The following is a 72,089-nucleotide window of genomic DNA, read 5'->3' as shown; positions in this document are numbered from 1 at the left end:
TCCCAGTCATTGTTACAATGCTTGTATAAAGAGTCTAACTTTGGTTTGAAGGAATGCTGCCTTCCAATAGGTGGCACTGTGGAGATATTATTCCATCTCCCTTATTTGCACTAACAGATACCATACCATTTTACTTGCAGTAAACTCTGTAGAAACTAAACCTACTAAAAATTGTTCACATTGCGATTTTTTTTTTATCCATTCTACCTCCCATATTTATTTTCAAAATGTATCAATACATTTTATGGCAGATTAAATAGGGACTTTAAAAAAACAGAACTTGACAGGCAACACATGCCCACATATGGTTACGTTGACATACAAACAAGAAAACACTATGGCTTTTGGAAGTCAAGGATGAAAAATAAAATGAAAACCAGTTGTGATGCCAATTAGTTAAATAACAGCAGCAACAGAATGCTCAATTAGAGCATGAGTTGCAAATCAACTCTAGAGTTTTGATTCAAGTGTAAAAACAAGTTTTCTATCATTTTTAATCAATAGGACAGTTATTTAAGCAGCACACAAAATTAATATTCACCTTGCATCTAAAGCCTCGGTCACACGGGCGTTTTTTCCCCGCGATTTGCGGATCGATTTGCGGATCGCGATTTGCGGATCGCAATACAGCCGGCTCCATTGAAAGCAATTGGCTGCGGGCGATCTCATGATGAATTTTCGGGAAGGGCTTAAAAATACAAGCCCTTCCCTGAAATTCATCCAGAAATGTGTAAAAAGTAAAAAAAAAAAAATACTCACCTTGTCCCGGCAGACGGAGTTCAGCCACGGCCGGCCGGCAGTTCTCCTGAACTGCTGTGAGTAGTATTCAGCAGCCGGGGATTTAAAATCCCTGCCTTCTGAATGAGCTGCCTCTGATTGGTCACAGCCTCACCAATCAGAGGCAGCTCTCACTCACCCATTCATGAATTCATGAATGGGTGAGTGAGTGCTGCCTCTGATTGGCTGAGCGCAGGGACCAATCAGGGGCAGCTCTCAGCTGTCATTCAGACCTCTACTATCCAGAGATTCTTAGGATAACTTGATCGCATAATCATTCTCGGGAGGGGCATACATTTTAACATAGTAACATAGTTCGTAAGGCTGAATGAAGACAATGTCCATCTAGTCCGGCCTGTCTAGCCTCCTGTTTTGTTGATCCAGAGGAAGGTAAAAAACCTCAAGAGCAGAAGCCAATTAGCCGTTTTGGGGAAAAAATTCCTTCCCAACTCCCTAATGGCAATCAGACTGTTCCCTGGATCAACCCCTAAGGCTGGGTTCACACAGGGCGGATTCCCGTTGGAAAGCTCGCAGTTTGGCCGCAGCAAAAACCGGGAGAACCGCTGCGGTTTAAGCCGCGGCCGCTTGCTTTTCCATTGCGGCCGGCGCTCCCATAGAGGAGAGTGCGGCCATGACATAAATAAACAAAAAAGAAAAGGTAAATAGACATGCTGCTTCTTTTGAAACCAGCCGCGGTTTCAGCCGGATTTACCGCAGCGGATTAGCCGTCCCGTGTGGACGAGGTTTCTGAGAAATCTCGTCCACATGGCTGGCTAATCCCGAGATTAGCGGCCGTGGGCAGTTTTGCCGCGGGCGAATCTGCTGCCGCAAAACCGCGCCAAATCCGCCCTGTGTGAACCCAGGCTAATAGTTCCTACCTGCCTGTAGACCCGGATTAACAAATAATCTTAGATTTATAGCCTATAATATCCTTCCTCTCCAGAAAGACATCAAGTCCCCTTTTAAACTCCTCTAAGGATTTTGCCATCACTACGTCCTTAGGCAGAGAGTTCCACAGTCTAGCTGCTCTAACAGTAAAGAATCCCTTTCTATGTTGGTGATGAAACTTGCTTTCCTCTAAACGTAGCGGATGCCCTCTTGTTACCGTTGCAGTCCTGGGTATAAACAGATCCTGGGAGAGATCCTTGTATTGTCCCCTCATGTATTTATACATGGTTATTTGGTCGCCTCTTAACCTTCTTTTTTCTAGAGTAAATAGTCCCAATTTGGATAGCCTCTCTGGGTATTCCAGTCCAGTCATTCCATATATTAGTTTAGTTGCCCTTCTTTGAACCCCTTCAATACCGTAACATCTTTCCTGAGCACCGGTGACCAGAACTGTGTGCAGTATTCCATGTGAGGTCTGACAAGTGCCTTATATAATGGAAGGATAATGTTCTTGTCCTTCGCCCCTATACCTCTTTTAATGCATCCCAAAACTTTATTTGCCTTTGTAGCAGCTGATTGTCATTGATTACTCCATTTTAGTCTATAGTCCACTAGTACCCCCAGGTCTTTTTCCATATCACTTTTCCCTAGCGGTACCCCATTAAGCGAATATTGGTAACATCCATTCTTGCTGCCCATATGCATAACCTTACGTTTATCAACATTGAACTTCATTTGACATTTTTCTGCCCAAGCCCCTAGCTTATCTAGGTCCGTTTGTAGCTGCACATTGTCCTCCATTGCATTAATTATATTGTATAGTTTTGTGTCATCTGCAAATATTGAAATTTTGCTGTGCAGCCCCTCTATCAGGTCGTTGATAAATATATTGAACAGAATGGGGCCCAATACTGAACCTTGTGGCACCCCACTAGTGACTGTGGCCCAATCAGAGTATGAGCCATTTATTACCACCCTCTGCTTTCTATCATTGAGCCAATTTTTAAGCCAATTACACACGTTTTCACCCAGTCCGAGCTGTCTCATTTTGTATATTAGCCTATTATGTGGCACGGTGTCAAACGCTTTAGAGAAATCCAGATATACGAGATCAATAGACTCTCCCAGGTCCAGCTTAGAGCTTACTTCATCGTAGAAACTGATCAGATTTGTCTGACATGAGCTACCCTTCATGAATCCATGCTGGTGAGGAGTTATTCCCTTGTTCTCCTTGAGGTGCTCATCGATGGCATCTCTCAGAATCCCCTCGAAAACTTTTCCCGTTACTGAAGTGAGACTTACCGGCCTGTAGTTGCCAGGCTCACTTTTGGTCCCCTTTTTATAAATTGGAACCACGTTGGCAATGCGCCAATCCAATGGTACAACATCGGTCTTGATAGTGTCTTGAAATATTAGGTATAGCGGCCTAGCTAACTCATCATTTAGTTCCCTTAGTATCCTTGGCTGTATTCCATCTGGGCCTGGCGATTTTATCAATTTTAATCTTCTTTAACCTGTTCCGCACTTCCTCCTGCGTTAGGTATGCCATATTTTGCGAGGCGTTTATTTTATTCCCCTGTATCTCGTGTGGCATTTCCTTTTCGTTTGTGAATAAGCTTGAAAAGAAACTATTTAATAGATTTGCCTTCCCTCCATCATCTTCAATGATTTCCCCTGCATTATTTGTTACAGGGCCAGTGCTCTTCCTGCAAATCCTTTTGCTGTTAATATAGTTGAAAAATAGTTTCGGGTTGTTTTTGCTCTCTTTGGCGATCAGTCTTTCCGCCTCCTCCTTGGCAATTTTGATCGTATCTTTGCATATTTTGTTTTTTCCCCGTACGATTTTAGCGCTTCTTCGCTGCCTTGTTGTTTTCGTAGTTTGAACGCTTTCTTTTTTTCGTTTATTGCCCCCCTTACCGTCTTGTCGAGCCACATTGGTTCCTTTTAGTTGAGATTCTTTTATTTTTAAAGGGAATGAACTGTTCACATGAAGTGATTGGGATCCTTTTGAACTTTTCCCATTTGTCCTCCGTACTGGCATTTTTGAGGATGTTATCCCATTTAATGTTACTGATTGTAGTTCTAAGCTCATCAAATTTTGCTTTACTAAAGTTTAGTTTGTTTGTCGCTCCCTGATAAGGCTTCTTATTGAATGACAGCTGGAAGTTGATTATATTGTGGTCACTGTTCCCCAAGTGCCCCTCAACCTGTACCCCCTTTATTCGGTCCGGTTTGTTAGTTAGTACTAGGTCCAGAGTGGCCCTCCCTCTTGTTGGTTCCTGCACCAGTTGGTTCAGATAATTATCTTTAATTACTCTCAAGAACTTATCACCCCTGTGAGATTTGCAGGTCTCATTTTCCCATATTATATCTGGATAATTAAAGTCCCCCATTATAATTACTTCATTGCGGTTTGACACATTTTTATGATTTACTTTGGAGGACTGGAAAGAGGATTGCTGAAAACGTTGCAGAAGCTTGATGAGTACCTGAACCTGATGAGAATAGTATTGAAGATGTAACAGTTTCCAACAGGAAATTCTTAGATGGTGATGACATAACTCTGGCTGATTGCAACCTTTTGCCAAAGCTCCATCTAGCCAAGGTATGAAAAATAGAGTAGCATTGTATGGAGTGGGGAACAAGCCAATTTTATTTTGGTAGGCGGCTAACCTCTTCTGTATGTCTTGTATGTCTCTACAGGTGGTGACCAAAAAATACAGGAACTTTGATATCCCAAAATCGATGACTGGGATCTCGAGATATTTGAGCAATGCCTAAATGCCTCTGCCCATGAAAATATTCACCCTGGGTCCTCTGCGATGTCCTGGTCTTCGGGACCTGAAGTCCCCTTCTGCGCATGCGCGCCCAACATCAAAAAGTGTAAAAAAAAAAGTTAACATGGCCAACACAATCCTCATATCTACTATCAAAGCATGGCAACAGGCTGGAAGACATCTAAGACAAAATCCTTATTATTCTAAACTGCTACTTGCTTGGGTAATTCACACTTTTAAGATGGAAACCCTTATGACAAATTCAGGTTTTGGAAGTCTATAGGGTATTAATACGGTAGGGGATATTTTTTCTAAAGCATGTAGACAAACACTGACATTTTCCAAATTCCAAAGACACACTGACAGCAAGGGCAGGCAAGCACCTATAACATATGTTGGGCAAGCTCTGGCCGCTCTTCCAGAGGTCAAAGAAGCCAACACTATGTCGGAGTACATTGACTGAAAAGCAGACATAGTTTCAGACCATCATGGATAAGTGTTGCCAGTGATTGTGAGTCCTACGCTGTGTTGTTGCAGGCTGCAATTGGCAAAAAAAACTATGCCACACCACATCTCTATTAAATTTACTCTGCCACCAGGGGTGATGCTGCTGCAGTGGCTTTCTGCTTGTCTGTGATGAGCCATAGTGATGCGATTGCTTGTGGATGCATCCCCGCTACCATGGGGGAAATGCTGCGCTCAAGCTGCTTAACAATCTATCCTGATACTGCTGCATATTAAGGTCCCTTTCCATTGCTGGAATGAGACTTGTTATTTTGGTTTTGTAGCGGGGTCAAGGACGGTAGCCACCCAGTAATGATCTGATGTTTACATGTGGGCTATGCTACAGTCCTTCTGCAAGAGCTGCAACATAAAGGCACTCATGAAATAAGTCAGGAATGCGCCAAGTGAAGGAACAACAGATGTACAACAAAACTCAGTTTAGAACTCACCTGGTGCCAAACGGGGAAATCAGCCTGATAAACCCCGTCGGCACCGATGTCCACAAAGGCTTTTAAACAGGTTCTTTCAATCCCACATCCGCAGCAAGATGGAGAGCAGCAAAAGTATGCAGCATACAAAGCACCCGTAGGTGCTTAGTAAACAATAGTAGTAAAATAAAAAGAAAAAGCTGCTTTTGCGCTCGTCGGGAACAAAAGATGACAAATGTAATTATAATGAATTTAATCATATAGGTACGAGCATACCTATATGATTAAATTCATTATAATTACATTTGTCATCTTTTGTTCCCGACGAGCGCAAAAGCAGCTTTTTCTTTTTATTTTACTAATAAAGGCACTCATATGTCTCAAAGTGCCTACCAATGACGGCCCACATTTCTTGGGGGTCAGGCCTTTCAGCTTCATGCTTCACCTTCAGAACACTCTCCCAGTGTGCTGTTAAGGATATGTAATGCTCCTGGGAATGCTTGCTTGATCATGTATATGTGGTCAGGAACACACAGTCACTGACAGCGTTCTTCAGTGCCAGGGACACGTTATCACTCACATGACAGTGCAGGCCTTTTTTGGCAAAGAAATGGTGGCTAAGCATTTGGTACTGTAGGTTAGCATGGACCATGATGTTGCAGAAGGCGACTGTGCCCACCAATCTGAAGAGTAGCATTTCCATTGCGAGCAGCTGTGCTATGCTTGCATTCAGGCTCTGTGCTTGGGGTTGGTTGAGGTGATACTATATTTACACTTCCATAGCTAGGGGATGGAGAGCCGGCTGATGACCTGAGACCTGCTCTTATAATTCAACAATGATTTCAATCACCATCCCCCTTTTAAAAGCACTGAGTCTGTTCTTAGAATTCAATTAGCATTACTGAAGGATATCAGCTGCCTTGTGCTTGTTGGCACTCTCTCCTGAGTGAACAAGAAAATTACTGAAACGATGTTATGGCCCTTTTACACAGGCCAACAGTTGTTTAAACGACTGCATGAGCACTTATGTCACCGCTAAAGTAGTTGATGCTCATGCAGAGCGTTTAGACTGAAAAACTTATCGCTGGATTGCTGGGTTCTCATTCAGCGCTTCACCTTCTATGTGAAGTGTTGAGCAGGGAACATTTACACGTCACGAGAAGCTAGCAATCCAGCAATCGCTTTGAAAGTTCTGAAAGTCAGTGATAGCGACAAATAAATGAATGGAGAGTGATTTTTTTTTCACATTTACACTGAATGATTACACCAAGCAATGCAATTTTTGTGTCTAAGAAAAGTTTATTTGTTCCTGTTACCGTGTTTCCCAGAAAATAAGACCCTGTCTTATATAAATTTTTGCACCAGAAGAGGTGCTAGGTCTTATTATACTTACCTACCAAGCACAGTCCAGGTCCCTCCAGCTGCTTTTTGAAGCTCCAACACACTTCTTGCAATCTTTGGCGGCCCACAGAAGATCACTTCCTGGTTACGGGATTCGTAAATCCTACCTCCAGGAAGTGATGGCAGTGCTCTGCAGGGAAATAAACGAGCCACAGACAGGAGTATAGTACCTCACGTCCCTGGGAACGCTCAGGGCCTGGAATCACTTTATTTCAATAAACACTCCAACAATACAAGGCAAAAAAAAGAGACCGTGTTCCAAGTGCAGGTACCGTTATAAATATATACAGACAGACTTGAAGATGAGTACCTCCACACAGCAATCCCAGACTTCAGGATGCCTGTGTGTGTGACAATTGAAGATGCGTACCTCCACCCAACAGTCCCAGACTTCAGGACGCTTGGGCGTGAACAATTGCAAGAAGAAAAGTACCTCTGCACTGGGCCTTGTGTAGTAAAGACTTAGGGCTGTCTCTCTCTCTCTCTCTTTGGGGGCTCACTTACTGATCATGCTGATCCTTGCGTTCATCCATCTTCAACACACGAGGGCTGAAGGTGCCACCATGTGCCTCTATGCTTTGCTCTAGCAGATGGAACTCAAGATGGAAGACCAGATGGAACCCTTTCCCGCTCTCAAGCACTCACATTTATACCTTCACTCATAGCACATGACAGGAAAGAATTGTTACATTTAGGGCTCATGTCCACAGGAAAATTATATTTAACAAATCCGTGTGGGAGAAAAAACACAAATCCACATCCCATAGGACCACCCGCGGTTAATTAAATAGTCGTGGATGGTACTTTAAGTGATTTGCAAATTTTGCACGCGGGAAAAAAACGTGGCATGCTCCATTTTAACGCAGATCACGTGTGCAGGAGCTCGATCTCAATTGATCTCTCGCAAGAAAAAAAGTCAATTATAGTGCATCCGCAGCAGGAATCCGCACGGGCCTGATTTTCCCCGTAGACATGAAGCCTTGCATACAGTCAGCTCACACTTTGCAGACATTAACCTCTCATTGGCTGCAGCTGTGCAATACACATAAGAGAATGACAAGACAGTTTTGCACAGAGCATCTACATAAGACATAACATGTATGACAATATGGAGGGGGCCAGGAAAGCATGTACTGGGCCACTATAATTTAGTAGATGTTTCATCACTGTAGACTCTTTATCTAGAGCTGTGACAAACTGTTTCATAAGCCCAAGTTTTATGTGAAGAGGTGGAATCAGGATCTACTAGGGGTTTCCACTTGACGTTGCTTTGTCTGACAGTGAAGTCAATACGTTCAGGCCAGTCTCGTCGATAGTAGTGTTCAGCTTTGGCTTTACTATCCCAAAGACAAAGATAGTAAGGAAACTTTGTGAAACCACCTTGAAGACCCATTAGGAAAACAACCATCTTGGAGTCTCCAATTACCTCTCGACCATACTGATCGTAGTTCAGAACTAGCAACAGGAATTTTACACTACTGTACTCCTTGAGATGTGCAGAGTGAGCCACTTGAAGGGATTAATGAAAAGATCCAGACTAGAGATAAGCGAGCACAAAAATGCTCGGGTGCTCGTTGCTCGAGTCGAACTTTTCGTAATGCTCGAGAGCTCGTTTCAAGTAACGAACCCCATTGAAGTCAATGGGCGACTCGAGCATTTTTGTATGGGACCGATGCTCCACATAGGTGATGACTTGTCAAACACCAGAAAACATCAGAAAGTCATGGAAACACCACAGAAACGGATAGGGAAGGGCAGGGGCAGCATGCATGGCTGCATCTGAGGCTCCCAGGTCCCACTATTAAGCCAAAATGCTGGCAAGAGTCTGGCGTCACCCCCCTAATAATTTACTTGGGAAAAACCCTCATTAGCAAGGCACATGCGCTGCCACATCTTAGCTAAGCACCACACTACCTGCAACCAAGGACAACCACTGCCTGCGGGTGACACCGCTGCCTCTTCTCCTGGGTTACATGCTAGCATTGCTGTCCAACCCCCCCTTCCCCTTCCCGCACGACGCTGCGTCCACAGCGCACCGAAAATTTTCCCTGCGCAGCGTTCAGCTCGCCTCATGCCACACGCTCGCTTCATAGCCACACCACCCTCATGTCTATTTATAGGTGCGTAATGGATGAGGAGGAACTAGAGGCACACACTGCAGAGGGTTGGCAGGGCTAGGCAGCGACCCTCTTTGAAAGTGTGGGTGATAGCCCACAATGCTGTTGAGAATTGATGATAAATTGACGCACGATCATCATTCCAATCCCTTGCCACCTCCGTCACAAAATTGGCAGGAGCCACAAACGTGGGTATAAAGGGGACTCCGGTGCCAGCACTTCTACACATCTCCACAATGCAGCAGTACTCTGTGTGGGAAGTAGGTGAGCGGGCCCAGGGTCAGGCTCGGTCCCAGCCTCCACCTTGTGTGACCCAAGGTGCTGCGAGTTACATAGCAATGGGAAATCCATGTGTCCCCACACAATTCATTCTGTGTAGGTGTCAGATCGCTCAACACCGCAATGGGAAGTCTTTGAGTTCCTTAGGCTTGCCTATGTTGTCGGTGCACAAAGATGGTATTACACAGGAAGAAACATGGCAGAGTTTCACACACCCCCAAGACCTTGGCCTCGGCCCATATTTCTGCCCAAGTCAGTCAGTGTATTTGTGCCAGATAGGTAAAACACCGCAATGGGAAGTCTTTGTGCACCCACAGAATAGGCAGACCCCTGTAACATTTCTGTAGCAAAAGTATAGGCGCACCCATCAAACCATTCAGTAGAAAAGGTATAGGCAGACCCCAGTAACATTTCTCTAGCCAAAGTATAGGTGGACCCCAGTAACATTTCTGTAGCAGAAGTATAGGCGAACCTCTGTAACATCTCTGTAGCAAGAGTATAGGCAAACCCCTCAAACCATTCAGTAGAAACTGTATAGGCAGACCCCAGTAACATTTCTGTAGCATGAGTATAAGCGAACCCCTGTAAAATTTCTGTAGCAAGAGTATAGGCGAACCCCTGAAACCATTCAGTAGAAAAGGTATAGGCAGACCCCAGTAACATTTCTGTAGCCAAAGTATAGGCAGACCCCAGTAACATTTCTGTAGCAAAAGTATAGGCGAACCCCTGTAACATTTCTGTAGTAAGAGTATAGGCGAACCCCTCAAACCATTCTGTAGCAAGAGTATAGGCAGACCCCAGTAACATTTCTGTAGCAAAAGTATAGGCGAACCCCTGTAACATTTCTGTAGTAAGAGTATAGGCGAACCCCTCAAACCATTCTGTAGCAAGAGTATAGGCAGACCCCAGTAACATTTCTGTAGCAAAAGTATAGGCGGACCCCAGTAACATTTCTGTAGCAAAAGTATAGGCGGACCCCAGTAACATTTCTGTAGCAAAAGTATAGGCGGACCCCAGTAACATTTCTGTAGCAAAAGTATAGGCGAACTATTGCTCTATGCTGCTTGTACAGCCTGGCCAACATGTGCAGCGTAGAATTCCAGCGTGTGGGCACGTCGCACAGCAGTCGGTGGTCTGGCAGCTGAAACCGAGGTTGCAGGGTCCTCAGGGTGGCAGCGTCCGTGGTAGACTTGCGGAAATGTGTGCAGACGCAGCGCACCTTGCCGAGCAGGTCAGACAAGTGGGGGTAGTTTTTCAGAAACCGCTGAACCACCGCACGCTACCGACTGCTGGCAATGTGCTCACACTTCTTAATTGAGAGGTAGACATGGCAGAGGAGGGGGAGTGTTCGGAGGAGGTGGCATAAAACGCCGCAGATACCAGCACCGAGGTAGGACCCACTATTCTGGGTGTGAGTAGGACGTGAGCGATCCCAGGCTCTGACTCGGTCCCAGCCCCCACCAAGTTCACCCAATGTGCCGTCAGGAAGATATAATGGCCCTGCCCGCCAGTACTATCCACGTGTCCGTGGTTAAGTGGACCTTCCCAATAACCGCGTTGGTAAGGGCACGATTTATGTTGCAGGAGACGTGCTGGTGTAGGGCTGGGACGGCACACCGGGAAAAATAGTGGTGACTGGGGATCGAGTAGCGCGGGACCGCCGCCAACATCATGTTTTTGAAAGCCTCCGTTTCCACAAGCCTGTGCGGCAGCATCTCCGGGCTGATTAATTTGGCAATGTGCACGTTTAAAGCTTGTGCATGCGGGTGGGTGGTGGCGTATTTCCGCTTTTGCTCCAACACATGTGTTGGTAACAGCTGAACGCTGCGCTGAGAGACATTGCTGGATGGAGTGGAGGACGGTGGAGGTGAGGGTTTGGGTGCAGGCCGAGAGGCGCTCGTGCCTGTGTCCTGGGAGGGGGATTGTACCTGTGTGCCAGGTTGTGTCACAGGGGAAGAGGCAGTGGTGTGACCCGGAGGCGGTGAATGGCCTTCGTCCTACCTTGTGGGGTGCTTGGCCATCATATGCCTGCGCATGCTGGTGGTGGTGAGGCTTGCAGTGGTGGCTCCCCTGCTGATCTCGGTGCGACACAGGTTGCACACCACTGTTCGTCGGTCGTCCGTGCTCTCACTAAAAAATATCCACACCTTTGAACAGGGCTAAAATTCAGTGGAAATGGGGCTTTTGTGATCAAGATAATTATTATGGCAACAAATGATCTCGCAATTTATTGCAACTCATCTAATCAATCTTCATGACAATCTAGAGTTAATGCAAATTAGCAATATAAAACTAAAGCAGCAAACACTGTGAAAGCCAAACTTTGTTTCAGTTTCAAAACTTTCATGACCTTTACATGACCTGTATGCATATTTTTGTGTTTTTCCCTGATTTTTTTTTTGCACCCAAACCAACAAGTAAGTATATAACAATACACTTTCAGCCGCTGCAATATTCTCTACACTACAGCACAGTTTCTCTGTCTGCTGCTATATAACTTTTCATCAGCTGCCATTTATGCTCTGCATGCTATCTGCCCCACATAACAGAGCACTTTTCCTGTTAGCACATGCAATCAAACCACTGCGGTAATATTCCTCACACTACAGCGCGTGGACAGGTGCCGGCGCTTTCCATAGCAATGCTATGGGAAGCGTCGGCCGGCGTGATTCGTGGGCAGTTTACCCCTGGCGAATACACTGCCGTGGACAGAGGGCCTTAGTCATGATTACATTTTTGCTTGTTTATTCGTTGTAGGTTTCTTTTTAAACTGTGCAGGTGCATATTCTTATGCTGTGACTAATGATGCTTTTAGACGGAACAATTCATTCAAAAAATCTTTCACACTTGTAAAGTGAACAAGAATCATTCGCTTTTGCTCATCGTTTATTTTATGTAGGCATAAAAATCATCATTGGCTCGTTGGGTTTAAACAGGGCTCGTTCAGTCTTTCACATTCACTAAGGCTGCATTCAGACGAATGTATATCGGCTCGGTTTTCATGCCGAGCTGATATACGTTGTCTTCGTGTGCAGGGGGGGAGGATGGAAGAGCCAGGAGCAGGAACTGAGCTCCCGCCCCCTCCCTGCCTCCTCTCCGCCCCTCTGCACTATTTGCAATGGGGAGAGGTGGGCGGGCCGCCTCTCCCCATTGCAAATAGTGCAGAGGGGCGGAGAAGAGGCAGAGAGGGGGCAGGAGCTCAGTTCCTGTTCCTGGCTCTTCCATCCTCCCCCCCCCTGCACACGAGGACAACGTATATCGGCTCGGCGTGAAAACCGAGCCGATATACGTTCGTCTGAATGCAGCCTAATAGTGAATGTGAAACACTAAATGATTCTTGTTTGAACAAGCCAACAATGTGTCTGCCTGTTTAAACCGGCTAGACAAGAGTGAACAAGCTAGTGATGACATTACTCGCTCATTTGAACGAGAGTCAGTTGTTGCGCTGTTGTATGTCCTTTCTGTTGAGATTTGAAATATGTCTCCATGAAGCCATGATTTTATCAATGCTAGATCCTTTTTTACTGTTAAATAAAAACATTTTTTGTGAATATTTTTTGTAATCATAAAGATTGTTCCACATTCTATTTCTTTAAGTGTGCATCTTTGTGAGGACTTGCTTACTTTTTTGATCTTTGCAAATTTGTGTATTGCATTTGTAGCAGTGTCCATGGGCTCTGTTGTATCCCTGTACCTCCAATAATATTCCTAGGCATACATAGCCCTTTTCTGTTAGCTTTCATATGAAAAAATCATGCAATGTTCCATCGTATGCCAAATTATGGTGATATGCTCTCCTGGAGAGAATGTAATCATAATACAGTGTTGTACAAAGATACCATACAACACAAAGAAAGATCCTACACCTTTGCCGAGTGCACGATTTCCAAAGGTGCTTTTAAACTATTATCGTTCAAATTTGAAAGATGAACAAAAATGTAATCACTTATAGTTCATTTGATGCAGGCATGAAAATCATTGTTGGCTCATTTGCTAGACGTTTGATTTCAATACCGATCGTTCTGTCGTTCTCATTCACTGGTGCAGCGAACTGAACAATCCTATAAAAAATAAATACATTTTATTGTGTTTAAACTGAATGCCCGAGGAAACGTCTGAGCCGTCACGACGTCTGCTCGTTCACTCGGGTGAACAATTTCCTATTTTGTCTAAAAACACCCTAAGAACAACACTTAAGCAAAGGCAGGAAAAATTTTAAACCTTTAGGCTGGGTTCAGACGGGATGGAATTGTCGCAGAATTTCCGTGTGTAATATTCGCATGGTAATTCCACCCGCAGCTCCTAATCCCGAGATTAGCCAGCAAAGTGGATGAGATTTTGCAAAAATCTCGACCACACGCTGCACCCAATCCGTTGTGGCCAAACCACGCGAAAAACGGACATGCGGTGCGGAAAACAAAAAGGCAACATGTCAATTTCTTTTTTTTTTTTTTTTGTTTCCGCAACAACCTCTCTCCTCTCTATGGGGAGAGAAAGGCGCAGCGGAATGCCGACAGCGAAACCGATGCAAAACCCGCGGCAAAATGCCACGGGTTTTGAAGCAGCGCTTCTCTGGCGGAATTCTTGTGGAATTTCAGTGCGGTAATTCCACGAGAATTCTGCTGAAATTCCGTCCCATGAACCCAGCCTTAGAATTTAGTTATGCTGCTCTACAAGCAAGTTGATTTTTTTCTTTTATTTATATATATATATATGTATATATATATAGTGGTTCAGAACTTAATGGAACTTTTGTAGTTAAAGAAAAAAAAACAATTCAAAATGTTGGGTACCTGTGGCACTTTTCTAGAGACCGTGGCTATATACAATAGCTCCAGGATTTTTTCCAGCGCCTAGGTAGGTAGTTTTGTTTAGTTCTTCCAGGTTGGGGAATGCTTATGGGCAAGGCCTTATGTCTGATCGGTGGTGCAGTAAATGGCAGGAAGGCTCGGGTCAGTGTATTTGGCATCAGCTGCTGTCTGCTTTGAAGCATGCATCAGGGGCCTGCCACTTATTAACTAGCAGTAACTGTGGGTCATAAAGCGTGGTTGGAATGGCCTAGCATGAACGATACCTGGGGCACACGCAAACTTCCAGGATACGTTGTAAGGCCGCCTGCACACAGGCGGAAATCCCGCGGCGGTATTTCCAGTGGGATTTCCGCCACTGAAAGTTTGCATAGGAGTGCATTACAATATGCACTCCTATGCAGACGGCCGCGGTTTGGCCGCGCGAAATCTTGCGCGGCAAACAAACCACGGCGTGTCCTAGTTTTGTGCGGGGCACGCACTCACCCGGCCGCCGGCTCCGGTCTGCGCATGCGCCGGCTGCGCCGCAGCCGGCACATGAGAGAGCCAGGGCCGCCAGGCGCGGGTGAGTACGCGCTCCTCCCTGCAGGCTCTCGGGTCGGGTCCCGCGGCGAGAATTCTCGCTGCCGGATCCGACCCGCTCGACTGCAGGCGGCCTAACTGAAGAGTACAATGACGTTGTGCCTGACCAATGTTTCCAAAGTTGATAATAGCACAGTCGTAAGCAATATGGAGTGTGCTTGGCATATTAACTGGTTTGCGGTGTTGCTTCCAACAGGTACCTAATGCATGCACCCTTCCAAGCGCTCAGTAGATACAATGTTGCATGCTGAGGAAAACCCCTAGAATAATCCACAGCATGCAAAGTGCAAATAAACTGCGCTGTTAGCTGCTGTGCTAGAACTCCTGCTTGTAGTTTGTTTTTAGATTCTGCAATGGGAAGTAGAGTGCACCAATCATGGAGGTACTGCAATATGAGGTTGATGCACAGAGTGGACAGAGCAAGCTCTTTTTCCAGCTCCCTGTTCTAAAAATTCATTTAATATATGGTCCCTAGATAGGGGACATATCAGATATTAAGCTGATAAGTGTGATAGACATGATGATTATTTTGGTATAAAATGTCTATCGATTTATATAACCCAAATGTATTTTGCTGTTGTAATGACTTTCAGCTCTGAGGAGTTTAAAGGACACACACACAATCTAATCATGGTATTTGCTAGACAATGGATGTCTGATGTAATGTTAGTTAAGTACATAGAAGTTACACAAGTTGCACAACCAGCCTCTAAGAGTTAAAGGGCCATAGTGTTGTGTATATCCTGTGTTTAACACTGAGTGTTTACCTAGCCCCCTTCCACTCCTTCACACAAGCTAGTTAAACAAATGATTCATCACTATACGGAGCTGACTTCAGCTAGGACAAAAGTCCATACTACCTCAGCACTTGGAAGGGGGTGGGCAGAGAGGTGGGGGATTCTATATGATCCGACAAATGAGAATCTTATATGTTACTGATGTAATCTGTTGCACGCCCATTGAAGGGCGGTTGTCATGTGTTATAATAAAAGGCTTGAGCCTCTACACGTTGTAGAGACTCTCCCGGTTTTAGACCAGCATTTGTGTCTGATTCTGGTCGACGATGTGTGCACACGACATAATTCGGAAGCGGCAAAATACCCCAAAGCCTGCTGGAGAAATCATAATCCAGATCAGTGGAGTCCCTGGGTGAGCGAGTGGATCTGTGAGGTCACAGCCTGGAACGTACAGAGATCGGCAGATGGCACGCAGAACTCAGGGGCCTGAAAATCTACAGAACACGGTAAGATTGCTTTATGTAAATCTACCGATGTGAGCTGGGTTCTGACTGCTTTTCTGCCTGTTCCTGATCCAGACTGGACCTTCACTGAAAGACAGGTAATAACTCTAGTTCTGTCCACTCGGAAAAATCACCATGTTACCTGTCGTCAGTCTCTGTGTATAGCTAAATGTCCTGTCTAGATCGTGTACAAGGAGTGCTCTTGGGGATTACTAGTATACAGTGGGCTGTTATAAAGGTAGATGAGATATATACCTTGAGCCGTTGTGGGTATTCTCCAGTAATCCCGTCTGTTTGGTACTATAGAAAGAATGTGCAGTGTTTATTGTTGGGGGGAGGGCTGCTGATAAGAGTGAACTGAAAGCTTTTTCCAATTAACCCTTTCTGTTTACTTTGTCGTTCCCTGTGTTTTGTAGAATTAATGTGCATTGTAATCTGAGTGGGGAAGAGAGGTTATATTTGAAGGATTTGAAGAAAGCGGATTTTACAAGAGGAACATTATTGTGTCCAGAAACTTCGAATAGGCTAGAATAAGCAGGTAGCATAGAGTTGAGCAGAATGAGAAGGTTAGGCATAGACGCAGGTTGTTTAGAGAATGGGGAGCAAAGTGAGCAAGGACAAAGGTCATAGAGCTTGTGATTTGGTTGCTGAATAATGGGAAAGGACCAGGAAAAGTTGCAGAAAGAAATGTTAGGTCATGGACAGATAAGCAGAAATGAGTATGGACAGATAAGATAGACTGTAGAAAGTTTTCAGAAGATGAGCAGGAAGCCTAGCAGAAAGAAAGGTGTTTTTAGATTGCTAGGAGGAGGTATAACGTAGTTAAGAGATTGAAGAGGGGAAAGCATGTAGTGGGGTATGTGTATTGCTAATGAACAATGTAATGTCTTTGTGTTGACTACAGCCCCTCCCTGTAATGGCGGCCGTGCTTGCAATGTTTACAATCCAACATAGTGTGACTCTGCAGTAAATGTAGTGAGGCCTGCCCCCACCCTGAAGTTACTTCCCCCCATGTGCTCACTTTCAGGGTGTGTGATGTTACTTCCGGTCCCTCCCCATCCGGGACAGGACCTGGCCCCGCCCCTTCCTCCTCCAGCGGCCATCTTGCCTCACCTGGGAGATCTGTAGCCCCGCCCCTTTCTGCCTCTGGCGGCCATTTTGCTGCATTTGGGAGGCCTATATTCCCCAATGCCACTGTATCCAGTGCTAACATCATGATTGTCTGAAGTAAGGTTTTGTTTGACCAGACTTTGTTACGCTCCAAGATGTGGCCACTTTGGATGTGTGATAAGTTCAGGGAAACAAACCTTTGTGAAGATGCAGCTTGGGACATAGTAGATGACTAAGCTGGTTTATAGTGCATGGAAGATTGGAGTTGATGCATGGGGGGCAGAGACCAGGAATACATGGCAGGGGACGCTCTCTCATGTTCCCAGGGGCTCTGTTTTCCACTGCCCGCTTCTCCAATGGATACTCAGACCGATGATGTTATGGAAGGCTCCTACAGATGGAATAATTTCCCTATAGTCACCCAGCAAACTTTTTCATGCAATTTGGTGAAGTAATTTTACTTTTTTATGTGAAGAAAGAGGGACTGAATTGCCCAGAGTAGGATGTTAAGTCATCCGTATTCTTTAGTTTTTCTTTAAGTCTTTTGTATATTCTAGTGTCAGTCTACACTGAAGCTATAATTATATTCCGACAGGAGAGTAAAAGCTAAACGCTGGCCATACCCTGAAATACTATTACACTGGGTGACGTAAAATTTGAATTGTGTGGCGCCCCCTTGTGTTAAAAAATACTAACTGCGACCTGAAAGGAAAAAAAAAAACAAAAAAAAACCCATTTTTTTTGTAAGGAGATTTTCGCTCAGACTTCGCTGCATACAATGTCACCTTGACCTACAAAGTGCTTGTTTTTGTGCCTCTTGGTTTACTAGTTTGAACGCAATTACTCTTTTTCCATTGAGTATTCCTGTTCAAAAGGGGGGAGGCAGAGGTGATCTGGGCCATAGATGATCTAGGTGTTGTAGATCAGCGATTGGGTTTGAAAAAAAATAAATAAATAAATGATTTTGTGCTACAAGATTCCAAGCCATGTGAAATAGAACATCAGCACGATTATTTAGTACTAATACAGTAAGAAACTGCAGGTATGCAAACAGTTACCAGAACCTCTGTTGATAATGCATATGTTGAGCTTTTTGCAGATGGTACCAGGGTGAGGATTGATGACTCCACATCGGATATGCAGTGGTCACACAACAAGATGTCCTAGAAGCAGAAGTTCTGCCTCCGCATGTCTCAGTACAAGAAGCGGAATTGAAGGCCCTCACTGAGGCGAGTAGAGTGGCGAGAGGTAAGACCGGCAATCCTTTACACTGACTCCTGGTATGCATTTGGCACAGCTCATGATTACGGCCCAATATGGAAGGCCAGACAGTTTTTTTACCTTAGCAGGACAACCAATTGAGAATGGTGCAGCGGTACAGAGTCGCATGGAGGCCCTGCTTCTACCTGACAAAGTTGAGAGTTCGCACCGATTCCTACACTGGAGAGGCGAGAGACGACACCCTCGCTGACAGCGCAGCAAAGGCAGCGGCCCTCAAGCCGTGGAAGAAAGAAGAAAGATACTGACAGCATGAGTCAGTGGTAAAAAAACTTTGGACATTGACAAAAATTTGGACTTTGATATGCTAAAAGACTTTTACAGTTACAAGCCAGCAAGGAAGAAAAGAATAAATGGACTAATATGGGAGCAGCAGAAACAGGACAGCGTGTGGTGAACGGTCAACAGCACTTGCCCGCCACAGTTCCTGTATCCCATGATGGCCCAGCTGATGGACGCAAAGACCCACCTAGTAAAGCAGCACTGACGACGACGCTTGAAAGAGGTTGGGCGACTTCTGGGTTCTCTGTAGCTGCTGCATCATTTGTCCGGTTTAGCATGATCTATGCCATAGGTGAGTCAGGGCAGAAGTAAATTTGCCACATCACACTTGCCGGGACCACTCTACCCATTTCAGGGATTGCAAATTGACTACGTTCAGCTCCCACTTGTTGGGAAGTATGACTACGTGCTTGTTGTTGTTGATGTCTTTTCAGGTTGGAGGCTGACCCTGTTACCAAGGCAAACAAGTAGGTAACCGCAAAGAAGCTCATGAACGAGGTAAACTGTGAATATGGGGTACCAGAAGTGATTCAGAAACAGACAGAGGTATAAACTTCGCAGGTGAATGTAACATGTCATGTCTGCTCTGGGTGTATCCCAGGCCTGTTACATACTGTACCACCTTTAGAGTAGTGGCAAGGTGGAGAGACGTAGTGGCACGCTAAAAGTAAGATACTTAAAAATGACGCCACTTTGGAAAGACTGTCATCCAATAGCCTTATACAGTGTTAGATATGAACCCAGGGGGGATTATACATTATCTCCCTACGAGATTGTTTGGGCTAGCCCCAAGGCTAGGTCTTTACTATCCTCAGTGGTTACAATTACAATCTGATGTGTTGACTGAGTATGTGATTTCCGTTGTTAAAGAACTAACCAAAGCCTATGCACAGGTGTTCTCTTCCAGACTCAGAGGCAGACACTGGGACACATATCTTGCAGCCTGGGGATTGGGTGTGCGTCAAGAAGTTCCTCAGGAAGCACCCTCTTGAGCCCCGATTTGATGGCCCCTACCAGGTGCTTCTGACTACTGCCACAGCTGTGAAACTAGCCGAAAGACTTACATGGATCCATGCTTCATACTGTAAGAAAGCTTCAGATCCGGGAGACCAGTCTTAGTTGTGCCAAAGACATTACTCTGGTTAGGGCTAGTGAGAGAGGAGGGTGGCAACTGGAATCCTTAGTCGGAAGAATATGAGGGTATGGTTACCTTCTAGTATAACTCGTCCAATGCTCAAGTAGCCGCATATTCCTTCGACTATTGTACTGTGGTCCCGTGTCTAGGCGCAAGATCCCACCGCAGGCCAGATTTAGCTCAGTCCAGCTGGTTATATGACTCATATACCCGGGGAATACAATATGTTCGCGCCACTGATAACGTCTGGGGAGAAGACTGCCGTTATTGGGGATTAGTGGGATGGAACGCAGGAACAGACTAGTCCTATAAACCGCGAAGTGCCTTAAATAAGAAAGATAAGAGCGGGAAATCCCTAATTAGTCGTATAACCCTCCTTGAGAATAATGACAGCAGGTATTGGAAGGCTGAACTTAGTATGTTGCTTGGTTTTAATGCGGTTTTTACATTAACCATGGGAGATCCAAGCCCGGGGGACGGGGAGACTTATAGTCTGGGGACATACCCGTACGGGAGGACAGATCCCTTAGGGAAGTTTAAAATAAGGGGTATGGTAGATGCAGCCGAATGGAAGCCTTCACTTAGTCCCGTGCCCATAATTAACCCCCTCCGCCGTAAGATAAAGACCTTGACGAACATGATGATCATAGCTGACCCTACCTTTTGAGGACACCTTGACAGTAGCGACTGGCTACTCTGACCAGAATCTCTGGTTGGAGTTGACGAGGTACAATGCTAACAGGAGCAACAAGTCTAACTGTTGCGTGTGCGGTAGTGCCCGACTACACTCGGGGATGGTCCCCCTAAAGCTCCCTGTAGATGCTGAAGAGTGGTTTATTAGTCTCTTCACGAACATTTCCGCTAATTACACTGTCCGTGAGAAATGGAAGAAGGAATACTCTATAACTACTTAAGTGTTTTGCACCGGAGAGAGTATTACTGACTACCCTGGAAACTACACCTGCCAGGCAATTAGGCAGGGTGGAGGGAGATTTTTGGGGAACTCAGCAATATTTCCCTTGTTTAAAAAAGATGAAGAGCCAGTTCCGATCAAGCCAACCACATACGCTACCAAAGAAAAGGAGAAATGTACTAGTAATGTGCCTGCCCCGATCTCCTAAGATGGATTGTCAGTGGAATTCCCATTTGCCAAGGGATAGTGCAGAAGACCTTAGGTTCCGGCGAGGGCACACCCTGTGGGGTGTTAACTTGTACAGATAGAGGGTATGGATGCCCGGAAAAGAGCCCAGGGAATCCATGGCCTCCCTCTGAGGTGAGGTAGGGATCCCCCCTCCTAGGAGTAGGGACTTACGGGCAGTGGGAAAACCCTGACGCAAGGGTGAGGCGACTTGGACGTGTTCACCATTAGGACTATCTCCAGGAGGGACATTGGTGTGGGTGAAGATTAGGGAGTCCCACGCCGTGCGTACCTGTGCACGCTACTAGTATTGTAACATTATGCTAGAGCGAGAAGAGAGACTCCTGGTGGTAGTTTTGATCTACACGTGTACAATGACGTCATAGGATAGCCAAGGGGGGTACCTGACAAGTTTTAAAAATTAGAGACCAAGTTAAAACTAGAATCGAGTCCATTTTCCTGATCATTATGGTAAATAAACGTTGACTGGATTAATTATGTTTATTATAATTAGCAGTGGTTTATAAATTATACTAGAGACGCCTTATAGGGACTAGTCGACCAATAGGACCTACCTCGACTATGACTTTTTTAAAAAATAGAATGGCCTTAGATATGACTTTAGCTAAAAAGGGGAGTGTCTGAAAGATGATAGGGGAGACTTGTCATACCTACATCCTAGACGACACGTGACCCGCGGGTAAAGACGCAGTTGCCATTAAAGAAGCTGACCGCACTAACTAAAAAGAGCTAACTTTTGGGACCAGCACTCGCCATGGATGAGCGGGTGGTAAAGGATCCTGGCACAGACGGGCGTCGCTGTTGTATGTGAACTGATGGTTACCTTTTCTGTTCTAGTCTGCTGTGTTATTCCCCTGTGTCAGAGAGACCTGTGAAACTGATGCTGGAAAAGCCGCTCCCACCATGAGTTTGCTGGATGCATCCCCAGAAGGAGTGGACAAGTCCTACACCCCCTTGAAGACCCTAAAACGAACCTTCAACGCGCTCCAGTTATAGGCTCATGCGCAGAAAACTGTGAAAATTAGATAGAGAATTAGAGGATAGACATTTTAAGGGGGGATTGTGATAGACATGATGATTATTTTGGTATAAAATGTCTATCGATTTATATAACCCAAATGTATTTTGCTGTTGTAATGACTTTCAGCTCTGAGGAGTTTAAAGAACACACACACAATCTAATCATGGTATTTGCTAGACAATGGATGTCTGATGTAATGTTAGTTAAGTACATAGAAGTTACACAAGTTGCACAACCAGCCTCTAAGAGTTAAAGGGCCATAGTGTTGTGTATATCCTGTGTTTAACACTGAGTGTTTACCTAGCCCCCTTCCACTCCTTCACACAAGCTAGTTAAACAAATGATTCATCACTACACGGAGCTGACTTCAGCTAGGACAAAAGTCCATACTACCTCAGCACTTGGAAGGGGGTGGGCAGAGAGGTGGGGGATTCTATATGATCCGACAAATGAGAATCTTATATGTTACTGATGTAATCTGTTGCACGCCCATTGAAGGGCGGTTGTCATGTGTTATAATAAAAGGCTTGAGCCTCTACACATTGTAGAGACTCTCCCGGTTTTAGACCAGCATTTGTGTCTGATTCTGGTCGACGATGTGTGCACACGACATAATTCGGAAGCGGCAAAATACCCCAAAGCCTGCTGGAGAAATCATAATCCAGATCATAAGAACAGATACTAGACTTGATCTTACCCAAAAGGCTGAGAATAATAATAATCTTTATTTATATAGCGCCAACATATTCCGCAGCGCTTAAGAATAGAGAAGCAATAACTGGAAAAAGGTTTCGCTCGCAACCCGGACTTCCAACCCTGTCTTCTACTGCTTGAGGCGACATCAGGTCCATTCATAAGCCATAGGCTCTGCAGGCACCCACAATGCAGAGCCGCAGTGCTATAACCGTTCGTAGCACCATCTTGCCAACTGCACCTTATCCTCATTCCTCTTGCACCGTGCTCACACATCCTAGTCTTGCAGTGCCTGCTGCCCTCTTCACCTCCCTATGCAGGATGGTTCAGCAGATGATTACATTGTAATCACTAGTTTGCCTCTGAAGGTGTGTCTGATGAGGGATGGATCTCTTTGGCTTGCCACATTTGGAGTGGGGAAGGTACTTTTTCCCAAAAATGAGGGAAATTGGCTTTGACCCCAGAGGGCTTCATTGCCATCCCCTGGGTTGACATTAATAGCACTAGTAGGGATAATGATAGATTGTCGTCGTCATCATGACCCTCAACAAAGGCTGAAGAATTTAAACCAACAGCAGATCTTTTTTTTCCGTCATACCATACATACCAAAAAAAAAAAAAAGAATTTTTATATATATATATATATATATATATATATATACACACACACACACGCATACACACATATACATACATATATTATATAGATAGGTAATTAGATAGATCGTTGGATACATACAGCAGACATACACTGTATGCTAATGAGCCCAGCTGTCTGGCAGTTGAGACTACATTGTGATGTCATCAGTCTATTGTGACACTCCCAATATAGAACTAGGAATACCAGGGCGTGGCAGCTCATTTTAAGTCAGTCTCTGCTGCAGCTGGAAGTGGGCAGATGTGTCCTCCTCTTTCTCCCCCAACAAGCAACGGGAGCTGGATAATTTGCCTTTTTGACTGAGCGCCTTTTAAAAATCAGCCCACAAGAGGAAGACAGCCGCCAAAAAAAAATCTAATTTGTCGAAGCTGTGGCAATTTTTTAAAGATAGGTTCATTTCTTCAATGGAGAGGAATAGGTAGGTAGGGACGTAGGTAGATAGGTTCGTTCAGTTCTTGCAGGTTAGAGAATACTTATGGGCAAGGCCTTATGCCTGAGTGGTGGCACATTGAATGGCAGATAGGCTCGGGTCTGTGTATATGGTGTCAGCTGCTGTCTGCTCTGAAGCATGCATCAGGGGCCTGCCATTTATCAACTAGTAGTGATACCTGGAGCAAACGCATGCTCCCAGGATACATTGTATAACTCAAGAGTGCAATGACGTTTTGCCTGCACAATGTTTCCAACGTTGATAATAACACAGTTGTAAGCGATTTGGAGTGTGCTTGGCATATTAACTGGTCTGCGATATTGCTTTCAACATGTACCTACCGCACGCACTCTGCCAGACACAGCTGCTCAGTGGATACAATGTTGCAAGCTGGAGAAAACCCCTAGAATAATCCACAGCATGCAAAAGTACAAATAAAGGGCTTGGTTAGCTGCTGTACTAGAACTCTTGCTTGTATAGTTTCTGCTTTTGGATACTGCAATAGGAAGAGGGGTGCATTGGTCCTGGAGGTACTGCAATACCAGGTCGATGCGCAGAGTGGACAGAGCAAACTCTTTCCAGCTCCCTGTTCTAAAAATATATGCTCCACAGATAAGGGACTTATCAGATATTAAACTGATAAGAACAGACACTACACTTGATCATAACCAAAAGGCCGAGAAGCGATAACCCGAAAAAGGTTTCACCTGCAATCCGGCCTACCAACCCTGCCTTCTATTGCTTGAGGCAACATCAGGTCCACTCACAAGCCATAGGCTCTGCGGGCACCAACAATGCAGTGCTATAACTGCGCATATCGCCACCTTGTCAACCGCCCCTTATTATCGTTCCTCTTGTACCATGCTCATGCATCCTAGGCTTGCAGTGCCTACAAAATTCTTCACCTCCCTATGCAGATAATTACATTTTCATCAATAGTTTGCCTCTGAATGTGTGTCAGTCAAGGATTGGATTTGTTTGGCTTCGCCCCATGGGGGTTTATTGCCTTCCCCTGGGTTGATATTAATAGCACTAGTAAGAATAATGATAAATTATCATCGTCATCATCACCCTCAACTAAGCCTGAAGAATTTAAACGTACAGCAGTTTTGGCCTGCAACCCTGCCTTCAAACCCTGCCTTTTACTGCTTGAGGCGACATCAGGTCCACTCACAAAATTCTGCAAATCAGCAACCATCACAATGTAGTCTCAACTGCCAGACAGCTGGGCTTATTAGCATACAGTGTATGTCTGTATGTATCTATCAAATCTATATTTTTTTATGTATGGTATGGCAGAATAAAAAGACTTGCTGTATGTTTAAATTCTTCAGCCTTTGTTGAGGGTGATGATGATGATGACTATCATTATTCCTACTAGTGCTATTAATGTAAACCCAGGGGAAGGCAATAAACGCCTATGGGGTTGAAGCCAATTTCCCTCATATTAGGGAAAAAGTACCTTCTCCACCCCAAATGTGGCAAGCCAAAGAAATCCATCCCTCGATTCACCTTCAGAGACCAGCTAGTGATTACAATGTGCTAACATCTGCTGAACCATCCTGCATAGTGAAGTGAAGAGTGCTGCACACACTGCAAGCCTAGGATGTGTGAGCATGGTGCAAGAGGAACGATAAGGGACAGTTGACGAGGCGGCGATATTTGAGGTTATAACACTGTGGCTTTACATTGTGGGTGCCCGCAGAGCCTATGGCTTGTGAGTGGACCTGATGTCACTTCAAGCAGTAGAAGGCAGGGTTTTTGGCTAAAATCAAGTGTAGAACCTGTTGTTATGATACGTCCTCTAACTGGGGACCATATATTAAATGGATTTTTAGAACAGGGAGCTGAAAAAAGAGCTTGCTCTGTCCATTCTGCGCATGAACCTCTTATTGCAGTACCTCCAGGATCGGTGCACTCTACCTTCCATTGCAGAATCCAAAAACAAACTACAAGCAGAAGTTCTAGCACAGCAGCTAACAGCGCAGTTTATTTGCACTTTGCATGCTGTGGATTATTCTAGGCGTTTTTCTCAGCTCGCAAAATTGTATCCACTGAGCGTCTGGCAGGGTGCGTGCATAAGGTACCTGTTGGCAGCAATACCGCAGACCAAGTAATATGCCAAGTACACTCCATATTGCTTACGACTGTTATCAACATTGGAATCATTGGTCAGGTACAACGTAATTGTACTCTTCAGTTACAACGTATCCTGGGAGCTTGCGTGTGTTCCAGGTATCATTCGTGCTAGGCGATTCCAGCCAACCTGTGTGACCCACTGTCATTGCTAGTTGATAAGTGGCAGACCCCTGATTCATGCTTCAGAGCAGACAGCCTATCTGCCATTTAATGTGCCACCGATCAGGTCTTGCCCTGATAAGGTCTTGCTCATAATCATTCCACAACCTGCAAGTACTGAACAAACCTACCTACCTATTCTTCTTCATGGAAGAACTGCATCTATTTTTAAATAAATTCCACAGCAGCGACCAATTAGATATTTTTAGGCCACTGTCTCCCTCTTGTGGGCTGAATTAAAACGGCACTCCGTCAAAAAGGCAAATCCAGCTCCTGTGGCTTCTCGGGGGAGATACAGGAAGACACATCTGCCCGCTTCCAGCTGCAGCGGAGCATGACTTAAGATGGCCGCCACGCCCTTGTATTCCTTGTTCTATATTGGGCATGTCACAATAGACTGATGACATCACAATGTAGTCTCAACTGCTAGATGCTAGGCTCATTAGCATACAGTGTATGTCTGTATGTAGCTAACTCTCTATCTAGATATATTTTGTAATCTACATAATAATAGAATCTACATAGATCGATAATATTTTCTTTTTTTTTTAATGTATGATATGGCGGGGGGAAAAAAGACCTGCTGTACGTTTAAATTCTTCATAGCAAAAAGTTACTTTTTTCACCTGAATGGATGCTGTCAATTAGTGATGAGCGAGTATACTCGCTAAGGGCAATTGCTCGAGCGAGCATTGCCCTTAGTGAGTACCTGCCCGCTCGAGACAAAAGGTTCGGGTGCCGACGGCAGGCAGGGAGCTGCGGGGGAGATCTCTCTCTCCCTCTCCCTCTCTCCCCCCTGCTGACTGCCGCTACTCACCACTCCCCCGCGCCGACACCCGAACCTTTTGTCTCGAGCTGGCAGGTACTCGCTAAGGGCAATGCTCACTCGAGCAATTGCCCTTAGCGAGTATACTCGCTCATTTCTCCTGTCAATCCATCTTTTATACTACAAACAACCATGTCATTTGAGTAAAGGTCCATTTACACGGAGCGATGATAGCTCAAAACGACAGTTTGAGTGACAGCTTTGAGCAATCATTTTGCATAAACTTTTAAGTAGCTACTCAGCTACTTAAGAGCAATTAAGTGTGCAAATGAAGCCTTAAGGTCCATTTACACAGGAAGAGTGTCGGGCAAACGATGCCCGACACTTGTCCCTGTATCTCCACGCTCCCGTGCTCCTGCACGGGAGCTGTCACAGCTGACTGGTTAACGGAGCGGCCAGCAGGTTGGTGGGGCAGTGCAGGAGATTCCTCTCCTCTCGCTCTCCCGCGATAACATTAAGATAACACAGCGGCTGTTTAACCCCTTAGTGACGAAGCCTGTTTGCGCCTTAGTGACGGAGCCAAATTTTGGAAATCTGACATGCATCGTTCAACGTAGCATAACGCCGTAAAGGCTTTACATATCCAAGTGATTCTGACATTGTTTTTTCGCCACATGTTGTACTTCATTTTGGTTGTAAAAACAGACCGATATAATTTGTGTAAATTTATTAAAAGTACCAATATTGGAAAAATTCGAAAAAATTGTAATTTTTTTCACATTTTCAACTGTAATATCTCAAATAGGTCCAAACATACTGTACAAATTTTTGATAAGATATATATTTCCATCTGTTTACTTTATTCTGAATGCACACTTGAAAAACTTTTGTGGTTTTTTTTAACCATTTATAGGGAGTACAAATTTAACATTACTTTTCAGCATTTTGAGGAACACTTTGCTTTCCTGCACCAAGCCAAGTTTGCAAAGGCTCATGAGTGTCAGAATAATAGATACCCCCCCAAATGACCCCATTTTAAAAACTACACCCCTTAATGTATTCACTGAGGGGTGTCATGAGTATTTTGACCCTACCAGTTTTTTTCAGGAATTAATTCAATTTAGAGGAGAAAAAATAAAATTTCATATTTTTGTAAATATGTCATTTTAAAGACATATTTTTTTCCTATAGTGCCCATGAAAATGAGGATTTACACCCCAAAATGGATACCCCCTTTTCTCCCGTGTTTAGAAACATACCCATTGTGGCCCTAATCTTATGTCTGGATGCACAACGGGACCCAAAATGAAAGGAGTAGTCGGTGTCTTTCAGAACATAAATTTTGTTTGAAGGCGTTTTAGGCCCATAGCACTTTTGTAGAGCTCTTGAGCAGCCAAAACCAAAGAGAACCCCCACAAGTGACCCCATTTTGAAAAATAGACCCCTTAATGATTTTATCTAGGGGTGTACTGCCCATTTTGACCCCACAGTTTTTGAATGAATTCAAGCAAAGCAAAAGGAAAAAAATGTGATTTTCGTTTTTTTGGCAATTCTGTCGTTTTAAAAACTGCTTTTTTTGTACAGCACACACATGAATGAAGACTTGCACCCCAAAATGGATACCTCTGTTTGTCCCGTGTTCAGAGACATACCCATTGTGGCCCTAATCTTTTGTCTGGATGCACAACGGGGCGCAAAATGAAAGAAGTAGTCGGTGGCTTTCAGAACAGAAATTTAGCATGAAAGTGATTTAGGCCCCATTGCCCACTTGTAGAGCCCTTGAGCGGCCAAAACGACAGAGAACCCCCACAAATGACCCCATTTTGAAAACTAGACCCCTTAACGAATTCATCTAGGGGTGTACTGTGTATTTTTACCCTACAATTTTTGAATAAATCTAAACAAAGCAGTAGGAAAAAAATTACAATTTTTATTTTTTTGGCAGTTGTGTCAATTTAAAAAGTTTTTTTGTACAATGTACATAGGAATGAAGACTTTCACCCCAAAATGGATACCCCTGTTTGTCCTGTGTTCAGATACATACCCCTTGTGGCCCTAATCTACTTAAAGGACACATGGCTAGGCCTATAATGGAAGGAGCACCCGTTTGATTTCAGGGTACAACGGAAAAAATTCCAGGCCCCATCGCCCACTTATAGAGCCATTGAGCGGCCAAAACGATAGAGAACACCCACAAAATGACCCCATTTTAAAAACTAGACCCCTTAATGAATTCATCTAGGGGTGTATTGTGTATTTTGACCCCACAGTATTTGAATAAATCTAAGCAAAGCAGAAGGAAAAAATTACGATTTTCATTTTCTTGTCAATTTAAAAATGTTTTTTTTGTACAGTGTACATAGAACTGAAGACGTTCACCCCAAAATGGATACCCCCGTTTGTCCCGTGTTCAAAAACATACCCATTGTGGCCCTAATCTACTTATAGGACACATGGTTAGGCCCATAATGGAGGGAACACCCGTTGGATTGCAGGGCACAACTGAATAAATCCCAGGCCCCATTGTTCATTTGTACGGAATAAAAATTGACTCCCTAAAAATATCCCCCCCCCCCCCACCCCCCCCCCCCCCCGCTCAACAAGGTGCTCCTGGAACTGCATGAAGGCGAGCGTTCCCGGGGCTTCTTGTAAATTACGTATTTCAGGTAGCGGTCTAAATAACGCCGGGCTCACGCAGCCGTAGGCGAAATCCACTTGCGGAGGCCCGCAGCGGATCCCAGCTGTGAGCCCGTCTGTGACCCTGTGTACGGCCGCGTAATGTACTGCGCATAACTGCGTACTTACAAAGGCGGTCATGCACAGTACACCTTTTTTTTGTTTGTATTTCCCGCACCGTCGCTTAGCGATGACGCGGGTACCCGCAGCCCTATACAAGGTAGTTGCGTATGGGCTGCGGGTATATCTGCGACCACGGAGCACAGTAGGCTCTATGTTGCAGATATCCGCGGTAAAATAGAACCTGCTGCGTTCTCTTTTCTGCGAGTGGATTACACAATTCCAACCCACTAATGTGAGCGGAATTGTGTAATCCAATGCGATTGATCTGCGTATTACCGCGGATCAGACGCATGCGGAATCCATAATTCCTATTCGGTCATGTGAGACCGGCCGATGGTAGATCGCTACCTTTTTATCACGTGACCGGGAATCGCTCAACGAGGCCACCTGTCACTGCTCCGGGCCCTCGGCGACCATTGGTTGCTGAGAGCAAGGAGATTTTACGTTTCCTGGGCTCCCCGCCTCCTGCGCACCGTGTCCGGTGTTTGGCCGGCGGTCGCATGCCCAGGATCCGGGAAAGTTCACGGGAGAAGATCGCATTGGGGTGCAAATACGGAGGCCTCCGGTAAAAAGTTTCATCTCCTGTCACCGATTGAATCGGTGAGGGGAGATGAAGCTTCACTTTTTTTTACTTTTACGTGTTCGCCATTATCCATTGGATAACGGCGAACACGTGACGAGGAACCGCTCACCGCGGCCCCCTGTGAAATCTCCAGGGTCTTCACTAAGTTTTGTAGCCAGGAGCAGGGAGATTTTCAATTATCCTGGCAATCCACGGCTTTTGCGCATGCGTCCGCCATTTTGGCGACGGACGCATGCGCAGAAGCTGGGGTAAGGTCCGCGGATAAATCCGCAGGCATTAGGTACGTCATTTCATCCTCCCTCACGGATATGATCCGTGGGGGGAGATGAAACGCAAGCTTTTTTAAAACTTTTTTTTTTACTTTTACACTTTTTTTTTTACTCTTTACAGTTTTTTTTTAACTTTACATGATCACTGTCATCCATTGTATAACAGTGATCATGTCCCCGGTATAATCTCTCTGCTCCGGGATACACATTGCAGCCAAGAGCAGAGGGATTTTAAATTTCCCGGGGCTCGAGCCCGTCTGGGCACGAGTCCGATGTCAATCATCGGGCGCGCATGCGCAGACGGGGATTCGGGTCCCGGGACATCGGGTGGACTTAGGTAAGTATTTTCACCTCCCCTCATGGATCCGATCCATGAGGGGAGGTGAAACTGACTTTTTTAAAAACTTTTTTTAAACTTTTTCGCGATCGCCGCTATCCAATGCATAGCGGCGATCGCGTGCCCGGGGACCGCTCACAGCGGTTCCCGGTAACACCTCCTGGTTCCCGGCTACCTTCAGGAGCCGGGAGCCAGGAGATTTAAAATTTGCCGGGGGCTCCCGGGCTTCTGCGCATGCGCCTGACGTCATCAGCTGGCGCGCATGCGCAGAAGACCACCGGCGGGTCCGGGAGGACCCGATCTCCGGGGGACACCAGGGACAAGCCGCGTGAGTATTTTTTTAGCTGCTCTGATGGATCCGATCCATCAGGGCAGCTGAATCTTTCCTTTTTTTCACAGCTTTATTTACTTTTTTGCGATCGGCGCTATGCATTGGATAGCGCCGATCGCAATGCCGGTGGGGTCTGCCCGCATCCTGGGATGACAGCTCCATGCTGTCGGCTACCTGCGGGCACCGACAGCATGGAGCTGTCACGTCCTCAGGCAAGTGAGCATCAATCCAAAGAGGATGCATAAAACTACGTCCTCTAGGATTAAAGCCCACTTTCTGAGGACGTAGTTTCCCGATGGGGCAGTCGTTAAGGGGTTAAACTGCACGAGGAACTTCATCGCTCATCTTTTATGCTGCAGGAGCAAGGGAGCGCAGAGATACAGGGACGAGTGTCAGGCATCATTTGCCCGACACTCGTCCTGTGTAAATGGACCTTCAGCTGAAAGAAGTTAATAGCCCGAGGGCTCTTATCTGCTTTCAGTTCTTTTGTCCTTCAGCAGGAAACAGTGCTATCAGCACTACCCGCAGAGAACTCCTGATAAGGCTGAACGATGATTTTTAGGTTGGACTGAATTTAACAATCAGCTAGCAGTGTATGAAAAGTGCATGATGGCCGCACGTTTAGACGATTATCGCTCAAACGATCGCTTTTTAGCGATTTTTGAGCGATCATCGCTCTGTGTAAATGGGCCTTAAGAAACTTACTTTATTTGCTATGTAGACGATTCTACTATTTATGGGCAAGTTCACAGTTTTCATAATCAGTGGAGAACAATAGGTGCTAGGATAAGAGAAAAAAGCCATTACACAAACTTCAAAAAAAGAGTAAGAGTGGCTTTACACCAGAAGACTGTCAGGAGCAGAAGCTCCTAAGTCGTCCAAATGACTTATGGCTCCTGTGGTTTCACATAGGAATGATAGTTGTTCAGTGAATGGAGGTGAAGTGTGCCAGAAATCTTTTCGGTTGCCTGCCTCCATTCATGGTAAACAGACAGTTGTTCAAAGATGGATGACTGCATATTTGCATTTAGCAAGAAGTGACTCACTAGTTGCTTCGCTTTAGTGGGTTGAAACAAAGCAACTACTGAGCGATTAAAATTGCTCAGTACCCAATCAGGTCCTATGTTTATACGGGACAGTAGATCACTGAAAATAACTTGTTTAAGATATTTTTTGTGAGACAACAGTTGTCCCATCTTAAGTCACCCTAAGCTACATCACTTACAGTAATTAATACATTTAATTTGTTCTAATGGAAAGAGTGCTTGTTAAGGCCCTGTTACACGCAATGATTATTGCTCAAAATTTGTTCAAACGGCAGAAAGTGAGCGATAATCGTTACGTGTCAATGCGCGCAGTCATGCAGGTTTCTCTTAAAAGGGGTTTTCTCACGCCGAAACGTTTTTTTTTTATTCAATAGGCCCCCCATTCGGCGCGAGACAAACCCAAGGGATGGGTTAAAAAAAAAAAAAAAAAGTTTATTACTTACCCGAATCCCTGCGCTGCGACGACTTCTTTCTTCCTTTACCAAAATGGTCGCCAGGATCTTCACCCACAATGCACCGCGGGTCTTCTCCCATGGTGCACCGTGGGCTCTGTGCGGTCCATTGCCGATTCCAGCCTCCTGATTGGCTGGAATCGGCACACGTGACGGGGCGGAGCTACGAGGACCAGCTCTCCGGCACGAGCAGCCCCATTCACCAGGGAGAAGACCGGACTGCGCAAGCGCGTCTAAAAACGCCAGAAAACAGCGAATTTAGACGGATCCATGGCGACGGGGACGCTAGCAATGGAGCAGGTAAGTGAATAACTTCTGTATGGCTCATAATTAATGCACGATGTATATTACAAAGTGCATTAATATGGCCATACAGAAGTGCTAAACCCCACTTGATTTCACGAGACAACCCCTTTAAGGATGGGTTTCAACCCGCACAAAATCCATTATTGAATCCGCTGATAGACTGAGCCAATTCCTTCATTTAAATGCATTTCACTTGGTTTTTCAAAAGACTCCATGATGGATTTGTTTACCTGGCATACAGGATAAGTTCATTGATTATTTAAGGCAAACCAATGGCAGAACAATGGAATCCCACTGGGCAGATAATCCCTCACACTAAACACATAACTGGGCTGCTACTGAGTTTACTTTGCTAATGAGGGAAATTGAGTGATTATCTGTGCCTGTAATTTTATGCAAAACTATTGCTAAATCTTTCAGCAGTTTGAGCGATTATCTTTGCTTGTAAAAGGGCCTTTAAACAGTAGTCTTAAAGGGGTTGTCTCGCGAAAGCAAGTGGGGTTAAGTACTTCTGTATGGCCATATTAATGCACTTTGTAATATACATCGTGCATTAAATATGAGCCATACAGAAGTTATTCACTTACCTGCTCCGTTGCTGGCGTCCCCGTCTCCATGGCTCCGTCTAATTTCGGTGTCTTCTTGCTTTTTTAGACGCGCTTGCGCAGATGGGTCTTCTCCCTTCAGCTCGGCTCGGCAGCAGCTGCGTTTTGGCTTCGCCCCCTTGTAAGCGTCATCGCGTAGCTCCGCCCCGCCCCATTTGCCGATTCCAGCCAATCAGGAGGCTGGAATTGGCACGTGTGACGGGGGCGGGGCTACGCGATGACACGTACAAGGGGGCGGAGCCAAAACGGCGCTGCTGCCGAGCCGAAGGGAGAAGACCCATCTGCGCAAGCGCGTCTAAAAAAGCAAGAAGACACCGAAATTAGACGGAGCCATGGAGACGGGGACGCCAGCAATGGAGCAGGTAAGTGAATAACTTCTGTATGGCTCATATTTAATGCACGATGTATATTACAAAGTGCATTAATATGGCCATACAGAAGTACTTAACCCCACTTGCTTTCGCGAGACAACCCCTTTAAGACACAGGAGTGGAAAGAGGCAAACTTCACAAACCAGCTTCTCAGTATGCAAGTGGCAAAATGATTTAGAACACATATCACTACAGCTCAGAAATAAAGAACTTTTTTATTTGTAGATGTACATCAAATACAAATTGAGCAGAGTCACTCACAAGTCAAAGACAGCTTTCCCCATTGGAAAAATCAAAAGTCAAGAAGAGATGGTGTTGGCAGCAGAAAACTGTTACTCAAGTTGTGAGAGGGCAAACTTATAGCGGCCTTATTCTGAAGCTATAGTAATAAGACAACTATCTCGGTCTAGATAGCATTCTAGACCATCAGAAGAGGCCTTCACATTAGTTTAAACTAGGCTTAACATCTATAGACCATGCTTCTAGATTGTGAAGTCTAGAAACATAGGCTTAAAAAAATGTCAAAAAGGCCTACAACATGGCTTCGTGTAACCTTAATCATTTTCAGAGATAGGCTCAAAATTAACTTCCTGGCAAGTAGTCTAAACACCACTTGATAATCTAAGTCATAGCAATTCTGTTAGCTGCCTCAAGCATTCATAGTAACTCTTCAAATGATTCATGTTCAGCCCAACTTGTAAATTCTGAAAGAAATTCCTGGGTATCCAAAAAAATAGCGCACGCAGGCATTATTACCTCTTTTTAGTGTCCTTTTAATTATGATTTCCCCCTTTGAAAATATAAGATGATGGGGCTGTGCAGTGATCAGCATCCTATTTATTTAGGAGATTGGGGGTGACACGATGCCTGGTTGTTAGCCAAAAAAGTTATATATACAGTGGGGATTCTGTACCTCCACCTTTTCTACCATTGTCATTATGAGGTACATTAGTCTATACAGACCTCTTTCAAAGCAAGATGAATGGCCATTAAAATATGGTCAAGCTTGTCTTTATAAAAGGTGTGTGCACCCCATTTACCACACATATCCCTCCTAGTCAAGGTTAGCTGGTCCGGCACTGCACTTGTCCCTCTGTAGAATCCTCATCATCTGAACCTCCACCGCCAGATGCTGGACCTCCTCCGCTCAGTCCTGTAATTCTGTAACCCATGTTCAGAAGCATTACTTCCAGGGGGTCCGCATTCATTCTCCTTTGGTTAGCTTGACAAGCGCTCTCCATGTCCTGCACTACTCGTCTGTCTGTTCCTTCAGTCTACAAAGAGACAGAGTTTCTTTTGGTATAATACATGTAACAAATTATAACGTAGAAAGAAAAAAAAAAAAAAATCACAAGGCTTTAGTGACTGCATCAACAAGTAATCTAGAAAAAAAACTTGGCTTCTGAAACGGCACCTTGAAACTACCGAAGTAGCAGCGTCAACAAGGATATTTGGCGCGCTAAATCTGTAGCACGGACCGCTGGGCTCCTGTTGGCCGCACTACACTAATTACATAGCACGGCCGCTGCCATTCAAAGTACATAGCAGCGGAGCTACACAATTAGCATAGCTGCACCGAGGCTTGGCACTGCTAGATCTATACAGTTGCGCAGTCGACTAGGTCTTTACGAGTAAACAAATTGTGGGCATAACGATCATTTCCAACTGGTTCCTCAAAACAATCTGTGCAATATACGATTTCTGTCATTACTGAGAAGATAAGAGAATTCTCACAGCGGGATCCGACCCAACCGTCTGCAACAGGCCATAGGCTCAAAATTTCATTTATTTATTTAGTGAAAAATCTCTATTTGTCCCAGAATTGCATGAAAGTGCCTAGAACTATAAATTACTATAGAGATCTATTACCTGTCGTAGAGAGGTCTACGATTAGAAATCATGTAGGTTTGGAGATGTAGTCACTTTATGGGGTGTTCAATCCCTAAATCCTTATTTAATTCATGTTGCTACTTCTAAATTTGCTGCCCTGCTCAGATATTGTTCATATCACTACCTGTATATATAAGAGATTCATGCACATACGTATATATGTAATGTATGAATTCCATGTGCTATTGGCTTAACTGAAGAAGTGTTTTTTATAGGCCAGTGACTTTTTTTTTATTCTGTAGTCGATAAAATTAATGAAAAGTCCCTTGCAAAAAGTCATGGATGTAAACAATTAGGAAAGACTATTGCAATCATACTTTTTAACTTTCACTTTTTTATTGTAGGAATGCACAAGTGAAGTTTGGGTTTGAAATAAAATATGTAAAAGAGCCTGAACATATCAAAAGTGAGCTATATATATATATATATATATATATATATATATATATATATATAGCTCACTTTTGATATGTTCAGGCTCTTTTACATATTTTATTTCAAACCCAAACTTCACTTGTGCATTCCTACAATAGACAGCATTACAGAAGAGACCCATAAAAATATGGGGTAGCCTGTAAACCTGACGTCAGAGGGGAGCAGTGGTGCAGAACACAGCAGCGAGAGCCGAGTATATGCGGTTAGTAAGTTGACTGCATTGGGAAAGGGGTTTTTAAAAAAAAACAAAAAAAAAAACAATTATGTACAATTGTAATGCAAATAAGGAAAATATGTCTGTGCACTTTGTGTATCATTATGATTCAAAATGGCAATCTTGCCGAAACATCACACTTTATGCATATGGGATTACTTGAATAAAACAGCAATATATTTATGAACCTCTTCTGTGATCCATTTTGTGCATTTGAAGTTCGAGAGTGTACCATGATCCCCTGTATGACTGGAGTTTGTGCTGACATTTAAACCAAGTGTCTCTGGGAGTGCCTATAAGGACTTGCACAGGACATTTGTCTACTTCATGCAAAGTGACGACGAAAAGCCCAGCGGGAAGGTCATCATCTAATATTTGTACCCAGAACAGGATGCTTCAAGGATACTCGACACAGGGAGGAGAGATAAGAAGGTATGTGGACCAGAGAGAGGCAGTACAACAGCCCACCTAAGGGTCAGGGGAACAATCAACGGATAGCAAGAAATTAATGGCAACTAAATTTTTTTCTAGTCTCTGAATAATATGGAAACGAGGATTCTTGAAAAGCGGCTCTCCTGTCCCATTAATGATATTAACTGGTTTGAACTTCATATTGACTTAAGAGATGTTATTTTAGACGATTAATACTAAGATCTATGTTTATGGATAGAAAGACATTGGTGATTGTGAGTACTACTGATGTCACTCATGACAAACTATTTAAAAAGATACAGGGCTGTTTTGTAAAAGAGTACTTATTAACATTTGGGAGGTAATCATGGTATAGAGTCATCAAGGTAGTGACTGAACAGATTGATGAAGTGATAAATATGAGAAATAGACATCTAGTTTGGTATAATATGTCTAATGACATACTCTCTACGAATTGCAGTATAAGGTTGCTATTACAATTAAAACCTATGGATAAGGGGTGTATGTTGTGTTGTTGTTGCTGTTAGCCATTTAGTCGGTCGCGACCCTAAATGCTCCCTCCCTCCTTGTTTTTCGGTTTTGCACTGCTTCTTTCACTTCTGTGATATCCACACCAGTATCAGCCTTGACAGTATTAGCCATCGTGTCCTTTGGTAGCCAGGTCTTTTGCCACTAATCTGTCTAAGCATTATAGATTTTTCTAGCGACTCTGCTCCCATTAAATGGCCAATACACACAAGTCTGAGTCTGGTCATCTTGCCCTCGTGATATATCAGGTCTTATATGATTCAAGACTTCTCCATGTGTTACTCTTGCTGTCCAGGATATACGCAGCAGCCTGCAGTGTTGCGATAGACCTCCCCAACATCTAGCTGAGGTTTATGGGCAATTATTGGAGACTGATGTATATCAGAAGATTCACCATGATGTGAGACATTGGATCCATGACCTATTTGAAGAGGTCATTGAGGGGGTCTTAATTAATATTAGTGAGGAGGACTTTGCTGGGTTTTTGTTTGAAAGATCAAACCCAAGGACACCAATACTCTATTGTCCCCCAAAAAATACAAAAAAAAACTCTTAGGGCTCACTGACATGGGTGTATGGGGGGGTGTAAAGCGCTGTACACAATTAAATACGTATGTAATGTGTACTTACTGTGTATTTTAAACCCCCATAGCCTTTAATGGGCCTATTAGGCACGTAACACACACCAAAATTGAGAACTATGTGTTTTTTTTCATATGCGCGAAAGAACACATATGAATGGCCATATGTAAATCAATAGGCTTTTAGGACTGCATATTATGCATATGAAAAATACGCGCATAAAACGCAACCCCATACGCTTGTTTGAGTGTGTCTTAAAAGAACCTCCAGTAGAGACCTTATTTTTTAGTCCAGTGGAAATATACCTAGACAAGGTCCTCAGAGACCTGTCTATTAATACAAGGTCATATACATGTGTGACACCACCGATTTTGAGAATATAGACCTTGAAATGTCCAGGTGGATCAATCTTGGTCTCTTTTGATAACTTAAGTCTCCAAACCTTAATTGAACATGATAGGGGGTTACAGATTGTCAAATCTAAACTTGATGGTTCAACAATGGCTCTAGAGGGTAAGGCGTTTATCCTTAGACCATGGAAGACCTATCAATCAAAATCAATGGCTTTTCTCAGACCCACACACCCACTGTCTATGTGTGACATTTGAATCTTCTGTGCCATCCAAACCACACAAGCCCTAGCTACCTCTTTCAACTAAAAACATCTGTCAGATATGAGATTTCCTTAAAAACCAGAGTCAGCAAAAAAAAAAACGCTAGTACACGCTACATCATCTCCCTCATCCTGAAATAGCTTTCTCTGTGACCTCCTATCCAAACACTCTTACACCCCTCCAATCCAAATTCAACCGCTGCTGGCTGACTAATCAACCTTTTCCCCCCATTACTATGCAGTCTCTCCCCTCTGCCAATCCTTTCACTAGCTACCCACTGTTCAGGGAATCCAATTCAAAATATTATTACTGACATAAAAGGCTTCCACAATCTGCCCCTCCATACATCTCAGAGCTTCCATTCAGATACCTCCCCACACGTAATCTCCAGTCATCACAAGGCTTCCCTCTCTGCTCTCCTCTAATCCTAACATAGCCATCTGCAGGATCTCTCCAGTGTGTCACTTATACTCCAGTGTACTGCCTCAACACATCAGAGTGTCCATCACTAGAGATGAGCGAACACCCAAATGCTCAGGTCCGCGTTATTCGAGTCGAGTTTTTTGTAAAATTCGAGAGCTCTACTTGAGTAACGAACCCCATTGACTACAATGGGGGACTCGAGCATTTTTGTATGTTGAACGCTGGGTGCCGAGCTTCCCCCCCCCCCCCCCCCCCCCTAGGTTAGTTCACTCTCTCTCTCGCCAGCCAGCCAGAAAAAAGTGGGAGGAGCCAAAAACTGGGGCGGGGTTGAACACGGCTTGATGCTCGTTCGAGTAACGAGCACCATCGAGTACGCTAATACTAGAACAAGTATCAAGCTCGGCAGAGTATGTTCGCTCAACTCTATCCATCAACTTCGAAAGGGTCAATAGTAAGCTGAAAACTCACCTTTTCAAAACAGAGTAAAAACAAACGCTTACATATCATCCATTTTCCCCTCAGTTTTAACTCATTCAGTCCATGTTTATTACGTGGTGTTTTTTTCCTTATGTATATAAACGACTGTCTCTACATGTACAGTGCCCTGGCATTAATGATGGTTTAAAATACACAACGTTAATAATGAATGAGTCATTAGTGTAAAGTGCTCATGGTCTTTTCACTGAGGTTCACTTTCACAAACTCTAAGTGTAGAATTAGATTTTTTTAATTCAATAATGAATTTGCATATTATTAGAACCGTGAATATTATATAAGCTACCAAAGTGCAAAATTCTTACAAAAGAGTCAAAAGCCATATTTTGAGTGATAATCTTTGTGTATAAATGTGCCCATCTTTCACTTTTCTGCCGAACAATAACTTTATGTTTGGCATAAAATCCATCATTGGGCAGAAGAGCTGATAGCAGGGACTTCATGTTGTGTTCTCTGCGGGGAGCGCTGATAACATTGTCTCAGCTGTCAGCCCCTTGGCAGAACAAAGGGAATGTATTTAGAGAACAGACCACCCGCTGTTCTCTGATTATAGCTACTGGCGGCTCACATGCATTAATAAGCTACTAGTTGGCATTAGTACCAATTAGTAGTTCATGCAAAATGATTGCTCAGAAGCCATCTTCTGAGCAATCATCTTTGTGTGTAATAGGGCCTTTAATTTAAAAACTCTTAAAAGGTGAGCTAATTAGACTACGATAATGGAATTGATGGCTCCCTCTAAGTGGCAGCATGCAATGAGCACTCCTTTTGCCAAATATTGTCAATTTAACAGTCAGTAGCTCCAGCAGGTGTGCAGTTTGGTTGCTTCTTTGCAGCAGCGAAGTTTACAGTACAGTAAAAAGGTGCAAAATACCATATATGATTAATTGCTCTCAAACCTCAGAACGTGGGCTCCATAGTCTCACAACTGGGTCAATTCCACTTGTGGCCAAGAAGCAGTAGCTTGGATGCGGTTGTAGACAATTAACGATGGACTCATCTCCTTGCAGAACCCTGATGAGAGCACGAGTCTCCTTCTCCCAGATAAAGAACGAGCCATCATCTGAACCACTTACTATGTATTGTGCATTACTAGGAGAATCAGAAAAAACATGGAGGTCAAAAGTTGAGGACTATGTAATGCTTGCCTGAAAGATACCTGATAATTTAGTCTTTGCTCAGATATGCATCAGCTCTTTCCGTCTTGGGGTTCCATCATAAATGCCAGGTAAAACAGTGTACCACACTGTGCTATTTTTCCAGTAAGATGATAGAACCCCTGGACGGAACTATATGGACACTATTATAGTCCATGGGTTCCATCATTTCGACAGATCCGATGGCCGTTTTAATTTGAGTTATTCTGTTCCAGAATAAAACAGAAGAACACAAATGTGAACTACACATGTAGAATTGCACCTAATACAACTACCATAGTAACATGCTTCATGCAGTGGTAAAAAGCAACAAAGGATGGCTGCCTTACCTTCCCATAAAACTGGCCTCTTTTATGTCTGTAGTGGTGTTACAGTGACCACAATATCTATGTTTATAATCCAAGCTTCTTTCTCTAAGCAGCAGCTCATCTTCTGAGAGGGAATCCTTCCTGCCCCCAGATCGCAGGCGAACAGAGCCTCCTTTTTTATCCTCTTCTGTCAGGGAGATATAAAGAAGAATGATTCCTGTCTTGCTTGATGTATATTTGTTTCCTCAAGTATACTAAATCTGAACACACAGTTCAGACAGCTATTTTCTGAAAGACGGTTGGTCTAAGAAGATTGTCGTCTGACTAACGACATAAGTTAAAACAAATACCTGATCATCACCTGCATTGGGCTTCTACTGATGGGGTGCACTTATCTGGCACAAATAACTTTACAAATATTATCAATGTCTACAATGGACAATAACAAAAAAAAACAAAACATCTCAGGTCGAGCTTTTCACAGCCATCTGTCATTGGTCGGGGTGTTACACAATCTTTCAACACATGATAAAAGGGCGATCGATGGCTACAAGTGCTCAAAATCAATCAAAATGGATGACAAAAATCACTGGAGTATAATGTATAATACGTGTAGGAGTCAGAAATTGTGTCTAACCTGGGTGCTCGGGCCTCTCATCTCTACATGCCTGTCTAAAATGTGGTCTCTGTAAAAGCTGTGATCAGGTGCAGTCTCAAACACAGAGAGTAATGCCCCTTTTACACAAGACGATTCTTGTTTGAACGAGCACAAGAGCGAGTTACGTCACCGTTTGTGGTGTATTTAGACAGGCAGATCATCACTGAGAAGTGTTCACATTTCGTTCAGTGCTTTACATTCTATGTGAAGCACCGAGCCGGGTATGATTAGACGCAACGAAAAGTGAGACGCCAAAAATTGTTATGCGGGCTAAAACTGAGCGATTATTACACATTTTCGTTTGTTTGAGAGAATCGGTACGTGTAAATGGGCCTTAAGCCTGCAGCTGCACCCGCTTCCTCTTGGTTTACCATTTACTGCATTACCCTACACAGATTTTTGTTCTTCAGGTGACTGTGGAGGTTTCTGAACATTGAGAGAGAGTTGGATATCTTACATCTAATGACTAGTCATTTTTTATGAGTTGGCTAAAGTATATCTAAGACATTAAATTGCTTTAATATTAAAAAATCAACAGAGGAAGAAATAATATATCATATGCTACAAAAGAATCTTTTTGTGCTGTAAAATCTCCTCTTTCAGATAAAAAAAAAAAAGTGTTCAATACATCACTAACTTAGAAAAGTACAAACAGCTACAACAAATGAAACCAATGGAACATGATGGGAGAAATTCTATTCAATATAAAGGGGACTTACGATTTTCATTTTTGGAGAATAAGGCAACCCTTATGTCCCTGTCCAGAGCATCACATGCACTGCTTTGGGCTTGTTCTGGAAACTTTGCCTTAAATTCCTCCAAACAATCCAGTGCTTCAGAAACATAGCGCAGCTCAAACAGGCAGCGTGCCAGACGAAAGTGTGCTTTCAAATGGGCTGGATTCAATGCTAGTGCTTGCAGGCAATCTCTCAATGCATCATAGTGATCCCCATCCCTAACAGAATAACATGAATGCAAGAAAAAGCATCAGATAAAGCTCTAAACACTAACTTAACCAGCCAATGCTAGAATCTATTCTGCTCACCATTTCCGCTTCATGTATGCTGCAGCCCGATTTCCAAATAACATAGCACTGTGAGGTGCCCTCTGCATAGCTTGGCTATAAAGTTCAATTGCCTGGCTCCATTGCTGCCGAGCAAAAGCATCATTGGCTTTTTGCTTTACTTTTTCCAGATGAGGTGGAAGCTCATTTGTTGACCTAGGAAAAAGCCATTATAAAACGACTTATATATTCCAGGCACAAAATCACTACAAGCGCTTTAAATCCAAAGCAAATCACCAACAACACAATATACACAGGTCATAATATACCAAAATATCTGTATGAAAAATTCATAATATCACCAAAACCAGATTAAAAATAGTGGTTATATACCCATGTTAAAAACCTATCCCTACAAGGTCTACATCAATGCATGCAAGCATCTCTCTCTATCTCTGGCCTCATGTTCACGGGTGGGTATGATTGGCAGACCCCACACGGGACACCTGTGTGGGAGATGTGCAAATCAAGCCGCCCATAGGGAATTATGGGTGCCCGCAAAATAATTTAAGTATGCAAAACAAATCCGCAGACCTTTTGGTCCGGAAAACAAATTGCAGTATGCTCCATTTTTCTGAGGATCCCGCACCAACAGCTTCCATTGAAGTCAATGGAAGCCGTCCGATCCGCAGCACACACGCTGCTGACACTGCAGTAGTGCCGCAGATCCCGTGGGAAAGCAGGAGTTTGAAAAAGAAAACCACTTACTGTGCATGTGCGCCGGAACACATCTACCATACAGAAGAAAGAAGGTCTGGCCGGGATGCAGAAGACCTGCACAGACCCGGAACAGGTAAAATGAGGTCATCGGCCGCGGGCAGAGTGCAGAGTGGGATTCTGCTGCAGGCTCCTTTCCACGGAACCCGACCCACCCATGGACATGAGGCCTTACTGTGTGTGTATAATATATATATGAAATTATATATAACTTATTTGTATATTATAACCTTTCCTCTTACAGTACAAAATCTTACATTTTCAAAGCTACGCATCCAAGATATTAATTCATATTTATTTTTACTGACACCTGGGTCTATATATTGAGGTTGATCTATTTCGTGCTGTACCTTGATATGGGCTCTTATTCTGCCATGATATATGGAGAATACTGACTTGTAATGATCAAGTATGCTATCATGATGGTATATGTATTGATGTGGACCTTGTAGAAACCTGCTTTTAACATGAGTATAACACTACTATTTTTAGCTGGTTTTATGGATATTATGAATTTTCAATTAGTATTTTATGACCTGTGTATATTGTACGTCGGCGGTTTTCTAGGAAAAAGTCAGTAAAAGAAATTGCATGGGTAACCTGAATGTGCAAGATTTCCTGCCTTGGAGGAAAAGTTAGAATATGCAAATACATAACATATTTAGAGCAAAAGCAACAAGAGCTGTCCATATTCATACAGCTATTTTCACCATTCAGTAAAAGTGTTTATAAGACATAATGTGACTGTTTTCTTTGAGGCTTTTTGTAACACTCATAGCATATGGAAGAAAAAAAATATTGCATGCAGTGCAATAGAAGTGTTTTCATACAATTTTAATGAGAAAATTGCTCTTAAGAAAAAACTATAACAAATATATATATTTTAAAGGAACCATATTCACGCGCTAATTTGCCCCTACTGACTTCTGTAAATAAAGTTGTTTATTGTGTAATGAAAACTTATTCAGTTTTCTGATATAAAGTACTTGTGTGTTTCAGTTCCTCGCCATTTCTAAGAGCTTTGCTTGCTGACAGTACATTTCTATTATGATTGAGCAACTGACAGACTGTCCTTAAATGCATGTACACAGGTGCTCAGCTAGTTAAGTGTATCAATTCTGTATTATAGGTTATGTTCACAAGTTGCATGAATTGCACTCAACTATCTCATCTTTTGCAGGGCATGTGGGTTCCTACAAACATGCGTTGTCATTTGACAGATGATCTTTAATCCCTTAATGCTACATGACATATGTACAAGTCATAAGCAAGGCTTAAAACCCAAAAATACAGAAATGTAGCTTTCATTGCTCATCTTCCAAAAAACTACAGTTAGTATCACATTTTGACCCTCTCCTGATTTGGGCTTACAAATACTGACCACATACTGCTGTCTGAATGAGGCCTTAACAAGAATGGTTTAATTTTCACAGCAACGATGTGAAAGATTGATAGGGATTTATAATAAAATTTTGGTTGCATTGTTGCAGATAATGTTAAGGACACACAGTCAGGCACCGGCACATGGCTGAAGTCTCACCCACAGTGGCCATTGGCCGTACAATTGTACCACAAGATAGTTCAACCATAGGCCAGTGCAGGAGGGCAGGGTACTACCACCATGTACAGCCAGCTAGATCGTGTGTCCTTAGCCGAAAGTTGGAGCAGTTTTTAGGTTTAGGAGGGCAATTACTTTTCAAATAAGTATTACAGAGGCTATAACAAAATGTAGTATATTTCTAGTAAACAAATAGAAAGGAAAGATTTTGCTGTTCTCACCCCACTATGTTCTTGGTATCACTCACACGGATCCCATTACTGTAAAGATGAAGTCCATTGGTTGGGGTCTTGCCATTCTGGACTTCTGAAGAGGCAAAGCTCAGTTTGTTTAGTTGTTTTCAATCAATAAAACTAAATCATCCTTACATTTTATTACCAGTGTAATAACTTATAAGCGTTTTTTTCACAAAGTATTTTGGGTATGCTCACCTCCTGGTGTATGGAGAGCTTTAGGTAACAGGAATGTACAAGGTCTTTGCTTGAAAGTTAAATCAAAGAGGTATACCTACAAAATAGATGTGACGGTCATTTAAATCACTTCAAAGATAGAAAAAAAAGTCAGGCAATTTATTTAATTCTCCACCCTTTTCAGGTGTACGTGAATATTGTTACCTTCTTTGTATTATTATCAATTAATTTTACTATGACTAAGAGCTCATTCACACGAGCATAGAGTCACCACGTATTACACACGCGTATTTCCCGTGCCTAACACATTTTTCTAGTCACACGTGTTGGAACTGTGAGGGGACATCCGTATAAAACGCAGGAGAAATAAATCGCAGCATGCTCTATTTCTCCTCTTTTTTCACTGAGCCCTTGAAGGGCTGCGTATTGAAACGCTGCCCCTTCACAATACCTGCAACAGGGCAGCATTTAATACAGAGCCTTGCTCTGCACAGAGTGAGGAATTAAGAAAAAAAAGTCACACTGAGAATGTCCAAGACGTCATAGATGCGGGCATGCGCAGTGCCTATCGCAGCCCGTACACGATCTCTTACGTCTCTTCAGCTGTCAGAGCGTAGGGTCTGCGATGAGTACAACACTGCGAAACTCGCAGCATTGTACTCATATGGCCATGTGAACAAGCCCTTCAGGTTATAGTATAATATTGCCCATTTCACAGCACAGTGACCACAATATCTATGCTTAGCTTTCAATGTAGTATGGTCGTTAACTTGCTAGAGTAGAGCAGTATATAGTATAGCCTACAAAATGATGTGGGTATAGTTGCGGTCTCCCCATCCCTTTAGCAAGTCATGCTGTACCATCACATCCAGTGTAGGGAAAACATGGCTGTAGACATCAGCAATTGGAAGATTCTACTATAAATCACAGCAGGAGATTTGATATTAACACAGAAGCGAAAGGCCGCCTGCAGACGGCCGGGTCGGATCCGGCTGCGAGAATTCTCGCCGCAGGACCTGACCTGAGCGCCTGCAGAGAGCAGCGCATACTCACCCGCGCCCCGCAGCTCCGGATCTTTCATGTGCCGGCTGCCGGGCAGCCAGCGCATGCGCAGTCCGGAGCCGGCGGCGGGTGAGTGACGTTTCAGAAATAGAACATGCCGCGGTTTGTGTGCCGCACGAGATTTCGCACGGCCAAACCGCGGCCGTCTGCCTAGGATTGCGTTTGTTAACGCAATCCTATGCAGGCTTCCAGCGGCGGAAATCCCATGGGAAATCCCACCCGTCTGCAGGCGGCCAAAAAAGTGTCAAAAATATTTAGACATCTGACCAACACATCCATATATGCTTACTTGTTATCCCATTCGAAAAATGGGCATTCATATGGAGTTGAGTACCCTTTTACAGCTATAGTAGCCTTTCAACATGATTATGGAGTTTGGCTCGCAATTAGACATTTATTACCCAAGACCCCGATCACATGACCACAGCATCATTCAATTCAAAGCCTGTGGGACTGACGGAGACAGCAGAGCGCACTGCTTATCTGATTTTTATCAGCACCATAGATAATGAATGGAGCGGCAAGGCACTCGACCAGCATTCCATTCAAGCTCCTCCTCACAGCAGTCATGCAGTCTCCAGTGATCAGACATTTTTCACTTATGTGCATAGATCATAAATGTCAATTGTGGGAAAACATCTTTAAAAAGCATATGTTTCATGTGTACTCCCAAAAACTGGATCTCAAGAACTTGTGGTAAAGCGCCGAACACTTTTAGCATGTGTGAAAACGCCCATAAGAAAAAAGTGCTTGACATTAAAATTACCTGCTCCCCTCCCATGTTGACAAGCAGCTCAGTGCCATCAGGACTGAAGGTTACATATGTTGCAACCAAAACGCGTAATCTGTTATTGTAATCTGGCAGTTTGACTGGAAGGTGTCCTGGAGGAAATAAATACAATGAACTAATCTGTAAGAATATATTGTATGGGCGGTAAAAGGCAACACCACATAGTAAGTGCAGAAACAGGGGGGAAAAGCATGTCATAAAATGGGTTAACGGTGTTTCAAGCACTAAAATCTCTCATTTGCTACAATGAGTGAAGCATTTGAAAACATAATGTCAAACATAACATACTCATTATCAAAAACGAACAAGCAACGCAAGGATTTGTGAGAATCAAATGGAACTTTATATGTGTAATTGTGAAGGTTTTTTCTAAACTAAAATTTAGGTCCAGATCGTGTCGGTCACACAATGGAAGCAGTTGGTTAATGACACTTTTATAACAAACGTAGAGTGTTTAGGGGCTGCCTGGATAACTTTATGAAGATGTGGGGCGGTTGGTGCTCATCTCCCTTGACTCTCTTTAATATACAGTACAAAATGAATCAGAATTTACTGCTTAGAATTTCTTCTAACACTAAGGCTGGGTTCTCACACGGCAGAAATCTCACGTTTTGGCTGCAGCGAAAAACCGCGAGACTTCCGCCGGGAAAGCGCTGCTTAAAGAAACCTGCGGCACTTAGCCGCGGGTTTTGGAGCGGCTTGGCCGCACACCTTTCCGCTGCAGCTGTGACCCGTGAATCCGCGCCGCAGCGCCGGCTTCTGCCACGATGGATTCGCCGTCCCATGTGGACGAGATTTCTGAGAAATCTCGTCCACATGGCTGGCTAACCCCGGGATTAGCGGCCGCAGGCGGATCTGCAGAAAATCCGCCCAGTGTGAACCCAGCCTTAAACCTAAAATTACATGCCATTTGCAACGCTATGGACGACACCAAAATCTGTTTTTTCATTTTTTTTTCCTGAATTGTTTTTATTGTTACTTTCATTGATAAGTCTGTAAACAATTCTTCAAGAAAATGAGTTGAAAAAAGTTAGGTAAAGAAACTCTTCAAAAACTCCATACATTGTTGCGTTTCACAGTTGAAAGCTACATTAATTGTTCTTCTCAATTCACATCAAATTAAAATTCTGAATTCTACTTCTTTCCCATTACTGGTGTGCAGTGCAGTTAGGGAATAAAACTGTATTTAGAATGTTCTATCAAAAAAATAAAAAAAAATCATGCACTAGAAGCAGTTGTTGGAATAGAATTAAACTATATTTGTGATTGTAACATCATATAAGTAATTACAATATCAAAGCAAAAGAATCCTTTATTGTGGAAATAAATGAATGGAGGCTATAGTACATGCTTGGGCCACCTCTAGCTTGGATGCAAGACGTGATACGGGCGGGCATGGAGGTATACAGATTCCGTATGGTATCCTGCGGTACAGATATCCACATTTGCTGTAACTGAGCCTCTAGATCAGGGGTTGTCAAACACATTTTTACGAAGGGCTACATCAGCCTTATAGTTGCCTTTAAAGAGTTGATTGTAATTGTATAGTAAAAGCTTGTTCATATGAGCGTATTTGCACAGCATAATATGTGCACAATTCTTTTGCATGTAATACGCAGTGAATTGAACTGATTGATTTTAGATTCCCGAGCTGTCATTGTCCCTCATACCACTACTAGGACTGACTGTGATATGTGATGGCCCCCAGACCAACACACCAGCAGTGGTGGCAGTGTGCCACTCCACAGCAAAGGTAGGATTGAGGTTCTCATCTCCAGGTCTCCAAACATGAACACAGTCGTTGTCAGTGCCCAAATAAACCTGGATTTGTCAATAAAGACAACATGGTTCCACTCCATAGCAGTCCAGTTTAGTGGTTCACGACATCACTGCAAATGGAGGCGACAGTGGGTAAATGTTGAACGCAGTACATGTAATGGGTGCCATGAGACCAAATGTCCTACAGCAAAGCACCTGGAAATGGTTCAGACAAACACAGGGGCCTGTAATGATGATGATGCCACCTATCTCTGGATGGCAGACAATAAAACAGTTGGAGCTTGTCAGACGATCAGATGATCCTCTCTACTGGTGGTCTGTTGACAGCGTCCTGAACCTAGTCACCTTATGCATGCCCTCACGCACTGACTGGTCCTAACACCTCCTAACACGCTGATCAGAACGGCCTAGGTGTCATAATACACCCACTCTCAAACTCTGTTAACTGGGCGAAATCTTTTCGATTGCGTCATAGAGGCGTGTCTAGTGGTCAACAAGCTCTATACAAGTGGAAAAACAAGATTTTTGTATTTACCATAAAACCTTTTCCTTGTCTCTTTCAATGGGGGACACAGCTGAAGACCATGGGTATAGCTACTGCCACTAGAAGGCAGATAGTAAATAAAAAAAAGTGTTAGCTCCTCCTACTAACTATATCTCTCCTGCAGGCATTAAGCTAACCCGTAGGAGCAGCCAGTAGGAAAGAAGCAGGTTTGTAACGTTATTGTTCAGGTTATCTGGTTTAACCTAACACTTTGTTAAATCATATGCAACTCCAGGAGAAAAGCTCCAACAAGGCGGCTGCTTATCAGAAGTTTTTTGAAAAACATTGTGCTGGGTGCTGTGTCCCCCAATGAACAAGAAGAGATTTTATAGCAAGTACAAAAATCTTGATTTCTCGACCGTTGCATTGGGGGGGGGGAATTACAGCTGAAGACCATGGGATGTTCCAAAGCAGTCAGGACTAGGCAAACATAGACAAGGACGTGTGTGGGCAGTTCTATATTGATGTTTGGAAAAGTGTTCGACCAAAAGAGACACTATCAGATGCAAACATGCACCCGGTAGCACTTTGAGAAGGTGTGTAGAGAGGCCCATGTAGTGGCCTACCCCTTGGAGATCAGAAGCGTCGTTGCATACCTCCTATTTGACACCGAGTATCCGAGTAGAGTGTGCCCTAACCTGAAAAGAAGGTTGTTTGCAAACTGACATGTTAAGCCTTCACCACTGCTGACCTGATTCAACGTGATAGGATGGTTTGGAAGTCACAAGGCCAAGTCTTGGACCATGTGGAATGACAAGAGTGAGTTAGAGTGCCAGAAGAACAACGTTTGATAAAGGCATATTCTTAAGGCTTAGATCAGGTTCAATTTGTGAGAGACGATTCCCGAGGGCGAGCTGCGGAGGGGCAAAACAATGTCTTGATTGATGTGGAAGGCCGAGACCATCTTAGGTAGAAAGAGAAAAGCATCCGCCTCCTAGTGGTAGTAGCTATACCCATGGTCTTTAACTGTGCCCCCCTATGCAACGGATGAGAAAATAGGTCCACTACACACAAGTAGCCTCTGAGAGCCTTTTTGTAGGCCAAGGGTGGAACCACTTTTAGGGCTTCGGGTGGCAAGACAGTTCATCTAATCACACCACAACTGTATATCTGCTTCAGATATAACTACATGACGAGTTTCGAAGCACAACAACAACTCCTTCTAGGTGCTGACGGGCAGCGGATTTCGTGGGAAAGCAGGAGTTTAGAAACATTTTTAAAAATGAACTGTGCAGGTGTGCCAGATGGCGCTTCCTCACACATCCGCAAAACAGACATGAGCCCTAAGGCTTATATATAGCACCAAGTGGCAAAAACTCATGGGCTGTGGCAAATATATAAGTCATAGTGTGGGTTAAGCAAAAAACACATTGATACAAAAGGACAAATGTACAATTCACAAATTACCTTTTACAAAAGTGAACAGATTTATGGCCATCATTTCTAGTAATATTCAACTAGAAATGTTATCCATACAATAATTTGCATTTTCTCATGAGAAACATTTATCCTATATCCTTGATATAATAAAATGCTTGATTAGTGAAGAGTTCGACTGATGCGACCTCACCATTCGTAAGAATACGAGCATGTGTCAGCTGTTCCATATAAGTGAGCCGGCAAGAGAGCGAAAAGAAAACAGAGGCCACGCACACAAAGTCTTCGTGTATAATCTCCTTTTCGTTTTCTCTAGCCCAGCTATAGAGAATGGTAGATACTGTATTTCTAATCAGTGCAGGTTCCAGCAGCTGGTCCCTCACCAAGGCCCCCTTCACATGGGTGTATTTCCGCACACAACACGCAAAGAATAGAACCTATTTATTTCAATAGGTTCGTTCACATACGTGTATTTTTCCTGTACACTTCGGTCACACGCAAAAAAAAAAGCAAAACGCAGTAAAATACGCTGATGCGCATGCAAAAAAGCATTGTTCAGTCTGTAAATACACATACAATAGTGACCGCAATAGTAATAGTGATCCCCCATGGTGGCCCCAGTAGTAAAAATGACCTTCATATTGGTCACAGGCATGCTACCCAGCCAAAAGCCAACAGCAACCCCTTCTACTGGTCTATGGCTAGGAAGCATCCCTACAGACTTTATACTCACCCAGCTTGCAGCTCCAATGGCAGTCGCTGCTAAGGCTGCGACTGCTGACCTGTCACCTTGAGTGACAGGGGCCTAATGAAACCTTTTTATCACCTATGATGTGGAAGAGGGAACATTTCCAACCATTAAATATATTTTGTTACTTTATGTGAATTGTTACGGTGTCCTTCAGAACACCACACTGTTGTAAGCTTGAATTCAATCAGAAGAGAAGTGTTTGGGCTATTGGAGCCTACAGTCTTTAGTCTCTTCCTAGTGAAGCTGTAAGAGATGGATGGGAGTCCCTGATCAGTAAGATCAGTGTAGGTCTCAGGAATGTTACAGAACACGGAGAAATTGAATCTCACCTGCCACATAATACTGCGCAGCTCCCTCTGGAATGGGTTTCTGTCTTGAACAAAAGGTATGAAGCCCAGATTGTGTCTGCTGCAGATTCTTTCTGTAATGAAGGATATGTAACACATTATGGTAAAAATAATCACTCTTTGTATTACCATTCTCAACAAAACAATACTCACCTGTGACTGTGGATCATTCGGATATCATACAGTCTGACAAAAGGCCCACTGGCTCCTACTGCCAAGCAGTTGTTATCCTGGGGGCTAATGCTTACACATTTTGCCTCCACCAGCTGACCACAGTATTCTGTTAAATCAATCAAAACATCGGAATGGGTGCTACTCTCTCTCAAATCATACTGCCTGGAGAAGAAGAAAAAACAAATATATTAACATAGTGAGATTAAATATGGTTACACAAAAATTGCTTCTTTCTCAGCAAAGTTTTCTCACCGGATCAAGCCATCCTCTGCTGCACTCCAGAAAGTATTTGGCCACATAGGGGCAGTGGCAACGCGTTTCACTCGGTTAGTATGTTCAGAAAAGACATGGAGTGTTTCCTTTGAATTAATGTCATGGACATGAACCTTGGCATCTGCCGCTCCAGTAATCAAAATACGATCTCCAGTGTGTGGAAGGAACTGATAGGGCGAAGACAGAGCAAATATAGATGAGTTATATATAGTAATACTTCTTTGTTTCTTACTCAAAGAAGTTTCCACATTAGTTCTCTGCTCATTCCTCTGCTTTGGGTCTTGTGAAATTCCACATTTTTGAACACTTTTTTTCTTAAGTATTAGACATATGACAAAATAGTCACAAAATCATTGCAGCTCTGTGCTGGAAGCAAGTCAAGTGCTGGATTATCAGATGCCATATTTAAGGAATAAAATGTTAACCTGCAGCCCTATGTAGAACTACTAGTAATTATTAGGAAATTACAGTACCAGTGTTTATGGTGCTGTGCTACATCCATTATGATCCCCACACATCACACACACAGCTCTACTACATGCATCCTGATTCACACACATCACACACACACACAGCGCTGTGGTACATCCATGCCGATTTCCAGACATCACCAGCTCAGCAGACTCCTGGATACAGTGATCAGCCCCTGGTCTTGTGATCCATGACTCCACCCACACAGGTGATCACATGATGGTGACATCATCACAGATCCTGGTGGCTGCTGTCGGCTTAGCCAAACTGAACAATGGCTCCACCCACAGCAGTGACGTCGCAGCAGGTCCTTCAGCCCACAGGATCTCTTTTACCAAAATTCACAATGGCTCCTCCCACAGCAGTGATGTCACCACAGGTCCTTCAGCCCACTGGATCTCTGTGGTGGGGGTAGGTCAGTGTCTTCTGTCAGGACCACTGAGTTGTGTCTAAGATAATAACGCCCTAGTTGTATTCTCATTTATTATTCTTGACCTCCCCTTCCAAGAGCCCTACCTTAATTGTTCTTCTGTCATCAGGCTCTGTGTTTTATATATATATATGTTGTAGGACCTGCGATGACATCACCAGGGGCGGAGCATGAGAAGCACCCACACACAAACATACATACTCACAGTCAAGTGGTTGTTAGAAGTCTGATTCATAATATGTATTGAGTGACTATCTATATACACACACAGAGTTCATCACACGTTGCTCACCTTAACAGAAAAGATGTTGGCAGTGTGACCTGTGTGCATAGATAACAATTTCTTGTGACGAAAAGGATCCCACAGCATCATGTACTGATCATCTGAACCAGAGGCCAGCAAGCTAGTTATGGGAGGGGAAAAAAAATATGTATAACCATTAAATAGCAGACAAAGGCCTATCACAATTGTTCTACAGTTCAGTATTTGTGCTCATATACTGTAAATGGCATGAAACATTGCAAATACTATTATATCTTTAAGTGGTCCCATACCAGAGATATCAGGTAGCCAGACAACACAGAAAAAGTGCAGTTTTTTTAGAAAAGTACATCTATACAGCCAGTCTACAAGCAAGTGCTGAATACAGAGTCAACATAGCAGAGGTATACAGCATTACCTAACAGACTGCAGATTGCTTCAGCATACAATGTGAATTACACATTTTCATAACATGCTGTAAATACAACATGCAAAAAGTACAGCATCACGTAAACCTCAAACCTTTCTTTATTAACCCCTTCATGACATGGCCTATTTTGGGCTTAAGGACGCAACAATTTTTGGCGGATTTTCTTCTCCATTTATCAAAAGTCATAACTTTTTTATTTTTCCGTCAACGCGGCCGTGTGAGGGCTTGTTTTTTGCGTGGCGAACTGTAGTTTTTATCGGTGCCACTTTTGGGTACATAGACTATATTGTAAAACTTTTATTTTTTTTTTATGATAGCAGGGAGAGAAAACGCATCAATTCTGACATAGATTTTTTTTTTTTTTTTTTTTTTTTTTACAGTGTTAATCATGCAGCAAAAATGAGACATTCCATTTTTTCTGCGGGTCGGTACGGTTACAACGATACCAAAATTCTTACATTTTTTTTAGGTTTCCCCACTTTTCTGCAATAAAAACCCTTTTTTAGGAAATCTTTTTTCTATTCTAAATTGCTGCATTCAAAGTCCTATAACTTTTTTATTTTTCGATGTATGGAGCTCTATGAGGGCTTATTTTTTGCGAGACGAGCTGTAGTTTTTACTGATACCATTTTGGGGTACATACGGCTTTTTTGATCACTTTTATTGCGTTTTTAGTGAGGCAAAATGCTAAAAATTAGCATTTTGCCTCAGTTTTTTAGCGTTTGTTTTAACGTTTTTTTTGCGTGCACAGTCAAAAGCATGTGCAACTTATTGTACGCGTCGTTACGGACGCGACAATACCAAATATGTGGGGTTTAATTTTTTTTTTACCTTTTTTATGCTAATCTGAAAAAAAGCATAAAAAAGGGGGTTTTTTTACATTTTTCTTTTCTTTTTTTTACATAATTTGTGTCCCTCTGAGGGACTTGCAGCACTGTGCCTATGATCGCTGTCATAAGGCATGGCAGAGCTACTGCTCTGCCATGCCTTATCGCTTATACAGCGATCATAGGCATAGGCAATACAGGATGCCGGTGTCTGGCGTCCTGTTGCCATGGTGACAGGCCGGGCTCTCACGATGATATCGCGAGTTCCGGCCGGAGACACAGAGGGAGCCGCGCTCCCTCTGTGAACTCTTTCCCTGCCGCGATCTACTTAGATCGCAGCAGCGAAGGGGTTAACAGCGGGGGGCGCATCTCCGATGTCCCCCCGCTGTTGCAGCGGGACGCCGGCTGTAACTGACAGCCGGCTCCCGCTGCGGGATAGCGCGGGATCACATATGATCGCGCGCTATCTCCAGGACGTAAGTTTACGTCCTGTTGCGGGAAGTACCAGGCTGCCAGGACGTAAACTTACGCCCTGCAGCGGGAAGGGGTTAAAAGCTTTTTTCCAGTTGTCATACTTTTTAGAGTACCATTTACTCCTTTTTTTAAACAAATTTATTTTCTGTTTCGTTCCAACAATCCAGCTTTACAACCAGTGGTTAACGGTAATTTTACATGGTACGACTTTTGGGCGTATAAGCACAACAGTGATAGTTGTTCAGATAATGGAGGCTGAGCAGGCTGGAGATCTCTTCTGGCCGTCCACCTCCATTCACTGCAAACATGCAGTTGCTCAGAGATTGAGCGACTCCTGCTTCACGGAGTGAGTCGTTGCTCATTAGTTCCGTTTCAGTGAGCTGAAACGGTACGACTAGTAACTACTGAGAAACTTCTCGCTCAGTGCCATGTAGTAGGCCGTGTGTACAGTCGCCCATAAATTGCTCATTTGAGTAATTATTCAGGCGATTTTTAGCCCATGTAAAGGTACCTCAGCCGACAATACTGTTTCACTGTTCATATCCTATTTTATGTGAATCCATGATAACTGAGCATTATCTATGTGTATCTGTGGGGTTGCTAGAACCAAGATAGACATAGCCATCTCCACTGGGAAAAATACAAGGTACATTAGTAAACAAATATTTGCACAAACACAATAAAATTTGTAATCGCAGTTATTTTTTTCTTTAAAGGGGTTCTGTCATCAACCTATTCCTCCTTGATCAGTCTACTTACCAGATCTTCAGCTCCCCTATTTTCTCCTGTCTCCTGCAGTCCAGGGGAGTCTCTTTACCTCCAGGTGCCCGATTCTTCTCCTTCTGTGAGGCTACATACATTGCCGGCAGTCTTCTGCAATGTACGTTACGTCACAGCTCAGAGGCCAGCAGGGGGAGTGATGATCTACTTCAGAGGCTGCTCACGTGAGCTGTCTCTGAAATAGATCAGAATTCCTTCCTAGGGAGTGAACACTACAGCACAGGGATGTGACCTTCACTGACCCGGCCAGAAGGAAGGAATGCAGCCTCATAACAGGCCGGCTGACATGCAGTGAGGTGACCCCGGGGACACTGCAGAAGCTCAGCCAGGAGAAGATGTGGTAAGGAGACTGACAGGGGAGGAATATATGAGTATAGAGTTGTTGTTTTTTTGTACTGACAAAACTTCTTTAATGTCCATTAAAGAAGATCTCTTTATTGTGCAATGAGATATTCCATACTATATATGTCCCTAACCCCTTAGGCTTCTTTCACAGGGGCTACAAAATGCATGTATGTGAAGCCCATGGTTTCCAATGGGTTATTTCATATGAGATGTTCTGCAGCATGAAATCCAATTGGGAACCATGAGCCTCACATACATGTGTTTTGTAGCAATGATTTTGTAGTGAGATTTTGTAGCCCGTGTGAAAGAGGCCTTAAGGACAGAGCCCTTTTTTTTCTTCCATTTTCGTTTTCATGACTCTTATTTAACCATCAATGTAGCTGTATGAGGGCTTGTTTTTTGTGGTACGAGTTGTATTTTTCAATAGTGTTATTTAATATACCATATAATGTACTAAAAATCTTCTTAAAAATTCTAAGTGGATTGAAATGGGAGAGAAAAAAAAAACCCCCACAATTCCACCATGTTTGGAGGGAGGTCTTGTTTCTATGGTGTACACATTGTAGCAACCATGGCTTTTTTCTATGGGTTAGTACGGTAACAGATTTATAGTGTTTCTTTTAGCTGTACTACTTTTAAAAATATGAAATATCTTTGGGAAAAAAAAATATTTTCTGCCGCCATCTTCTGACAGCCATAACTTTATTTTCATAGCTATGCGATGACTAATTTTTTTTAATGGGACGTTCTGTAATTTTTACTAGTAACATTTTGGAGTGCACGTGATGTTTTGATCTTTATTTATCACTTTTTTTTTTCTCGGAGACAGGGTAACCAAAAAAAAGAAATTCTGGTGGTTTTTGTTTTTTCTGGTGACGTTCACTGTTCATTGTACGTAATGCATTTCTTTGATAGATCAGACTTTTATGGAAGCAAATGATACCAAATATGTGTTTGTTTTTTTATTATAAATATGGCAAACTTTTAAACTTTTATTACCCTTTATATTTTTTTAACAGATAGAGCAACACAAAAGAGGGGACATTTCTCCGTTTATCCTCCATCTGGATATGGCAACCGGCTCACCTGTCCCACCGTTCTTCACAAAGGTGCACGTCCCAGAAGTGGGAGCCACATCTATCTGACATTTATGCCATATCATGTAGTCCTACAGTTATACTATAAATACCCAAGGTAGGAGTACCCCTTTAAAGAGTCGTTTATTTTAACTTTTCTCTGGAGAGCAGGTATGAATTGCAGAAAATGCATAAAAAACATGCAGCCTGTACACAGCTTTATGAGGAGAGCTGATAGATGTCAGGGCACAGTGCCCAGCTTTATCTCCAGTATTCCTGCAATCATTTGAGGTATTAGGACTTCAGAGAGCAAAACTGCCATCACTGCCATAAAGTTACTCTAAGAGTCCTTTTACACAGGACGAGAGAAGGCCTGACAACTGTCCCAGCAATAATCACTGCTGTGCTTTTACAGCTCATAGCTCAGTGAATGTAGGTGGAGTGGACTGCAGATTGCCCCAACCATCCTCCAGTCACAGTAAACTAGGTGTCATTCAATGCTGAACTTTGGCTTGTTTACACAGGCCAATCATTGCTTGGGGTTTATGCCTGCATAATGCAAACGACGAATGATTTACTCTTCATTCACATCATGCAGGCATTTACACTGAAAAATCATTCAGATTTCCGCGATCCAGCAAGAATGTGAATGATAATCGTGTAGTGCAGAAGGGCCATAACACACATCAAAAGTTTTGAAAATATGGTTGTTTAAGTATAGAATCTACCAAAAAAAAATTAAGAATTCCAGTAAATTGATAGTTATCAAATACGTCTAACAATACAGAAAACATACAAACAAGAAATTCATACTTACTCTCCCTTCTCATTCCATTCAAGACAATTGACACAACCAGAGTGCCCCTACGAAAAAAGAATGAGAGGATTTAAAATTACAGATAGTCCCCGACTTGCGAACATTCGACTTACGAATTTCGCTAGATACGAACTATCTGTTCTGCACAGTATGATGTAATGCTATGGCATTACATCATGCTGTGCAGGGAGCGGAGAGGCTTCTATCAAGCCTGATAGAAGCCTGTCCGGTCACATCGCGGTTGCTAGGCAGCCGGGGGCCTTCTGAAAGGCCCTAGGGCTGTCTATGCAGAGCGCCTAGCAAGCCGTGCGCTTGATGGGCACTCAGCATAGGCAGCCCTGGGGCCTTTCAGGAGGTCCCCGGCTGCCTAGCAACCACACAGCGTCCCGTGATCTCATCGTGGGACGCTGTACGGGCCCCCTGAATGTCGGGTGCAGGCTGTTTCTTACAGTGGGCACCCGGAGGCAGCAGTTCTGACGAGCCGCGCCGCTCGTCAGAACTGTTAACACTTTAAATACCGCTGTCAGAGCGGTATTTAAAGTGTTAACAGTTCCGACAAGCGGCGAGGCTCGTCGGAACTGCTGCCGCCGGGTGCCCGCTGTAAGAACAGCCGGCACCCGACGTTGTATGGAGCGGGATCCACCCGCGATCCCCTCCATACAACCATTTGTTCGACTTGCGAACAAAACGGACTTGCGAACGGGCTCCCGGAACGGAACCTGTTCGCAAGTCGGGGAGCACCTGTATTTTTACTCAAACTTATACATTATTTTATTGCTTTCAAAAGGATCCAAAAGCACATATTCCTCATGCGTATACCTGAAGCTCTGCTTCTAGTCCCAAGCGACGAATTAAAGGATCCGTTACATGATGATGTCTCTGAAAGCTCCTAGCTTGTCTTTCCTAAAAGAAAATCAAACTTTTTAGGCTGCCGCACCTTCTTCTGAGGACCCTCAACATGATAAGGAAAACAAAGATATTAGACACCTTATTTAAAGGGGTTGTCCCGCGAATGCAAAGTGGGGTTATACACTTCTGTATGGCCATATTAATGCACTTTGTAATATACATCGTGCATTAAATATGAGCCATACAGAAGTTATTCACTTACCCACTCCGTTGCTGGCGTCCCCGTCTCCATGGCTCCGTCTAATTTCAGCGTCTAAGCGCCCGATTAGACGCGCTTGCGCAGAAGGGTCTTCTCCCTTCTGGTCGGTCCGGGCACGAGCGGCGTTCTGGCTCCGCCCCCTTCTACGCGTCATCGCGTAGCTCCGCCCTGTCACATGCCGATTCCAGCCAATCAGGAGGCTGGAATCGGCAATGGAACGCACAGAGCCCATGGTGCACCATGGGAGAAGACCCGCGGTGCACCATGGTAGAAAACCGCGGTGCATCATTGGGAAAGGACCGGCGGCCATCTTTAAAAGAAGAAAAGAAGATGCTGTGCGAACTGGGAAGGAGGTAAGCAAGTTTTTTTTTTGTTTTTTTTTATTACAAACGGTATTGATTTTAACGGGGCAGAATGCGGGGGTAGGTTGAAAAAAAAAATTGCATTTCGCCGCGGGACAACCCCTTTAATATATACTTGGTGGCAGAGACTCTCTGGAGGCCAACAGATTTTATTATGATTTAAGACTAGAGATGAGCGAGCATACTCGCTAAGGCAAACTATTCGAGCGAGTAGTGCCATATTCGAGTACCTGCCCGCTCGTCTCTAAAGATTCGAGTGCCGGCGGGGAAGAGTGGTGAGTTGCGGGAGTGAGCAGAGGGGAGCGAGAAAGAGATCTCCTCCCCCCTCCCCTCCCGTTCCTCCCCGCCCCCCACATCTTTAGAGATGAGCGGGCAGGTACTCGCATAAGGCACTACTCGCTCGAGTAGTTCGCCTTAGCGAGTATTCTCGCTCATCTCTATTTAAGACATGTACTGACATAAATAACAGAGGAAAGTGTTCATCCTAGGGCTGGCTTCACATGGGCGTACTTGCGACCACAATGCGCAGAGAATAGAACCTATTGATGTCAATTAGGCTAAATAGCCATTTAAGCGGGCATGGTCATCTGCGGGCACAAAAAGTACAGTGAGATGCGCAGGTATGCCCACAGAAAAAAAAAAAAAAAAAACTTGTTCAAAGCGCAAATATGTTGCATTAAGGCATGTGAAAAAACACTTCTGCCTGTGTGAAGGAGCCCTAAGAGCTTAAATGGCTTTTGCATGTTAAATAGAAATACAGGCTGACTTGCTAAAACCTTCAAAATGTTTTACATTTTTGTCTGTCTCTGTCTATCAAAACTGACATGCATACTGTATGTTGCAAAACAAGGTCTGTCTAGAGCTTACTATATGTTGAAAATGGTCACCCAGCACCCAAGCACTTTTGTATGTGTCTGTATATAAAAATAAATCTTGTTATTTGTATAGCGCCAACTTATTCCGCAGCACTTTCAGGTAATTTATTTAGCTGGGTACTCATTTTACCGACTTCGGAAGGATGGAATGTGACATCAGTAATGGCCGCTACCTCCCAACCTTGAGCTGGCTACCTGAACCACATGAGGATTGAACCCTCCAACCTTCAGGTTGTGAGCGAGAGAGCTTAGGACTGCATTTCTGGTGCCTTAACATTCTGCGCTACATGAGGCTCTATATTGGTGAAGACCTCTGCTAATGTGACATCAGTAATGGCCGCTACCTCCCACCATACTGTGCTTCTGAGGGTATCAATTGTTTGTGACTTATTGCTGTATACAGAACCCTTCAGTGGATCCCGCAAGAAGAAATCAGGAGGCGTCAGATCTGAGGATCCTGCCTGTCCCAGAATTTTCTAAATTAATTGGTCATTGAAATAACTTTTAATTTCCCTCATGCTTGTATTAGATGTGTGGTATGTTGCAGCATCGTATTAAAATTAACCTTCCATTTATTTGTCATCTGTTAGGCCAAAAGTCCACAAGTGGATCTAATTTACGCAATCCAATCAAGCCGCCCATAGGGATACATGGGTGTCCGCAAGTGAAATAAAGCGTGATTTGCAGACCTTTTGGTACAAAAAAAATAGATTGCAGCATGCTCAATTTCACTGTGGATCCAGTCAATGAAAGCTGTCCAATCCGCGGCCCGTCCACAATTCAATTGCAGATGGGCGGCGGATTCCATGGGAAAGCAGGAGTTAAAAATAACTCCACTGGCGGCCAGTGCTTCCGCACACATAAGCTGTGAAGAAAAGAGAAGACCCAGACCGGTAAGTAGAAGTCCCGCAGTGTCCTCGGCCATGGGCAGGGTGGGCTACCACATGCGGAATCCGATCCGCCCGTGGAGACGAGGCCTTAATTCATTCATTTCATGGGTACATTCCAATTCATTGAGAGGTGTGATGGTTCGACAGACATAGAGGGAGTCTATAATAAAAACGGTATTTGTTCCCTATAGCAACCGGTCACAGCTCAGCTTTCATTCCTCATAGTGCTCTTAAAAAATTTAAGCTCCTCTGAGATTGGTTGCTATGGGCAACAAAGTGTTTTTCTTTTAAACAGTTTTCATAAATGTGCTTCATAATCTTCACCCATGTCAGTTTTCATAGCTAACCATACTAAAATGTAGACGTTATTGAGTAATGTTTGAGATTCCTAGCGAGAGTACCACCCTGTTCTGTAACCAACAGCAACAGTAATATTACAACGAATAACCCTATGACAAACCTTCAGCAAAGCACACGCTGTTTTACCTCCTGGCACACTACTGCAATATGTGAACACAGCTTATGGGGTGAGGGTGTTAGTTCGGGGAACCCACTGAAATAAATCTTTTCCATTTTTTGGACATTACACCACGTACCCCGATCTGCCTGTGGATGAGATCCTGAGAAATGTTGGCTGTATCCATCACGGAGTTCAAATACAGAGCTCACGACGTCAAAGACTGAGATGGTAGCACTCCCATTATCATTTCATGAGCCTGCAAGATAATTAAAGATTTCAATTAAAAAGGATTCCATGCATTGACATCCAAACACGGGTCAACCAACAATTATTAAAGTGCTTTGCAACAGGTTTTTGGAGCAAATTTTGTGCCAAAAATTGCTGAAAATCATTATGTGGTCCAAAATTGCACAACAGCAATTAGCAAAAGCTGAAAATGTCACATAAAAGTGGGCATGGTGTCCATGTTTAGGGCTATGAGCACACATAGTGGACATATCCCACATCTGACTTAGCGGTGAATACTCACTGCAGATTTCATGCATGGCAATGAATGAAATACTCTGTGAAAATCTAAAGCTTCTTTGCAACACCCAGACCGTACTGTGAATGTGAAAGACCAGATCACGACTAGATTCTGCTGCTGGTTTCTTCCGCTGAGTCTGTTAAAACCGCATTCACTTACATTGTACTTTACATTGTTGTGGAATTTCAGCAGAGATGCCGCACAGATACAACTCTGTATGTCAACGCACCTCAAGAAAAATGTATTCAATTTATTGAGCTGAAAACCAGAAATTGCAAATTCTGACTCAAATTATCACTTGATTTCATTTTCTGACTTTCAGGCAGTCCAAAATATGTCAAGTTTATTAAAGGAGTTCTCCAGCTTTGAATTATTGATGACCTATCCTCAGGGAAAGTCATCCGTTTCGGCTTAGGTCTGCTTCCTAGGACTCCAGTTGTTTGCCAAGTCACAGTGTGCAGAGCCGGAAGCAGACAGCTCTGTGTGCTATACAGTGGCTGGGGTTGGTACTGCAGGCACTGTTCCCTTCCTCATGATTCCTGGGGGTCCCTGCACTTAGACCCCCAGCTGTCATACACTCCTGTGTATCACATTTTAGTGGGATGACACCTTTAACCACTGCAGCAGAACTTTGTGGGAAGTTAAGAGGTTCAAAACTCCTTGATTGTAGGTATTGGGGGCTTTCAGAGGGCGACTCTACTACGGTAGCCGAACATAATCACAGTTTATCAACCTAGTAGAAAGGACATAATATACAGCTTGTAAACACATAACTGCTGTAACCACAACATCCTGGTGCCAGCCTCCATGCCATAAACACAGTCATGACAATACCGGCCCACCATAGTGCAGCTAGGGGGTCTCCAGGCAAGGAGAATGGAGAACCATGGGGTCATGGGGGACACTCCCACTAAGGCAACATTAGGAAATTGCTAAAAAGGCAGCATCCTAACATTTGGGGCAACTTCTAAGAAAGCTTCACATTAGCCCCCAGGAATGCCGGCAGTGCCCTGCTGTGTGGCCCATCATGTGCCAGCTTCCTCCTAACGGAGGCCCGTACTCCTCGCAAGAAGTCTATCCTCACATGCGTCAGCTATGCAGCGCTGCAGGTATTTACAGCACTGACTCCATGCACAGCTCACGTACAAAGCTCCCTGCCTCTGTGCACTACACACTCTGGGGAAATGGCTACTCAGAAAATAAACTGCGGCGCCTTCCATTTGTGTGCACAGTTCCTTAGCAATGTATCTGGATTCACTAGCGAGGAGGCCCCTGACAGCCCAGTTACCCGTGTTTACCTCTCCGGGTGTCTCTCAGAACAGGCACCCTCCAACTACGTAATTACCGTAATGGAATTATCAGATCCGACTTCTACGCTACGTAAAGTGCGCACAATGGCATTCAAGAATACGCTTCGGCTTACTAACTTAGTACTACGGCTCCTTGGCAACGTGAGGAGGAAAAGGAAAGGCCATGTAAACCAATAATAGGAGCCGTTTTTAGAATGACAGTTCGTGGAACCAATAGGAAAGCTTGACCAGATCAGCTGTTAGGTTAGGTTGGCTTGTAAAATCAGCACTTGCGCAGTTACGCCCAGCGCAAAGCCTTCTGGAAGTTGTAGTTTACACTCTAAACGGATTGGCTTTTACGTAGCACCACAGGGAGGTGGTCAGGGAGTGTTCAGCTGAGCACAGTTTGTGCTTTGACTTCGTAGTGTGTGTTCACAGCTTGTCCTTGCGTAGCAGGAACAGTTGTGTAGCCCATGTACACAGTCATCAGGGTTGCCAACCGCCCAGAAATACCCGCGCTGTCTGGTATAATAGGGCACCTTTTCCAGTGTTTGTGAAAAAATAGCTGCTATTGTGATTTTTTAGAGTCTCTCGGCACGTGAACAGGATATTATGGCTGTAATTGTCATCATTTTACAGCCCACTGTAAGTGCTGGTAATGAGTTCCTTTCAGCTCCTGGCCTATAATTCTGTGTCTCTTCTTTATTGTTTGTGACGATTTTCCAATTTGTCTGTAAAGAATTATGGCTGACCGTGATTTTTGGGTAAGTTGTCCAGAAAAAAAGAATAATGCAGGTTGGCAACCCTGACAGCTGTGGCAACCTTTCACATAGGGGCGCAATATTCCACAACAGCGTTGTAGAATATGCTGTCCCTGCAATCTGCATTGCCAACTGTGGAATCGACGGCAGGATTCTGCTACCGTGTTTCCCCAAAAATAACTCCGATTTTCGAGGAGGTTTGAAATATAAGCCCTCCCCTGAAAATAAACCCTAGCTAAACTACATGAATAAAAAAAACAGCATTTCCTATCTTTTCGCGTTTCTTGGAACGCATCGTCCATTGTTTTCAGTGGGACAGTAAAACACATCGCACGCCTATGCAATGAGTTCAATGCGAGGTTTCCCATTGAAAACAATGGTAAGCACTTGCCGATCCTCCAATGCGGTTAAAATGCTCGTCGGAGGATCACTACTTAACAGGAGCCCCGCATCAATGTGAAATGCACATTGGGAGTGCAATATTGGGCCTTTAACCACTTAGTGACCAAGCCTGTTTGCGCCTTAAGGACCGAGCCAAATTTGGGAAATCTGACGTGTCACTTTAACATACAATAAGGGTGGCTTCACACTGGTGAGGGAATTGCACGATTTCCCAGCGCTGCGAGAAATCACAAAATTCTGAAGCCAATGGCTCCACGCACATTTGCGATGTTGTAGTGATTGCGATGCAGCGTTAAAACAAAATTGCGGCATGTCCATTCTTTTTGCAATCTCGGCCATTGTTTCCAATGGGGCTGGCGGCAGCAGCGCAGGCCCTGTTGAAGTCAATGTGTGAGGATCGCGATCCCCGGCCACTGCTGTGACAACAGTGGCAGGGGACTCTCCGCGACAAAGATTTTCAGGGGTGTGTGGCTTAAAAAATATTTCAAGCACCCCTGCACCCCCCTCGAAAGTAATCAATAACTATAGAAAAATTAAAAAGAATACATCACCTTAGTAGCGTTGTCATTTACGGCGTATCTGCTTACAGGTTCTGTGACTCTTCTGCTCTTCTTCTGGCCGGGGATTGAAAATCCTCGCCTTCTGAAGCGCTGCCTCTGATTGGCTGAGCGCTGTGACCAATCAGAGGCAGTGCACAGCCGTCATTGATTGACAGCTTTCAGAACAGACATTTTGCTTGAAGGTTTTTCAGGCCCCTTAGCACACTTGTAGAGCCTTCAAGGCTGCCAAAACGATAGAACGCGCCCCACAAATGACCCTATTTTGAAAACTAGACAAATTCATCTTGGTGTGTACTAAGCATTCTGACCCCACAATTTTTTGCAACATTTTTTATAAAGCATGTGAAAAATAAATAACTGCAGCGCTCAATGAACCAATCACAGCCATTCAATGTGATGGCTGTAATTTGTTTGTCAAGCTCTGCAGTGATTAGCCGAGCTGCGGCACTCGAGAACAAATCAGAGCCACCGCTTCCTAAAGGCGGGGTTTTCAAAACACCTGACCAGGAAGCGCTCGCTGACTGAAGACTTCAGACAAGTATCGGGGATCTGCGGAAAGGAGTGCGGCGGAGCTGATAGCGCATGTTAGGTGATGTATTGTTTTTTGTGTTTTTTTTTTATGTAGCTAGGGGTTATTTTAGGGGAAATAGTAGGTTTTCCTACTGTAAAAGTTGCATAGTGTTTTCGTGTGATGCAATGCAACACATAGGAAGGCTCCATAGAGAAACATGGGCTACAAAACAGCGCAAATCCTGGCAATATTCAGCTGCAGTATTTTTTTCTCTTGCAATGTAGCAGCCTATAAAACATTGCTAATCTGAAGGAACACAATCCTCTGCCAGCTTGACAAGTGCCCAGCAGTCTGCCCAGAGGTCCAGATAGCGGCACCAGGGACCCCAAACGGCACCTGCAAGGTGAGTATTGATGTTTTTTTTCTTTTTAAGCATCCTTGGCTGCATTTTCAGCTATGCTGAAAGTGCAGCCAAAACGCTGGCATAACGCATGCCAGAGCTGCTGAAACCAGGCTAAATCTGCAGAAAAACACAGCATTTCTGCAAATGCCTGTGTGAGGGAGGCCTAATGGCTGTGATTGGTTCATCGAGCGCCGGCTGTGATTGGCTGGCGCTCGATCCAATCACAGAGCTTACTTTCTGAGGGCAGGGAAATTCAAAGCCCCGTTTGGCAGAAAGAGCACTGGGGAGACCATCACGCGGGGGACACAAATTCCGGCTGTGAGGTGAGTATTGTGTTCTGGTTTTTTTTTACCTAGTCTAGCTAGGCTTATACTCGAGGCACCTAATTTTCCCAGCTTTTTGTGGTAAAATTAGGTGCCTCGGCTAATACTCGAGTAAATACGGTATGTATAATAATATTGTATAATTAATTGATGCAGAATTTGTTGCATATTTCCTTTCATAGGAATTTGGTAAAGTTTTGTGTTATGAAACTGTATTCCAATAAGTTATATTTTATGTTCTATCTAAATAGCTTGATTATTTTGTCATAATGGTGCTAAAAAACCTGATAATACCATTTTAATACAGTAAATTTATCACTTAAAAAACATGAGTCATATATAAAGCAATTGGAATCTGTGAAAATTGAGGTTTGGCTTGCTGACTCCACAGCCCTGCCTGGAAAACAAAAGGGGAAATGTTATGTTACTAAGGGGTTAAAAATGCAGTTAAGACTACTGAGCACTGCGTCAAATATCTTTAGGGCTCAGTCACACGGGCGCATCGGCACCCGTACACAGGTGCCGATGCGCCCGTGTGACTGACCCCTTACTGCAGGAAGAAGACGGCCGTACTTCAAGACGGACGACTCCCCGCAGCGCTGAAGAAAGAACACATGAAGCCGGTCACATGTTCTTTCTCCTGGCGCTGCAGAGAGACGTCCGTCTTGAGGTACGGCCGTCTTCCTCGTGCAGTAACACAGGCGCCGATGCACCCGTGTGACTGAGCCCTTATATGAGACAAATTCAAAATCTACAATAAAAACAGTGACCTTCTGCAAGAGGGTTTCCAATTTAAACATGACCGTTGTGATTTAACCTGCACATACACCTTTTTACGGTTGTGCTGGTTAAACCCAGCATAGGTTTCCCGTCCAAGTCAGGGCTTGGATTCCTGCTCTAATGGCGGCAGTGGAGAAACCTCTGTTCCTGACTATTTAACTGCTTTTATGCTGCGAGTAATAACGATCACGACATGCAAGCAGGTGACGAGGTGGGGCCTACCCCTATCTCATATCCGCATACCGTGATGCGATCGCAAGTTGCCAATGGGTTCCCATGGGGCCTGAAAAAGGCCTTCATGTCTGCCATGCCAGTTAGCCGATCAGACTCCATCTAACGGGCAGACATTACATGCATAGTTCACTGTATTACAGAAGTAATTTAGGTGTACTATGCTAGCGATTAGAGATGAGCGAGCATACTCGATAAGGCAAACTACTCGAGCGAGTAGTGCCTTATTCGTGTACCTGCCCGCTCGTCTCTAAAGATTCGGCTGCCGGCGCAGGTGAGCAGTGAGTTGCGGGAGTGAGCAGGGGGAGAGAGGGAGAGAGAGATCTCCCCTCCGTTCCTCCCCGCTCTCCCCCGCTGCTTCCCGCTCCCTGCCGGCACCCAAATCTTTAGAGACGAGCGGGCAAGTACACGAATAAGGCACTACTTGCTCGAGTAGTTTGCCTTAGCGAGTATGCTCGCTCATCTTTACTAGCGATCAAACAATTACTTCTTCAAATCCCCTTGAGGGATATAAAATAGTGTCACAAAAGTTCAATATACAGCAGTTTAGTTGAAAAAAAAATTCTGTGTAAAATTTTCTGTAAAAAATCCACAAAAAACATTTTTTTAATAAACAAAAACAGAAAAAATGTCAAAAATACATGTGATAGCACTCAGAACAATCCAAGCAATGAAAATAGTTATTTATCCTACATGGATTTTTAAAAAATGTCAGAATTGCTATGTTCTTATACAGCCACTGCTAAAAAAAAAAGCCGCAAGTACCCCAAAGTGATATCAATAAAAAATGCAACTGGAAAACAATCAACTAGTCATTTGTAGCCCAAAATGGTACCAATAAAAAGTATAGGTGGTCCCACAAAAAATAAGTCCTTATGCAGCTCTGTCAATTTCAAAAATACAAATGTAATATACTTGGTATCGCTGTAATCGTACTCATCCAGAGAATAACTTCAATGAAAGCTATGGAAACAGCGCTGCGCTAAGCTCTTAGTTCTTTGAATAGACCCTGGCCAGGTGGCTGGTAGCCAATGCGTCAGTTTTTCATTTCGGCTATGAAAGGCCAAAAGGGGTTTGGATATTAATGTATACAAGGGTGTTTTCCGTTACTGGATCTCTGGAAACCTATAGATTTACTCTTTACCAAGTGAGTGCTCTGACAATGCTCATGATTCACAAAGCGTATTAGAAGTGTTGGAAGATTCTGGGTTGTACAAGATACATGCCTATTTGGGATCATTTGTATCTAATTATTTAAGTTAGAGAGCATTGAGTTGTTGTGGCGTAAGGATATACAATATATTATTAAATGCTATGAGGGTGGAATAGTGTGTTCCTTTCAACAACTATAGAAGGAATTAGCATTGCCAAATGCTACTTTGTATCAATATTTGCAATTGGGACATGCATTGCAATGCCAGGCACTAGTTACTAATATGGAGTTGTCATTATTGAAGGCGGTAGACTGTATTCTGGGTGCCAAAACATCTACCGTGTTTCCCCGAAAATAAGACAAGGTCTTAGATTAATTTTTGCTCCAAAATATTCCTTTTTTACATATATAGCTGCCTAGACACTATTTAAAAATCATGCTAGGGCTTATTTTCAGGGAAACAGGGTAGTAAATTAATCTCTGTATTTTATCAAACAGTGCTTCCAAAAATTTTGAAGGATCCTTTACAAGGGTTAAAAGACCAATGGGATGCTGATGTCTGAATTAGTTTAGAGGACTAGTGGTTGAAGCTATACTGATTCTGTCTCATTTTTTTCTGCTTATTATTTTTATATACTATATATATTTCTTGTATTCTAATTTTATTCTACAACTTTCTGCACCACATGCTATATTTTATATTTTTATCTAGATTGTTCTTGAGAAAGGGGCCTTGTGAGCTCTGAAATGCATTGCACCTTCCTGTTTTATTCAATAAACATCCTTATATGTCACTACCCTGGGTTGATTCCCTTCTAGGAGATAGCTAATCCTAAACTATTTACATAAGGTTTGTTGGAGGGCACCCTGAGCGCAGGATCTTTTTCGTTTCTATTTATTTTACACCTTCCCTGGGGGATTTCAGCCACCCAGTTATCCATTCCTTGCATGCTCTCCTTTAAATGTCCCCTTAGTGGGACAGGGTTTTCTCTATATGTCAACTTCACTACTATATATAGCTTAACCTTCACGCATCATAAAGCACTATTGACCTTTGCGCCCCCAAGAGGCGCTGTCCACACCATTACTTCCTTGCTCAATACTGAGGCGAGGAGAAGGATTCCCAGCGCAGCTAAATAGGAGAGTAGTAGCCAATTACCGTGCAGCTGGGCATGAGAGCACTGGGGAGGATTAACTCCTGCAATGCTGATAGAAAGTACACAGCACTGGGGAGAATTAACTTCTGTAGTACTGATGGAAAGTAAATGGATAAACGCTATTTATACTTGAGAAGCAGAGTGACACCCGTGTCTGTTGAGAATAGCAAGAGGGCGGCTGCCTAAAAGTTCCTCCCCCCTTTTGCCCCCTCCTCTTCCTCACAGTTCTTAACAAGAACCTTTGTAGTAGAAGAGGAGCATTATTTTTTTGCCGAAGGCTCCCAAGAACTATCCTCTAGGCCATACCCAGTCCACCAAAAAATGTTTTATTCCTGATCTTTTTCCTATCAAGAATGTTCTTGACCTCATAAATGTGTTTGGAGAAAACTTGGGCCATAGCAGGCTTTGACTTTTTGGAATTTTAAGAACCAGTGTTTTGAGAAACGAGACGTGGAAGGAATTGGGTACGCTCAATGAAGCCGGAACTTGTAGCATATGGGGTTCACCTTTTTGGGTACTTCAAATGGGCCCAAAAATTAAGGGGCTTGTTTATAGGATGGCACTTTAAACCTTATATGTCTAGAAGAAAGCCCGACTTTGTGACCTGAAACAAACTGCGGAGGAGATTGGCGCTTGCGATCAGCGAACGTCTTCATCTGGATAGTTGCACTTCAATGTTGTCTTGGTCTCCTGACAGATTTTGGAAAAAATTCTCCACCGACGAAACTGTTGCCAGAATTTCAGATGTGGCAGAGATAGGCAGAGTTATCCTGAGTTGATAGCCCATATACAAAAAGGAGACTTATTAGAGGACTCACTGACATGATGGTTATGGGAAAACTTCACCCAGGAAAGCAGATTAGACCAATCATCTTGATGTGCGTTGGTAAAGTGATGGAGGTAATTCGTCAGAATCTGGTTGGTACACTCAACCTGCCCATTAGACTGTGTATGGTATGCAGAAGAGAAGGCTAGAGATACAACCATAAGTTAACAAAGAGTCCTCCTAAATTTTAAAGTAAACTGGACCTGCCTATCAGACACTATGTGCAGAGGGCATCCAGGGAGCCGGAAGATGTGGCCAATGAACTTCTTCTCTTCTCAAAGAAGAGCACAGAGGAGCACAGTTTGGGAACCGCTGCCATAGTGTATAGAGACATCAAAACAGCAGTGTCCTTCCGCCAACTTAGAAAGGAGTGAGAATTAGAGATATGGCGTGCAGAGCAGAGAGACTGGTGAAAAACACAGGATACAAGTCATATAGTGCGCAGATATACTGTTATTCCTCATGTACACATGGCAGATTATTCTGAAAAGTGACAGTGAAATAGTCACAAAGCCTGTTTGCGCCTTAAAGACCTAATTTTTCAGTTTGTCTCATCGTTGCATTCCCAGAGCTATAACGTTTTAATTTTTCCGTTAACATATTAGGGCTTGTTTTTGGTGGGACAAATAGTATTTTTCAATGGCATGTTTGGGTATTGTATAACTTTTATAAAATTTTTTATAAGGGGATTAGGGAAAAAAAAGAAATTCTGCCATGTGTTTTTTGGATTTCATACATTTAGTGATAAAATTATTCTCTGGATCAGCACGATTCCGGCTGTATCAAGTTTATACTGTTTTTTATGTTTTATTATTTTTGTACACGAAAGAGTTTTTTTTTTTAAAGATTTGCTCTTGTGTTGCGGCATTCCAAGTGCCATAGCATTTTTATTTTTCATCGATGAAGTTTTATAAGGGTTTATTTTTTGTAAAATAAATAGAGATGAGCGAGCATACTCGTCCGAGCTTGATGCTTGCTCGAGTATTAGGGTGTTTGAGATGCTCGTTACTCGAGACGAACACCACGCGGTACTCGAGTCAATTCCATTACCTTCCCTCAATGTTTAGCGCCATTTTCTGGCCAATAGACATGCAGTGAAGGCATTACAACTTCCTCCTGTGACATTCCAGCCCTATCCCAACCCCCTGCAGTGAGTGGCTGGTGAGATCAAGTGACCGCCGAGTATTTAAAGCGGTCCCGCCCGTGGCTCGCCTCAGACACACGCTGGCAGAGATTAGGGAGAGTGCTG

General features: G+C 43.6%; 1 protein-coding gene, 1 non-coding gene and 2 pseudogenes across 3 annotated transcripts; 1 reads left to right on the top strand and 3 right to left on the bottom strand.

Moving 5' to 3' along the window:
* Nucleotides 1–14,921: 14,921 nt before the first annotated feature.
* On the bottom strand, nt 14,922–15,104 carry LOC136593714 (U2 spliceosomal RNA). The gene has a single exon (XR_010788308.1). It is a non-coding gene; the product is annotated as a U2 spliceosomal RNA (small nuclear RNA).
* An 8,971-nt stretch (nt 15,105–24,075) lies between these two features.
* On the bottom strand, nt 24,076–24,255 carry LOC136593491 (U2 spliceosomal RNA; annotated as a pseudogene).
* A 1,065-nt stretch (nt 24,256–25,320) lies between these two features.
* Nucleotides 25,321–25,490, top strand: LOC136593835 (U2 spliceosomal RNA; annotated as a pseudogene).
* An 8,436-nt stretch (nt 25,491–33,926) lies between these two features.
* Nucleotides 33,927–63,835, bottom strand: WDTC1 (WD and tetratricopeptide repeats 1). 2 transcript variants are annotated; one of them, XM_066572800.1, is made up of 16 exons: nt 63,743–63,835; nt 62,055–62,174; nt 59,043–59,126; nt 58,224–58,270; nt 53,505–53,616; nt 52,291–52,478; nt 52,018–52,200; nt 51,847–51,938; nt 47,043–47,158; nt 45,236–45,311; nt 45,026–45,110; nt 42,512–42,685; nt 42,186–42,421; nt 40,830–40,995; nt 40,243–40,435; nt 33,927–35,004 (listed from the first exon to the last, which is right to left on the bottom strand). In XM_066572800.1, exons 2-16 carry the CDS (start codon nt 62,100–62,102, stop codon nt 34,795–34,797), a joined length of 2,010 nt encoding a protein of 669 aa, XP_066428897.1. In that variant the 5' UTR covers nt 62,103–62,174; nt 63,743–63,835; the 3' UTR covers nt 33,927–34,794. The 2 variants fall into 2 exon arrangements, with proteins under 2 accessions (XP_066428897.1, XP_066428905.1); XM_066572808.1 differs by lacking the exons at nt 58,224–58,270; nt 62,055–62,174; nt 63,743–63,835.
* Between the last annotated feature and the right edge of the window lie 8,254 nt (nt 63,836–72,089).

Source organism: Eleutherodactylus coqui, chromosome 1 (genome assembly GCF_035609145.1).
Source record: "Eleutherodactylus coqui strain aEleCoq1 chromosome 1, aEleCoq1.hap1, whole genome shotgun sequence".
Lineage (NCBI taxonomy): Eukaryota > Metazoa > Chordata > Amphibia > Anura > Eleutherodactylidae > Eleutherodactylus > Eleutherodactylus coqui.
The sequence above is the reverse complement of the archived record's forward strand: the minus strand, read 5'-3'. Positions and strand labels throughout refer to the sequence as shown.

What these genes read in the sequence shown, in the direction of transcription:
- WDTC1 (XM_066572800.1), bottom strand. Translation starts at nt 62,102, where the DNA reads ATGGATACAGCCAACATTTCTCAGGATCTCATCCACAGGCAGATCGGG. An exon ending in GAATGGAATGAGAAGGGAGA is followed by an intron (nt 53,617 to 58,223) that starts GTAAGTATGAAT and finishes TCCCATAACTAG; the next exon opens with CTTGCTGGCCTCTGGTTCAG. An exon ending in TATGGAGCCCACGTTCTGAG is followed by an intron (nt 35,005 to 40,242) that starts GTTTGAGAGCAA and finishes GTCTCTTTGTAG; the next exon opens with ACTGAAGGAACAGACAGACG.